This window comes from Nestor notabilis, unplaced genomic scaffold, assembly GCF_000696875.1.
Source record: "Nestor notabilis isolate BGI_N333 unplaced genomic scaffold, ASM69687v1 scaffold28851, whole genome shotgun sequence".
NCBI lineage: Eukaryota > Metazoa > Chordata > Aves > Psittaciformes > Psittacidae > Nestor > Nestor notabilis.
Window position 1 is genome coordinate 9,551 of NW_009914734.1, and position 53,055 is coordinate 62,605.

At 43.9% G+C, this 53,055-nt stretch overlaps 3 protein-coding genes across 3 annotated transcripts; 1 reads left to right on the top strand and 2 right to left on the bottom strand.

Moving 5' to 3' along the window:
* The first annotated feature begins 6,304 nt into the window (after nucleotides 1-6,304).
* CHRNA6 (cholinergic receptor, nicotinic, alpha 6 (neuronal)) lies at nucleotides 6,305-15,119 on the top strand. Its single transcript, XM_010023794.1, has 6 exons — nucleotides 6,305-6,326; nucleotides 8,469-8,608; nucleotides 9,660-9,704; nucleotides 10,829-10,938; nucleotides 11,056-12,043; nucleotides 14,982-15,119. Exons 1-6 carry the CDS (start codon nucleotides 6,305-6,307, stop codon nucleotides 15,102-15,104), a joined length of 1,428 nt encoding a protein of 475 aa, XP_010022096.1. The 3' UTR covers nucleotides 15,105-15,119.
* A 5,198-nt stretch (nucleotides 15,120-20,317) lies between these two features.
* On the bottom strand, nucleotides 20,318-31,798 carry CHRNB3 (cholinergic receptor, nicotinic, beta 3 (neuronal)). The gene is made up of 6 exons (XM_010023796.1): nucleotides 31,747-31,798; nucleotides 28,393-28,544; nucleotides 27,341-27,385; nucleotides 23,255-23,364; nucleotides 22,147-23,029; nucleotides 20,318-20,846 (listed from the first exon to the last, which is right to left on the bottom strand). Exons 1-6 carry the CDS (start codon nucleotides 31,787-31,789, stop codon nucleotides 20,712-20,714), a joined length of 1,368 nt encoding a protein of 455 aa, XP_010022098.1. The 5' UTR covers nucleotides 31,790-31,798; the 3' UTR covers nucleotides 20,318-20,711.
* Nucleotides 31,799-48,965: 17,167 nt separating this feature from the next.
* Nucleotides 48,966-52,919, bottom strand: THAP1 (THAP domain containing, apoptosis associated protein 1; the record flags this gene model as incomplete). The annotated part of the gene is made up of 2 exons (XM_010023797.1): nucleotides 48,966-49,424; nucleotides 52,724-52,919. Coding segments are annotated over 2 exons (655 nt in total), but the record flags the coding sequence as incomplete, so codon positions are not given.
* Nucleotides 52,920-53,055: the final 136 nt, after the last annotated feature.

A 53,055-nucleotide genomic window follows, 5' to 3' on the forward strand; every position in this document is an offset into this window, starting at 1 on the left:
TTCATCTGATACATTTGCATGTTCTCTCAAATGTCGCTTCTTTTGGTATATGTTGGGGTACCAGCAGGGATCTAGAGTTCCAGAGTATCCAGTGCATTTTGAAGGCTTTCCTCCAACTTCAGCAAGGCACAAAGGTTTGCTTGAATGTCCAACCTGCCAGAAGCTTTTGCCTCACTCAGCTGTTTCTCACTTTCTGTCCTCTGATGGAAAATTACAGAGGAATGTCAAGCTGCCTGGTCTAAATGTGGGGCATTTCTGAGATTCCCATTTGGAATCTGATGTTAAATGAGACATGAATGGACACAGTGTTTATTGCCATGTAGTCACGAGTTCATTATCTCTGCTGCACTTGGACATGCCATGGGCAAGAAGCTTCTAGGAGATACACCAGTGTTGAGAAGACCTATCCTGCATCTCTCTTTTCTGATCGTCCAAGTGGTTGGTGTTCTTCCTACATCAGATTTTAGGACAAAAACTGGGAGATGTACTCTATTTTACTTATTTCCTGTCCAAGGTTTTTATTTTCTGTGTGTGTTGCTAATGGTTATAGCAGGAATAGAAAAAAATGTTCTTTATTTCAGCCCATCTTCCTGTTCAAATAATATTTATGTCATGACATTTTTTATTTTTTTTTCTGTATTTTCAGTGTCTACTCACTGGTCTCTCCAAAGGCCAACTTATAATGAATTTTAAAGAAAAGGAAGTTTCTGTAAATTTGGTGTGAACCAAAAACTACACAAAGGGAAGAATCCAAATGAGATTTTCACTTTGCCCCACCTGAAGGAGCAACAGTCTGTGAATCTCATTTGGGAATAGCCACATGGCCAGTCAGCACATATACACCAGTCCACTAATCAACATACACACAGCTCCTACCTGGCTTCTGTGGATGCTGCTTTGTGCTCCTTAGGGATCAAAAGAGAGCAGGAGGGATGCTTAAAGCTGTTGAGGCATGGGAAGTTTAGAGACAAAAGATGCGTGCTATTTGACCCCATATGTGCAATGGAAGGTGCTTTGGAGATGCATCTTATAAAAGATGGATCTTTGTGTTGTACTCTGGTTACTGCAGCTGCTTAGCAGGCAGCATCATGGGAATAGGTATCCCCACTAATATACTTGGCTGTTCAGTGTGTAGCGACTGCCTGACTTGTCAGACTTTATAGCTGGGGCAACAGGGGATGTCTGACAGAGGTATTGTGATCAATCTCTTTAAAACAAAAAGAAGAAAGGACTGTATCACAGAGGAAGCTACTGAACTGAAGAAATTTCATGCTCAGTATGTGGAAATTCTCTAATCAATGTAAGCTACAAGACCTCTTCCTACCCATCATTTAAAATCTGACTAAAACACACCAAAAAAGCTTTAACATAGTTAATTGAACCAAAGCATAAGCATATCACTGTGCACATTTGCACACAGTAGCAATGAAGTTCCATCTTTACTCATGCTTCGTATCTCCTGCATACTAGAAGCCACTGGTCAGAGCCTACTGGATCAGAGAGCAAACACTGTTGACACATGAGGCTCCAAAGCATGAAGTCGGCCAAAGCCCAGGCTTTACACATAGGTGAGATGCAGGCTCTGCTGCAGGGAGTGCAGGAGGTGAACCAGCTGTGTGATTGGACTGACTGGGGTGTGAGACATGACAAGCTGGACTGTGCTAACACTTAAGCAAAGGGTAATGACCTGGAAGTGCACCCATGATAGTTGAATGTCTGCCGATGAGACAGTGAAAACTGGATTCCTAATATACTACTGGCGTATGCTTTATTAACTTGGTTTATTATAGTGATATCCAGGAGTCAAACAAAACAGGGCATCCCAACTGCAGTGCTAACAGAGGTTAATAGAAACTTTCTGTCCAGATGAGCCTGTAATTGGCACAGACAAGGCATGTGAAAGGTCAGAGCAAAGAGCGATATAATGTTTTGTTCTTCAGAGCCCCGGGAAGAGCTGTGTTTCTCCACTTCCCTATGGCTCTCACTCCACAGAATAATAATAAAAAAAAAGAACAGTTTCTATGTAGCTGTATGAAATTATACTGGGTCTCTAAAGAATTTAGGGTTTGACAAGCTGGTGTTGCCAATTGGGTTTCCATGTCAAGCATTTATGTAGAAGACGTGCCAGATTTCACACAGGTGGAAGTGCATGGCTCTGTACATGAATGCACATATAGAAGATGGCCTCTTCCTCCCTGCCTAAGGTATGCAGTGCCTTGAATGGTTAAAATGTCTGCTTTATTTCTGCTGTCAGCTGGAGTTATACCTGAAAGGGATGGCAGCTTAGCTTGTAAGACCTGGAAGGTGACAGTCTCCAACTACCACGAATCAGAACAGAGCATTTTAGGGTAAAATGTTAGTGTTCACAAGCAGCTGAGTTGTCCATGCAGCACAGGCATTTGAAAAGCACTAGTCCCAACAACCTCTGCAGGCTAAACTAGTCTTTTATCACTTAGATCCTTCAATGCAGCTTTATATCCCTGCCATTAGAGCTTATCTTTCATTTGCCTGCTCAATTCAAGCATCTCCCCTCTGTCTGTGAGCTTTACCAAGTTCCCTGTTTACCTTAACTTGGCTAATGCAGAAGCTATCCAAGGCTGACTATAGAACTGCCAGTAAAATGATGGGATTTGTGTGATACTTTCACTGTCCCATTACAGTTTTCTTTCTCTGGCATAACACAGCTAATGTGTGAGCTATATAAGGTTGACTAGAGATCTGCCATTAAAATGTGGGATTTGACTGATACTTCCGTTATCCCTTTACAGATTCCTTCCTCCATCTTAATTTTTGTTACCAGTAGGTATCCCATGCCCAGGGAAGTGCTGTGTGTGAATATCCAGATAAGAATCAGCTGTAGCTGCACTGATTACTTCCTTAATAGCTGTCTGCTTGCAGAAGGAGGAGGTAGCAGAGAAGACATAACATTCATTGCTGCTGAGATCCATGCCATCTTCACAGCTACTTCAGCAAGGATGCAATAAGCAAATGTATGGCTAGCCCTGAGCAAGAAAACAGTGAGAAGCAGCTCATCCCCTCACCATGCTGTAGACCAGCAATGGAAAGGAGAGCAGGTGCCCCTAGGTGCAAACTCACTTGCCTAGTGCTACTTAGCAAGCCGTTGGCAGGACTGGGAAATGAGCCCCCACACTGCGTTCAGAGGCTCTTCAGCAAGTGATCAGGGCATAAGTGGCTCACCATGGAAAAGGTGTTTGTCATGGTCCCACTGTCAAAGCCTGCAAACAATTCAGAAATGGCTCTCCAGCAGTGAAGTGCTTGGCTCTAGAGGGGAAAATCAGTTATTCACACCTAGGCCTGGATCCAAAAGTCAGGATCTGTCATTAGGATTGCCAATAGTACTGGGGCATGTGCCTTCAACCAGAGTTACACAGCACACAGGCAGCCCTCCAGATGGGTCCTGATGTTTTTTTTCCACAGTCAACACCATGAAACTTTTGCAATGTCAAGCTCTAGTGGTGAAGTGCATCCACGTGCTATAAACTTTTATAGTGGACAGATTCTGTGCATCCCTAGAGGCTGCTTGTCCTCTTTTGCCTGACACGTCACTTGAAGAAAGGAGGCCAGAGACTTTTCTCTAAGTCAGTGTGTTCTTGGAGAGCAAAAGCACATGCAAAGGGACTAAATCAGCCTCTTCTTCCAACATGGAGGTCAAAGGAAGCCTGTCAATATGTGCTTGCTGTTTGAGCCTGGCATGTTGATGCCTTCATTGACCAGTTTGTGTTACATTCAAGTAGGTACCTAGCAGCAAAGATTCACAAATGTTTTACTCCTTTCCCCACTGGCTTCCTTATTGCTGAGGCAGCAATTCATCTGATCTCTCTGGACTCTGTCTGGATGCCTCATCAGCTGCTTGTCATGGCCCAGTCTGAACTCTGCCTTCCCCTTCTGCCTGTCCCAGAGGCACCTCCCACTCCAGCAGGGTCCTACCAGCAGGGCAGTTACGGCACAGTCCATTCTTCCATCTGCTCACTGCACGACTGGTGTTGTCTCCTAACTCAGCCTGCTTCCCCAGACTCTTCCTCTGACACCAAAGCAGACCTTTACCTCAAGCTGGCCTGCCACTGCTCTTTCTCTCTGAATGGGGAACAGACCCATTACCCTCACCTCTAAAGACCTTCCAGTTTAACCCAGATATGCATTTCCAGGTATGTTAACTTTTCACACCCAATTCCCTGGCCTGGCACTATTTTTGGAAGAACAAGAATTTTGGTAATGTCAAAATATTTTAATTTGGGGTCAGTCTGCTTTCAAATTGCATCTGATTATGTTACCATATGTCATCTTTCTAAAAGCATTGGACTTTTAACAGGAGTGCATATGCCATGACTACAGCCACCACAGGTGTCCTGTGATTCTATTAGCCACAGTACACCATGGGCAGCATAAATTCAAGGAGGAAGAACGAGGTTCATATTGGATAATGTGAAAAAACTGTAAGGTTGTGGACCTGGACTGTTAACATCATTCTAACAAACACTGGAACTTGGAAAAAGCAGACACAAAGCGAAATATTTTTGTGGGTTTTAATTTTTTCCTTGGAAAATGTTAGCAAAATGGAAATTTACAAGAAAAATCACTATGCTGAAACCCACATTCTCATCTTAAAAACACTTGTAAGGCGAATTCATACCTAACTTCAGCTTGGAGATGCCTCATAGCTACGCCTTGTGGTATCCACTTACAACCATGTTTAGTTGGAGGCTTTCAGGAGTGCAAGATGACTTGCACTCTTGTGGTTTGATCTTTATGTTTTCTCATCTCTCTGCTCCAGGCTCCCTGACTCCACTGAAATCTGGAGTTGGGCTTCTGTTAGTAATCCTCCAAGACTGCCTTTTCATCCCTCAAAATTTGCCATGGGTGACTTTGTCCACTTCAGATGCCTTCTTTATGCAGGCAACTCATTCCTGCATCTTTCTTGCAAACAGACCTCTTTCCTTCTCCCCATATTTTAACAACTTGTGTAGAGACAAATAGCTTTCTTATCCTGAGCTGCAGCATTGCCTCTGTTCTGCACCATGAAGGGCATCCTTTTTCCTGTTTATAGCTTTTCTCTTCTCTCCACATTTACACAACAACATAACTGCCTAGAAATCAGCAGCACTTCTGTTCTGGTCAAATTATTCATCCAGCCACCCAGACTTGTTTATGCTGAATTAAGCACACATAAAGGATATTCCCTGTCAGAGCTGCCTTCTGGAAGGCTGGACGACACCAAGTAACCTGTGGTGCCTTCCACTCCTCTGCAATCAAAAGGGGTCCTCAGTTTTTCAGACCCTTTGCCTCTTCAGACTTTCCTGTTGAAAGGACATGTATACTGAACAGTTGAGAAGTGAACACATTGATCTCTTCAGGATCATGATCTCTGGTGTTTTTAACTTCTGTGATTAAGAGTAACACTCTATTCCAGTGAACTTGGCATATTGTTTACTTCTGTAGCAATGCCTGGTGGTTTTCCTTTATTCTAGTGCTCCATTTCCACATGTGCAGGATATTGGCACAGGAGTCACTGCACACACAAAGTGATAGAAAAATGGATGTTGTGAGATGACTTGTCTGTCAGGAAAGAACTTAGCATGCTTAGTTGCTCCTGTCAGATGGCAATAAAAAATCCGCTTGCCTTAAATTTATTCACTCAGAATACAGTCGAGCAAGTCTATCACATGATGATGTGCTTATTTCAAAGTTTAGATGGTTTGTGGTGGAGGTGTTAAAACCATATAGCATCCATTTCTCCTGCTGCAGAATTAGTCCTCAGCCAAGACACTGAAGTTGGTTTGCCTCTGCATATTCTGGCAGACTCACTCAGGTGAGCACGAAGCAATAGCCAAAGCAGCTGCTTTAGGATGAGTGTTCTTTAACCAGGGAGTGGAGGGCTGAGTGAATTCCTCCCCCTCTCCATGCTGACTACCCTGTGTTTTGACTTCCTTCTTTCTCTTGCACTCTTATAATGCCCCCAGAGGCAAGGGTGCGGGTGACTGGAAATGTTAAAAGTCACCTGATAGGATGCTGCCTGACTTCCTTCTCTCTGCATAGCATAAGCTCTCCTCGCCTGGTGATAGTGGAAGCAATTCTGCAAGGCTTTGCTCTGCTCAGCAGACTGCAGTTTCCTGCAAATGCAAAACTGAAATCCATCTTCATGTCGCCTACTTACTGTCCAGGGGGCTTGTATGTCTTCTTGTCTTCTGTTTCTTTCCCAAAATCTCTCTTTTCAAAAGGAAGGTCTATTCTGCTGCTAGCAATGCATTCTGAGAGGTGTTACCCTGCTTTCTGTGTGTTGGCATTCATGTTCACATCCTTGATTAAAGGTAGGATCTCTTTGATACTGGTGTCTAAAATATTTTCTAGTCACTGTCTCTGCTTCTGTTTACCTGGAATGAATTCAATGTAAAGCTTTTACCAGGTATTTCTAAATTAAAGTCTGTAACAACATTTTAAGAGAGCTAAAGCAATACTGGTTTTCACACATAAACCACTTAATTTTGGTTTGATAACTAATTGAGAAAGTATTTCTAGCAAAGAATGAAAATTAAATAGGAATTCTAGTAGTTTCATTTGATGCTTGAATTTGCAGTTGCTTAAATAATGCAGGCTAAAGATGTGCATGTTTAGCACTCACACCTTCAGAATTGACAACCTGATAGATTTTTCCACTGTTGTTTGTGATCTATGGTTAAATAAGCTGAAGTGATTTCCAGGCACAAGTCTCAGTGGGGTTCCGCAGGATTTTTGCTTTTAAGACAATGCATCTTTTTTTTTTGAGTCTCAATTCTGCTGGTGACCAAGACAGCTATGAATTACAGTGCTTGTGTTAGCAAGGCATAAGGCATTGTCTTAAAGCAGCACCAATGGGACAAGAATCTGTAACTGAAGTATAAAAATCAAAAAGTCCTAAATACTTGTCTGTTTCTGTTACTTTGTTTTAAGGCACATGTCTGTTAAAAAGCCATGAGGAAAATTTCAAATGAAACATGATTTTAAGCTTACTGGCTTTAGTCATAAGACTTTAATAAGAAATTGATGTTCCCATGGTAGGGCACTTCTAGTCACAGTGCGATAGATGATGATAAGGAAATCTGATGATGATGAGGAGGAAATTTCCTTGTTGAATAGCACAATATGTGATACAGAAACATCCAGACATTACAGATATTCATGTATCTTGTCTGGATGATGCTAAAAGATGAAATGAAATATCAAGTCATGGAAATTTTACTTGATTTTTCTTTCTATACATGTAAGTCACCAATAACCAACATCTAAATTTTTGTGATAATCCGCAGAATCTGAGCATGTTTTGTATCACCTGAGAGGCAGAAACGTCTCTTTAAAATAAAAAAAGAAAAAAAGAAAAAAGAAAACCCCCCCAAAAAACATAGGGAAGAACAGCTGAAGCGTGAAAACATCGCAGTATGCTGAGACTAAGCACCTCCCTGTAGGACATCTGTGCAGCTACAGGCCCTTGTGTTCACTGAAGGAAATGTAAATGTCCCATGCTGTGCAAGAGTCCTTGCTGCCTGACACAAAGCCCTTCATATTTGCAGTCATAAAGGCTTATCATGATTGCTTTACTGATACGTTCTAGCACAATCTGGGACACAAAACTTATGACCAATTATCTGAAAGATAAATTTTTCCTCAGTTGTATCAGTAATATTGTTGGCATCATCATATAGCTTTGATAACATATCTGTGCTCAATATGAAGAGCAAGCAGTGAGACAGCTTAGTGCCAGTCTTATACCTTATTCCCGCTATGCCATCCGGTCTGTCCTGCATTAGCTGGAGGTTACAGGTATGATCTGCTTGTTCCCAAAGAACAGGTCTATATTACAAAGATGCATACTATTCTATAAGAAATTTTAATATTTCCTCTTTTTTTTCTCATAGAACTTAATAAATGAACTTTCTTCAGAGCAAAAGTTGTGCTATTTGAGAAGCTGAAATAAAAAACATGAGGATAAAATGTAGTCATATTTTTTAAGATTAGGAGGCATCATTATAATAACCTAATCAGAGTCCCTGACATAGATTTTGACCCAGTAGTTGCAACCTCAAGTTTTTTACCCAATTTCTGAGTAAGTAGATATGCTTTTCATAAACTCTCAGTTTTACCCTAAAAAACTTCTGAAGATGAAATCCAACATATTTGTACTTTTTCTCCTTCATACCGCTTCATTCTACCTTGGTCTGATATCAGGGTGGGCCAAAGAGAGAACCACAGGTTAGATCTAGCTTAGGAGGCACTTTGAGAAGGGAAGGAGTAACAGGTAGTATCCTGTGGGATAATGCTTTGAACTGTCAGCCCTCTTCTGTCACTGCTCCTGTGTCTTGTTACATGGTCACAAGCACCAGATCCAGAAATACAGCATGGACTAGTAAGTTACCGATCGACTCCTTTCCCTCTTCCTTACCTCTGACATAGCTGTTCTTTATTTCTACCTTATACAGATACCACAGCGTGTGAATCAGAGGAACGGTTGTTTCACAAACTCTTCTCCCAGTACAACCAGTTCATCAGGCCAGTGGAAAATGTGTCTGATCCTGTCACTGTGTATTTTGAAGTGGCCATTACCCAGCTTACAAATGTGGTAAGACTCCTTACAGAATACTGGTATGTTTTGAGGGTGACTGCAAACACACAAAATAGCTACAGCAGCAGATGTAATTGTGATGGTTGCACCTACAGCTCTCGTAGCTGACCTTGTCCTGTGCACACTTGTGTACATGCTGAGACCTTTGCTGTTCTTTCTGTCATCTGAGTTATTCCAGTTGCTCAAACGAGCAGTTCAAACTACACTAATTCATTTGCTTACTCTGGAGCATCAAATCCCCCCACTCTGGCAGCAGCCGCTGGCACCCAGAGCAGCAGTGCCAAAGTTCAAGTCCACTCTCCACAGGGCTAGCCCATGCCACAGTCACCTGGTTGTGTCTACACCGTGTAGCATGTGGCCTAGTTCTTCTATGGGCCCTGTGTCATTTCGCAGTGGTCCTGAGACATAGAATCTTCTTCATTTGCATGTTTTTTCAGTCTGTTTCAAAACAGAATGATTCAGGCTGGAAAAGACCTTAAAGATCATCCAGCTCCAACCCCTGCCATGGGCAGGGTCACCTTCCACTAGACCAGGTTGCTCCAAGCCCTGTCCAACCTGGCCTAGAGCACTGCCAGGGATAGGACCTCCACATCCTCCCTGGGGAACCCGCTGTGCAGCCTGCAGAGTGCTGTTTTAAAGTGCACTGCTGACCGTTGTGTGTTCTGGGGTGCACTGTGTACAAAAGTGAGTGTGTCTGAGATGACAGACCTGCTGGGTGCGGCAGAGGGACTTTGGAATATGCAAAACCTGACCTTAACCCTTGCTAAAGTCTGCTCTGTGAAGCAAATTATCCACAGAACAGATGCTGAGTTTTGATTAAAAGGTACCTAGTTGAGTCCAGGCAAACTGTGAGAAGCAACGTTCAACAGCAGCCGGGGAGCTAAGGATAAATGAGTGCACTGTAAATCCAGGAAAAAGTCAGTCAGAAAAGATCTGGTATAAGTTGATGTGAAGCTCTAGTGTCCTTTTTTATCAAATAAGTTGGCCATCTCAGGATGCTGTAACTGATTTATGGCGTGAAAACATATATTCCTGTGTTTCTTTCTAGGATGAAGTCAATCAGATTATGGAAACAAATGTGTGGCTAAGACATGTAAGTGACTGTATTGCATTTCTCATGCATTTTGCATGGATGCGATGACCTGTGTTACCTTACTTTGAAAGCTACATGTATAGAATAAGTTCTTGGTTTTGTAACAAGGATTTTAAAGCTATGACTAAGGAGAAGCTCTATTAACCAAAGCCACATTTGAAAAAATAATTTATTTATTCTTAATTCCAAGAAGCTACGTCTCCCATCCTTCCTGTGTTGTATATTTTCCTCCAATTTCATGATCATTGATTTATCTGTTAAATCTAGCTGGATGTACCTATTAAAGAGTGATTAAATATGCAGCTCTGCAGTACTAGGTCATCTCCATATTGAAGATTCCAACAAAAACGTTTATTGGGAAAAGAAACATGACTCCATTTTTCCTGATAGATTTAGCATTTACACATAGACAGAGATCCTTAGGGGACCTAAAATGACAAGAAAACCAAGCCAACTTCCACAAAAAACCAGTTTCCTTTAGGTACTGATTATGGTCCACACAAAGCTTTCTGTAAAAGATAATGTACTTTCCATCACGATCTTCAGGGTAGGCTGCAAGAGCATGGAGCATGACCCCATGACAGGGCACTGGACAGCAAGACAGGAGAGCCGCTGGGCATCCTTCACTGCCCCTGACTTGGTAATCCACTACCCCTGTGGAACCAATAATGTCTCCTGAGAGCAACCACCTGTTGGTATGCATACATACCTCCTTCCTCATTAGGACGCTGCTCTCCTTTGGTGCTGGCCTCCTTTACGCTCCAGGGTGTACTTTCAAGACAGCAACACCAAGGCCTGTATGTATTTCCTCTCTGCATCGGGGAGGTAACCTTGCACAGGTAAGGGTCTATACTGATGTAGCAAGACAGAGAAGACATCTCAGCATGGCAGCAATGGAAATCAGTCCTATCCCCTCACAGAGAAGTGAATACCAAATCAATATGAGTAATATTCACAAAAGTCCAGTGTTTCTCCAGGTCATGGCCTTGTCTTTCAGACCATTGTCCCTCTTTACACGTACTGCACTTCTAGTCTTTGCCATAGCCTGTCATTTTATAGGAAGATCTTAGAAACAGGTATTTGCTGATAATACAAGGGGGTTAAATTCTTTTCTGTTCTTTCAGATTTGGAATGACTACAAATTGCGATGGGATCCAAGAGAATATGACGGCATCGAATTTGTTCGGGTACCAGCAGATAAAATTTGGAAACCAGATATTGTCTTGTATAATAAGTATGATGACACTTTTCCATTTTACTCTTTCTCTCATATGTATCCTCTTGCAGTGTCCATGAAAGACATTCTACTTTCATAGTAATTTTCTTTTCTTTGCCTCATTTGTCTTTCTAGTGCTGTGGGAGATTTTCAAGTTGAAGGCAAGACCAAAGCCCTCCTTCGCTATGATGGAATGATCACCTGGACCCCACCAGCTATTTTTAAAAGCTCCTGTCCTATGGATATTACCTTTTTCCCATTTGATCATCAGAACTGTTCACTGAAATTTGGCTCATGGACCTATGACAAAGCCAAAATCGATCTCCTGATCATTGGATCCAAAGTAGACATGAATGACTTTTGGGAAAATAGTGAATGGGAAATAGTTGATGCTTCTGGCTACAAACATGACATCAAATATAACTGCTGTGAAGAGATCTACACAGACATAACATACTCCTTTTATATTCGAAGGTTGCCCATGTTTTACACTATAAATCTGATCATTCCCTGCCTTTTCATCTCATTCCTGACTGTGCTGGTTTTTTACCTGCCATCCGACTGCGGTGAGAAGGTGACTCTCTGCATCTCTGTGCTCCTTTCCCTGACTGTATTTTTACTGGTGATCACAGAAACAATCCCATCCACCTCATTAGTAATTCCTCTTGTAGGTGAATATTTACTCTTCACTATGATATTTGTGACTCTGTCAATCGTCATCACAGTGTTTGTCCTGAACATACATTACAGGACTCCAACAACACACACAATGCCCAAATGGGTAAAAACAGTCTTTCTTAACCTGCTCCCCAAAGTCCTATTGATGCAGAGGCCACTAGAACAGCAGAAGAAAAACTTGTTCAGAAAAAACAAGAAAGGATCATCCACTACGCCAGGCAAGTCAAAGCACAGCAAGCGCAAAGATACCAAATCACACAAGGAGCAGCGATGCAGTCACTGTGATAACACAACTGAACTTACTACCACCAAAAGAAGACGACTGAGCCATCCGTCACTGAAATGGATGGCAGAGCACATGGAGTACTCCCCAGAAGTGAAGGACGTCATTAGCAGCGTTCAGTTCATCGCGGAGAACATGAGATCTCAAAATGAAACCAAAGAGGTAAGGGAGGTAACCACCCAGCTGGGCACGGGGCCTCACTTCCAGCAGTGAAAACATGATCTAACATGGCATCCCAGAAGAACTAGAGTTGTTGGGTATAGAGAAAAAAATGTTTTGACCTGTGAATGGGTCAGTTTCCTACAGAAAGGAAGAAAATAAATCATCCATTGGGGAGAGAACAAGAAAAGTGATGTCATTTGTTCCTCTTCTGTCCCCAGTGGATAATTTAGACGAGACAGTTTCAGATTAGATATGAGGCTCACCCTTCAAAGGAAAAGAAGAGGAACATCAGCCTGTTGTGGCCATGAGGAATGAACTCTGATCAGCAGTGATTCAGGCAGAACTGATCCTACCACAGGGCAGGGGATAGACTAGACAGGATGTTTCAAGGTCTCTTCCACCCCTGCTTCTGTAGATCCTCAGAAGCAACCTCTTCCACTGCTTACCAACTGCTCAGTCCTGGTAAGCAGAGACATCTCCATACTAAGCGTGCTTTTTGCCAAGAGGGTGCTTTTCTATGTTTATAATGGAACAAGCAAATTTTGGGAACTGCATTTTAAAAAACAGGGCTTGTCTAGCAGTGCCGTGGTTCATCTGGAGAAGAAGTATTCTCAAACAGTGATAAATCTCATAAAGATATTCCTTTCAGAATGCTGTTGTCTGTACTTTGTTTCAGTCTGGTGTGTTCTGATATTTTTAGTGATTTAACTGATTGTGGCTTCTGCAATATAGTATTTTCTGCTCTGACAAACATACACTGAAATTAAAGTTGAGTTTTGGGGGAAGACAGCTGAATAAAACAGACAACAGATGAACAAAGACAGACTAAAAAAGAGAGGGGTTTAAAAATGAAACATGACGTTTGAACTAATAGATTTGCTTGTGTGAGGTTATAGATCTTTCATCCTAACTGGGATTACTGTCATAAAAGATGATATACATTGGAATTTAGAGAATTCAGGGGCCACATCCTCAGGTGTAAACACAAGCAACTAAAAGAGGCTCCAAAAAAGAGTATCTGACATCCCTTACACCCAGGCCTTACAAGGAATAGGAATTATCTGACACTTCAATATGTTTTTAAAAAGTGTTTAGAATCTCATGAAACATTTATCTTTGATCTGTCACAAAATGTTTGCTTTTCGTTTTGAAGATTTCTAAATGCCCTATGATGGCAAAATTCATTTCAGAAGTAAATACTGATGTATTTGTGCTGAAAAACACAAATACTTTGTGAGGGAAATGCTGAAAAGTATTCTATCAGAATACTTTGTTGAAATCAGCACGAATTCATGCAACTTCTGTGCAACAAAAAAAGCTGGGTTTTTTTCTCCTTTTTGTGTCCTGCAGAGGAAGTTTAATTTGTAAAAAAAAAGTCCATAAGTTTCTGAATAAAGTGCTAACGTTAAGGCCTGGTGACTGAATTCACAGGATGAGTGGGCGGTACATGCCAGCCCAAAGCAAAAGACAATAATCTGTCAGCACAGAGGAGGATGAGGATTGAGCTAAACCTTGCTGGTACCTATGCCCTTAATGCTTTGCTTGACCTCAACATTTTAGCCCTGCTCTCACTGTCACACCAGCTGCATAAAACATGTACCGTATTCAGCTCCAAAAGAGAGGCTTTGCATGAGGCATCCAAATAACATGCCACTTTGATTATACAGCTCATGATATGTCTTCCATTGGCACTTCTTCTGATTTGCATTTTGCAAATCTCTCCTGCCACATGAAATCATATTCTAAAGTCTCGTGTGTGCATCAGCAGCTCTATCTTACCTTCCAAAACATATTAGGGATGGGAAAAATATTTGAGAAAAATCTTCTCTTTGGGGAAAAGACGGAGTTTGTTCTCAGGAGAGCACCAAGGAAGTGATTCTGCAGGCTTCTTCTGCTTTGGGCAGACATACAAAGCCATATGGGTGTTATCACGCACTAGTCCTGTACAGATAAAAATGCTTTAAAAATTGTGGCAATGTTTACAGCAGTTGATGTTCCTGATGCATTTTCTTTCACAAGAAGTACAGCAGCAGGCTCTTGGAGAAGAGCATCAAGAAACTGGGAAAACAAGAGCAAGATCCCTCAGCAGAGAGCTCTTAACCAGTCAATAGTTTTCTATGAGTGAATGTTCTGATGCAGCAGTCCTTGTATACAAGTACAGTTTAAAGGACAGCAGCTTCATTGAATGTACTTCTAAGGTGTACCTCAGACATACAAAATCCACTCTGGCCTGCTTAGCACATTACACATTGCTCAATCAGGACCCCTGCCTTGCTATAGTCTATGTCATCAGCTGTCCAGTTTGCTGAAGTCAGTGGGGCTTGGTTGCAGTGACAGTGTGCCAAATGAGGCCAGAATAGCAAACTCTTGTGTGTGCTGTCAGGATAAATACTATGACAGGATCTACTGATGTGCAGCTATGGTGCCTGCTGCTAAACCACCCCACTCTGCATCCACCACATGATCAGGCCCTATTTGTTAATGTCAGCATCACTCCCATAGTTTGTCAACAGACTTGAATATTTAGAAAAACACACTAGGATAGTGCTGGATGTTCTCAGCCAGGAGTGGTAAATACCATTAGAAAATCAGCTCCCACTAAAGACACATAAAACTGCAGCAACTATAAGCACAACAATCAACATTCTTGAATACATATATGTTCTTCCTCACGTTCAAAAGCAAAAGGGACATTTCTATTGCATAATATCATATAATCATTGAATGGTTAGGGTTGGAAAGGACCTTAAGATCATCTAGTTCCAATCCCCCCGCCATGGGCAGGGACACCTCACACTAGACCATGTCGCCCAAGACTCTGCCCAGCCTGGCCTTGAACACTGCCAGGATTGGAGCATTTACCACTTCTTTAGGCAAAACTTGCAATTGCATGTTACGTTACATGTAGTTTATACTTTTTATTCTTTTTCTTTTGCAGGTGGAAGATGATTGGAAATACGTAGCAATGGTGATAGACAGAGTATTTCTCTGGGTGTTTATAATCATCTGTGTGTTTGGGACTGCAGGGCTCTTCATCCAGCCGCTAATAGCAGATATGTAACTTGGCCCACTGCTTTTAATCCACTTCTGTTCTTGGTTCATTTTCAGTTTGGAACTGTTTGCTGTATATCTCTCCTATTACATAACCCCTCTCCTCATCACCTCCTCAGCATCCAGCCACAGCAGAAAGAAGGAGAGGGAAGGGTCCACTGGGAAAGCAAACAACTCAAGACAGAATGAGAAGAGGACTGAAAATGGGAGATGAGCATGGGGTCTTTCCACGGTGGAACGCCTGGGATTTTTAGAGTGCTTGCCTGTCTTTCCCTCAGTGAGATCATCAATAACAATCACACTGAGGGTCAGAGGAGCCGAATGAAGTTATCGAGCTTTTCCCTTGGTTTCAGAACAGGGTCCACTAGATCAGCTCTGGCACTTCTGAGTGCATTGCCCAAAGAGGACTCTACCTAGCTTCATTTTTCTCTCCTGATCATAACTCGTCCTCAATTTCGAGTTAATTTACATTTTCCCTCTATTTCTCTTCTTGTACAACAACTAGTCTTTTGGTATGGCACTTAGATGAGCTACTACAGTCCTACTGACTGGGCCAGTGCTCTTTATCCTATTCTCATTTCAGGGCAGCCAGTAAAAGTACAAAAAAAACAATCCCTTCACACTGTCACATTTTCAATACAACCTAAAATAAGGGCTCCCCATCTTCCGCAATGTATGTCCACAAATGAGGGTCCCAGATCAACAAAGCATGTGTTTATACTTATGTTTGAAGTCAGGCAGGTCTTACGCACTTAATCATAGTTGAAGACAAACTGACTTAGTATTAGAATGTGGTTACTGTGTAAGGCAACCACATTTGAAATCTACATGCTTCTGTGACATTTGAAATCCTGCTACTCTGCATGCAACCAACGTGCCCCTTTACTTCACAATACCGAGTACCAAGAGTTTGGAGAGCTTCAGTAGGATTTCCAAGCTGCATTTCTCTCACCATGTTAACAGTGGTCCCAGTCCACAGGCTCTGTTCTGACAACCCTTGCGACTCAAGCTCAGGTATAAAACCAGCAGGGAAGGGTTTGTCTCTGAGTAACTACTCATCACAAACAGAATTGGCTTGATAGCACTGGATTGATTTGAGTTTTAGGAACCCAAGACCAACTTGGATTACACACATCCCAGCAGGAGAAGGCTGGCTATCCTGAATCCTATGCAAAGCATAGAATCATAGAATCCTATGCATGTTGGTCTGAACAGCTGTTCAGCAATTTTCCATTTGCTGGCTTCTCATGGGTCAGTGCTGTGTGTGCAAACCTGTAACTGTAGGGGCATCTCCTTTGGGTCTGAGATTGCTGCTGTGTAACCAGGTTCCCCATCCCACTGCACTTAATCCTGAAATACTGTAGATGCACACTTTATGTGTTTCTATTCTATGTGGACAGTTTACCCTCAGATCTGTCTAGGTTCCCTCTGTCTGTTTAGGTCCTTGTTGAGTTTGTACTGAAGGATCCTTCTCTAAAAGGCACCATTTCAATTAAAGCGAATGGCTTTGAGAGTAAAAAGCCCTTCTTTGTTATAGAAGGCTCTAAATTTAACTGTCTGGTGTCTGTACAGTGTTTTCAGTGTCTGCCATGTATCAGTCTCTGCTTTGAACGTCACCAGTCCTTGGAAAGTATGACTCTGTTCCTGAAGTCCCTGGCTGGCCTTTTACTCTTTTTCTATGCTCCATAATAATGAGAATAAACTGAATAAGTGTACATGTTAGAGATAAAGATGGAATGAAAATAATGTAACTGTCTTAATCCAGTAGTTGAAATATGTAAAGTCATGATTTTCTAGAAGAAAACCGTATTTTCTGTAATCCCCCTTAATGGTGCATAATTATGCAGCAACTGACAGACAGATATATGAACAAGCATGGTTTGTTTTGTCAGCCTGTCGATTAAATATTAATCCTGGGATAGAATTTCTTGAAGAATTTGTATTTTTAAAAAACTCCCTGTTTTATGATGTGTTTAGAGATGCTACTAAATGATATTCGCTCTTTAATCAGAAAGGAGGGGAGGCGAAAAAAAGGAATTTGAAGAGGAGAGCTGCATTCTGAGCCCGAAAGCTTCATGTTTACAGGAAAAACATCTGGCTGCCAGCATTCCTTGTTGCAGTCTATGATCATATGAACAATGACAGTTCTGCGGCTGAAGGTGTACTGCATTGGTGTATTAGGCATGACAGCTACTACTCCACAGCCAGTAAGATGACTTTAGCAAAATCCTTGGCTTTTTGTCAAAGCATTCACAATTGCACAGGCTCCAGTTAGGAGGCCTCAATGCCCCAGCACCAGTTCCCTGGCTTTGTCATTTACAGTACTACACATCACTCTGGCTTGCCTTTGGACCTCAGAGGGTTTGGACAGTGTAGCTCATCAGCCTGGTATCCTAAGAAAGTAAGATTTACAAAGTCATGTTCTGTCTCTTTCTGAGTGTACTGTTTCCTCTTCCTTCACACCAGCCGGTGATTTTTTTGATCCTTCTTTTGCCATTTTCAGCTGTGTTTGGCACACTCAAGACTGGGAGCCTTGCATACTCCTGTCAGCTCTGTGAAAGTGGCTGATTGAAGAGAGAGAGTGGGGGTGAGTGACACAATAAGCATCTCACCTTGGAGAAACCTGTAGTAGAGGCCTATTTCTGAGCTGACATAGAACCCACATAAAAGCAACATTTTTGCTTGTCTCAACTCTCGCTGGGGAACCTTCTAACTGAAATACCAAAAGAAGTTTCAACAAGAGCTGGTGCCAACCCAGAAACTGAGTTGGGTCACATGCCACTCACAGCCACAGAAAATGTACTCGTGCTAATTGCAGGACACAGAATCTACTTTCACACCACTGGCTCCAAAGCCACATAACAACACGCCTTATTACATCTCCTAGTAACAAGTATAGCACTGGCAGCAAGAAATCTCCTTTCCTTGAGAGTGATGGCATCTATGAATTAATTTTAAAATCACAGAAGTAGTTCAACAACTCGACCAGCAAATTGCGTTCTCTTCCCAAGGAAGACCAGTTTCCCACTTTCCCCCCACTAAAAGGCCCAGAGGAGTTTGTGATGTTTGTCCCTCTGTGAATGCTGATACACATGGTCCTGCAAAGCAGTGCTACAGTCAATGCAAACCAGTGCCCAGAAATCAGGGCAGCACATGTTGAGGCAGTAGTAAGGCAGAGGGTTGCTCAGGGTTTTTAAGACCTGCAATTTGCAGTGTTGTCATCCACAGGCAGATAGAGCACATGGAGCAGAGGGAGGGAGCAAAGGACTATCTGCCCCAGTGTCCTCCCTGGTTGTGTTTTTTAGTGGCAGGCCAGGTTGTGGGACATGCTGAATGCTTCCCCAAGACCTCTTTGCCACATTTACAGGCCAGTGCAATAAGGTTCAGGTAAGCTCAGAAACAGTCAGCACAAGGAAATAATGAGCAGCAAGACTGCAATGTTGCAGTCACAGATGCAGTCCTAGGAAGGCCAGAGACCAAAAGCCATACGTGAGCAGAGTTCATACATCTCCCACTCCAAGTGCCTGAGTGCTGCTGACCTTTATGAGCAGAAGCCAGAAAAAGCATCTTGGCATCAGACACAGCCATGTGTTGCCTGCAGGTGGGCAACAAAAGTGTTGCAAGGTGACTACAGGAGTGTCTGCCGGCTAAACACCCAAAGCACTTGCCCAGCAGAGGATTTTGTCATCTGCCATGGCTAGCAGGCAGACCCCTTGCAGGCATACTCAGAGGGACAGCCTATCATTAATAATTCCAAGAGTCTATAAATGCTGGAAGGAAGAGCTTCCTGTCTGTTTGCCTATGGATGTTTCACAGTACTGGCTGGGGGAACAAACTGTCTTATTGCAAGAAGAGGTGAGCAGCTGGTGGTAAGGTCAGTGTGTAAGAGATTTATGCCAGTGACTTATATTAAGGCATCTATTGCCTGTATATGAGAAACTAAATGGGCCTGTTCTAGGTTCCTGCAATATAAAAACCAGATTTAAGTGCTCCCTCCTCAAACTGACACACAGAACTAAAATGACTTTTCAAGAACGCTGACAACTGTCTCTGTTCAAATCAATTTGAGACAAGCCTTTTAAAATTGGCTGTAGTCTAGACTTCTTGGCAACAAAAAGGCAACAGAGCCCAGCATATGAGCACACTCACCCCAAGAATCATTTAATAAATACATCTTTATTAATAGCAATTGCACAAGTGAACAGAACTTTCTGTAGTGACACAACAAGATGGGATTGTATTAACTCACAGGGGTCTGGTGCGCACACATAATCCAGGCATCAGAATACCAGCATGTACTTCTAACACCTTCTAACCTCCATCCCTAGGGAGAAAGTTTCAAGGCTAGCTAAAACTTTAACACCAGATTCACATTTAGATTGTTGAAAACTGGATCTCCATGTCCCTTGTTAACCTTGAAAACTTTTGCAAGGTCTGAATGGGATTTTCTAAAGCACTCCACATTGGCCTGAACACTACCCCAGCAGATATGGTGAGAGAAACCTTTGTGATTCCTGTCAGGTCTCACACTTTTAAGAACTGTTTCTAATCATGCAGAAGAATCCCATTTATATGAATCAAAGGAAATTCTGGATTGCTTGGAGACATAAACACGCCAAACCCCAAAGATGTATCTTCCCGGTAGCTGGCCCACCCCACAGCTCTCAGGAGAAACTCAGCTTCTGCACCAACCACAAGTTTCATTTGATGGAAACATTGTCTGCAGTTTCCTGTCTGCAACTGAACTGTTCAGGAAGTTCACTATTGCCTTGTAGAGTAGTGTAGCCACCTTTCTCCATGCAACATGCCTCAGGTATCTTCCACTTGTCCTGTGAACAAGCAGGTACAGGAATCATAGTTCCTAAAAATGCAGATCATGGGGAAAATCCTTACTTGTTCAGCCTTTTGGTATATTATAGACCAGCAGGCAAAATTGCAGATCTGAAAAGAGGGAAACACATCGTAGCTTCTTGATGGCCAAGAGGAGAGATGAAGTGTGCATGCCAGAAAGGCTGGTAGCATCTGGGCAGAGTGATAAGTTCTGCCACTGTAGAGCTGATCCTGCAGCAAGGCGAGGCCACAAAGTCAAGGTTTCAAACATCCCACCTAAAAGGTGTTTGTACTTTTTCTGATCCATATGCTATGCCATTGCCAGTTCTGACACATGCACAAAGCAAGCTGTAGAGATGTTGTGCTTTTGTAGATAAACTGACTACTGATTTGTGTTCCTACTATAACTTCTTTTATGAAGTAGCATTTTAACTGGCAGATCTGCCTTATAAGTATAATCGTGCCACAAATACTATTTTAAATTTTAACTAATAATCTTGGCTTTTATTGTAATATAACTCATCTACTAGTAAAATACTTACAACCCATCTGTGCAACCCCAGTTCACCTTAGGACTCAACTCTGCACTAATCCCTTCTCTGGTCTCAGCCAAATCTGTAACTGGTAGGGTTGTAGGAAGATAGAAAACACCAGCTGATGCCTGCTGTTACCATCACCTTCCCTCGTTCTTGCTGTTGCTTCCCATGCTGTACAGTAGAGACCAAGCTCAGAAGGCCCCACCACCCCTTGGCATTGTACTTGTTGTATGCTGCTGTGTGAGCATTTCCTACAAAGTGCTGTTCAGCCACATCTGTAACGCAGGGGTAAAGATGAGAACCGAACCTGTCACTGACACTACCAGAAATAACCACAGGAAAATACGATCCAGGACTTGAGCTACGTATTTCCAATCTTGGACAACCTGGGAAGGAGAGAGGGAGAACGAACAGAAACAGTAATGAGCCCAGTACTTTGTTGAAACTGCTATATATATTTCAGCTCCAAAAATCCGTTTTTAAAATGAGAAGTTGGTAGTGCGCTGCACCCTCAAACTGGTACGGATTGCCTTTTCGGCACCCATAGCTGTGAGTCACTCAAACCTCCAAAATAATCCCATCGTTTTACAGACATAGTAATCAGACGTCTTTTGGCCTGTCCGAAAGCTTTTAGCTAAGTGTGTATGTGAAAGTTTACAGACTCAAGCCTGAAGATGGCTTTAAAATTAACTCAGTTTCTTCTCACAGAACTGCATTTCCCTTGAAGTGCCAGGACTTGGCTCTAGTACAGTACTTCAATGCAGACAGTGCCTCTGGTACAAGAGGTCCCATTGGCTTGTGTTTTCCTAAGTCCTCTGTTGGCTCAGATTGTGTGCATTCAGGAAGGGGATTTTGCATTATGAGTGCTGGCACAACCCTGCACACACAAAACAGCTATTTATAAGAGCAATTAGAGGGACTTCTTCATTAAAAATTATTTCAGATTCAAGCAGAAAGCTTTAGTCATGAACACTATATGCTGGCATACTGCGTGTTTGATTTACTGTTCATCTTTCTGCTGAAGTCCTTTCAGCACAGTTCGAACAAAGCCCTGGCTTTTACTAGGAGGGTGCTAACAGAAGTTTTTCTCTCTCCATATGCTGTTGAGTGCATTGCATTACTGTCCTACCCTCGCATGAGAAGCATTGTTTAGGCACACAGTAATTTGCCATTTTAGTAGTCAGGTGGATTTTTGAGAGGAGGATGAAAGATGGTAGTTAGGGACTAATCTGAACTGATATTGGGGGAAATCTAGAACACTCCCACTCAAAACAGGGCAGCTATGCTCTGTATAGTCACTGGGAGGCACGGACTGAGACCTAGCAACTGCTGTAGATCCTGCCTGTAAGTGTTGTGAAAGGTACGCTTTCAGAGCATGTGATGATTCCGAGACTCATGTTTATCCCCAGCTCGAGCAGGAAAATGTTACTCAAATTATCCCAAAACAAGAATTCATTGAGGAGAGGCTGCTCTGGCCTCTTGTGCCTGTGAAGAGCACAAGTTCTCCTTCAAGCAGTGCGTTTTCCTGGAAAACATATGACTTATCAAGCAGGAGAAGATTCCAGGACATGTCTCAGATGAGAGCAGGATGAAGAGGCAAAGGGAAAAGCATGCAGAAAAGGCAGGAGCTTGGAAGCCACTGCTGTCAAGGAAACTGTGATCCCTCCTTTCCCTCTCTTCACCTACCTGTCTGATGAAATGTTCCTTTTTAACATGTCTGGAAATGTATCGGATGGAGTCAGCTGCCTTTTCCAGAAAGGCAATGACAATTTTCTCTCCATCTTTGGCTTGCTTGTGTTTTTGCTTCCCCAGGAGCTTTGATTTCAAAGTGGTTTCCTTTTCTTCAGTCTCTGAGAAGGAGTAATGATCTACATGGTCCTTCATGCAAAGCAGCCGGGGCAGCTTCTGGAGGAAGAGTCTTTTAACCCAGGGAGCCATGGGATGGTAAGTTGCTGAGGACCGGTGGTGGACATTGATAACAAACACAGTCACGATGATAGAGAGGGTCACAAAAATCATGATGAACAGCAGGTACTCACCGATCAGAGGGATGACTTTGGAAGAAGAAGGGATTATTTCCTCAATCACTAAAAGGAAAACGGTGAGGGAGACCAGAACTGATGTAGACAATGAAAGTTTTTCTCCTTCATCTGAAGGCAGGTAAAACACCAGGACAGTTAGAAAAGACAATCCCAGGCAAGGGATTATTAAGAAAAGAGTGTAAAACAGCGGAAGGCGTCTCAGCACAAAGGAGTAAGTGACAAATGGATAAGAGTACAGCCCATCCTTCCTGTTGCCTTTCATACCTTTGGCATTTAAAATCTCCCACTCCCCATTATCAAAGAAGTCTTTCCTGTCTACATTTTCATCCACTAAAATCAAGTCCACCATACTGCCATCATATGTCCACGACCCAAACTTCATGGAGCAGTTCTGCCTATCAAAAGGGAAGAAGGTCACATCCATTGTGCAGGAGCTCTTGTAACTGGCTGGTGGCGTCCAGATCACCAATCCATTGTACTTCACTATGGCTTTGGTCATCAGGGATCCTTCAAAATGTCCATCAGCACTAGGAGTTGGACAGGAAGAAACAGCACCAAGTTTAAGACTGCATTTTTCCCAGACTTACCTTCTCACAGCTCTTGCTTTCAACCCATCACCTGCAGCACAAGGGAAGCCAACATTCATACTGCCTGAGGAAACAGCCTTCTGACAGCCCTCACAAGCTTCACAGTGGCTGACATGCCTTGCCCAAGCTCTGGCCTAAGCCCAGAGAAAGGAGCATGCTACTCACTTTTCAAACAAAACGATGTCGGGAAGCCAAAGGGACTCAGAGGGGACGCGAATGGTGGTGATCCCTCCATATTCCTCTGGATTCCAGGAGAGCTTGTGGTCGACCCATTCCTGTAACAGGCCAGCAGAGTCCCATACATGACACTCATTCACTCATACACAACAGCCTTATTTCTCCTCCCACTCCCTGCCACAGAAGAACTGTGTTGCACAGCACAATGGGCACAGCATAGCTGGGAGATGTTAATCCCCACAAGCACTGTGCCTCCAGCCACAGGTGGACCCCAGCACCCCATCCCATTGCAGACAACCTCAAGGCAGGTGTTCCTGGAGAGCACTTGACTCTCACTTCACTCATCATCTTGCCCAGCCCACCTGAGGGCAGCCCAGGAGGAAGAAGACACTTCCCCTGGGTATGACACCTCTCCTTCCCTTTGAGAAACAACCCACAGTGGTTTTGTCTGGTACCGACCCCATGAAAGAGCCACCTGACATGGCTAGCACTACCCAGGTGACAGAGAGGTAGCCTTTAACTACTTTCCAGCGGAGACCTGGCTTTATTCAGTGAATGGATTATAACACCTAATATCTCTATGTTGTCCCGTCAAACCAATTAATTGTTCTTTCATCAAAAAGACCTGCACACTGTTGCAGTGTGAGTAATACTATGCTGTTGTAAAGCATTTGGTTAACAATCCTGAAGAGGTAACACTAAAAAAAGCAATGCAGGAGGAGTTCTGTCCGTTTTCATCATGTTGAACTCCAGAATAATTTTTTTCTTCTTTTTCTTCTTCAGATGGGGAGATACTAGCAAAGTGGCTCTAGCAACCTGGAGATATCCACAGACATGCAGTGGAAAAGCAGATCTCTGATCCTAGTTCATTATTGATGGGGGTTTTCATTTGCCCACAGGAATAGCAGCAAGAGGAAGCAAGAGCTGTAGACTGTGGTCAATACAGAGAAGCAGAAGATGAACCACTTCCATTAAGCTCCAGCACTAACAGCTCCCTAGGGATGTGGGACCCTCGGTCTTCTCCAGCAGTTTCCTTCCTGACTTAAGGATGAACCAAAAAGTGGTATTCTCTGCTTCTTCTCCCACCATATTGATCCCCTCTTACATCTTTGATTCCACATGCTTTTCACAGCGATACCTACAGACAGTTGTTACTGCAGTCCTTTACAATGTGACAGCAACCCAGAGCCTCAGTAGAGACCTGAACAGAATGAGAACAAGCATCTTCCTCCTCCAGGTGCAGGGGAAGGATGGGGCTCAAGGTCACAGGCAGGTGGCTGATAGACCCTTCCTAATACTTGGCTCAAGGCACACACAAAGGTTGCAGTTGCCCAGGGTGGTGCCTTGGAAGGATTAATGGACCCACAGCCTGCACCAGAAGAGATATGGACCACTCTCTGAACTGCTTAAATGGCTGGCATCAGCTATCAGGCATAGCCCTATATCCCTGGCTCCTCCTGCTGCTGAAGGAGAGATGAGAGCTGTTCAGGTATGGAAAGAGATGAGGGGTCATTGCTGCCCTTAGCTTCATCAGCAGGGACAGAGCACACCACTTTTAGCATGAACTAAATTTTTCCAGCAGCCTGGGCTCTTGGGTGGGTACAGACTCACACGTGTCTTGGATGCAAGGGGATGGCCAGTGCTGACAGCAGCAACCAACACAGTCAGCTCATAGCCTATGCTAACGCAACCGAAGCAAGTACTCCTGTGAGCCACCAGGAAATACAATCATCCCTCTGGAATTGAATCGAAGCAGCCCCTTGGCTTGGGTTATTTGCTGCATCTAAAGATTACTCCCTCCCCCTGCCCTGCAATGATTTTTCTCCCAGCTAAAGTGCTCTTTCATGTCTGCAGGGCAAATGGTTGTGTGTGTTCTTACTAGAGCAGAAAATAGATTACGTGCAGACTTTGAAGACGAGCAGTTTAAAATGGGAATCTCCCCATGGGCTATGCTGACATGAACTGTAGCAACCGATGCAAAGGGCCATTTCCTTTCTTCTCCCTTTTTTCCAAGCTGCTCCAGACCCTCTCACTGCTGTTCATTTTCTCCAGTTCTGCCAAATTCTCATCTCTGGGCTGTCACTCAAGTGCTTAAACCACAGCAAGTGGACCAAGAAACACTGGACCCAGATTATCAACCCTTGCTAATAGACTCCATAGCTTGGCCAAACCCAGGTACTTTCTCAGCAACCACTAAAAGCTCCTTTGCACCTTGTGTTTCTGCTTGCATGCACATCATGAAGTCTCACCACCTTGAGCATATGGATATTTGAGTTTAAAAAAAAAAAAAAAAAAGAAAAAAAAAGAGAAAGGAAAGGGAAAAGGAAAGGAAAAGGAAAAGGAAAGGAAAAGGAAAAGGAAAAGGAAAAGGAAAAGGAAAAGGAAAAAGAAGGAAAGCCCTGAATTTGAGTTTTGCCCGCCTAAGAAAAGCCAGACTTTTGCAGAGAAATTATGACTGTAATTACCCCTCAACCTCACACACAGGGTGAGAACCAGAATTTCCTAACCTCCCCAGCTCCTGCAAAAGGACAGGGTCTGTGTCATCGGAGAGTTCTGTTTGGTTTAGTGTTTTTCATTTTCCCTATCCAAAAGAAAAAGTTTTAATTCTGCTTAGTTTTATAGACCTTTTCCTCTCTGTTGTGCTTATGCACTAACAATCCCCCAAGCACTGACTAAACATGGGACCAGTTCACACTAAGCCTACAGGAATGCATGACTCCCAGAGCAGGAGAACTGGGTCAGGCCACATCTTTTATCCACAGCATGAGGCAGAAGGACCAGATAAAGTGGCTACCCCTTATTCTCCCCCACACCAGAGGGGCATGAGTGGATGGTTGTGTGTCTCCTGCAGCATCTTTGGAGTAACCTGCAGCAGAACCTGGCTTCCACAGCAAGAGTGGTGACACAGGCTTCAGGCTGTGACTCTGGGCAGGTCTATGCTGCAGTACAGACAGGATGCTCAGCATGGATGAGCTAACCTGAAACATCCCCAAATGTGTTCATGCAGCAACTGTGAGAGGATCAGTAGGTGTCTGCCTGCATTAACATCTCAGGCCTAATGCCCTTAGGCAGCCTGCTAATGTAAGTCAGTACTTCAGGTCTCTCTTTTCTGCAGTCACTGTAACCTGGGTGAAGATGTCAGCCAGCCAGAGGGATGAAGGCTGCCTAGGGCATAGGAGACTGCTGTCCTGGATGGAGCAAGCAGCCAAGACTTCCCTAAGAAGGAGGTCAGACACAGGAATATTCTGTCAAACAAACTGACAGCAAAACTGAGCCGTATTTCTCCTCCACCAGCCCAGCAACCCCTGGGAACCATTTCCCATGGCATCATTTCAAGTACAGCTTGGGTTTTATGTCCTCTGCCTAGGATCAGCTGACATGTTTATAGATACTCACATGCTTGAGATACTTAAAATAATTATCACAAGGTCAATAAACTGGTGCAATGTAATCTAAACCTAATGCAGTGTTTCTCAGGAGTGAAGAAGAAAGGAGACCCAATTCACAACCTTTCTTGCACCTTTCCCCCACTTGTAAAAATTACTATCACTTCCAGAAGCAATTACATTAGAGAGATCTGATTAATTTGCCATAGATTTTAATTAGGGGTTGCTAGCATGCTGGCCTTTGCTTTCCCTTTATCATGCTCAAGAAGAAACCTATCTGAGGCGTCAGTCGTCTTGAGCAAGAGAGACAGTAGTTGTGTGACCTCTGTGTCTGAGACAGGATAGTCCCTCAGGACACAGGTAGCATCCCAGGGACAGCCACTGCACTATTAGGACATGTTGCTTCTCTGAAATACAGTTGCCTTGAGCACAGAGCTAGGCTGCAGGCCGGGAGAAGAGGGTACTGTACTTCTTCAAGGCACACCTGCCTGCCTTCTGGCCCCTTCATGCCTTTTGTGAAGTGAGAGGAATACAGCGAAAACTGCAGGCAAGGTAACATGGTGCTCCTTTTGTCTGGCCACTCAGCGTCATGACAGGGGATGGATGTCACAGTGGGCAGCAGGCTGGGGTGGCCACTCAGCTCAGCAGCCCCACAGTGAAAGAGAAGGTTTGATTTGGTCTGATTTACCTGCTTCAGCCACACCTTGGTTGTCATCAGCTGATTCTTCTCATCCTAGGGTGACACAAAGTAGAAAGGATTGCAACATCAGAACAGCGACCAGAAACAGACCTCATGCTGTGCTGAGCAAACGAGATCCCTGTGGTCCTGTTTCCCCATGGACCTGGGCTCTTCAGTAACTCTTGCGGGGAAGTGAACTGACTTTGTAGGTGCTGTCCCTGCTTTTGCTGGGAGTTCCTGAGGGTGGAAACCCGAGGTCTGCATTTCAGAGCAGCCCCAGGGAATCAGATGCTGAAGAACAGGGAGGCAGCAGGGCTCAGTGGGGTCAGGACACGCATGGTTGTGGGCTCACATGATGGCTCGTCTCCCCACACTGCTCAGCCTGAATTGAGCTTGGGAAGATACATGCTGAAACATTCCTGAATATACAAATAAAGCACAAAATCAGAGTCTGCTTTCCATGGCACAAAGAGACACTGCCAGGGGACAGGGAGGGGTGAGGAGAACACTGTTGTGTGGGTACCTCTGTCCCTTGTGCACATTCTACTGTGATAGAGGGGAAAGGAAAGGGAAACTTTCCACATGGGCAAAACCACAGGATTGTTTAGTCTCTAGTGTCTTATCTGCATGGCCAGCTCGGTCAAGATATGAGTTGCCTTTGGTCTAGATACAAGATTACTTGGAGGGAACAATGTCCAACCAGTTCTACTCTTCCTTACCCCTGTTTTGTAGCTGCCTTGTCACTAAGTTGCGAATGTAGGCACCAGGGACTGTCTGGCATGGACTCTCTGGTTAATGCCTGATGAATTGAGGCCTTTTTCCCTGAGACCAGCAGGTAGAAAAGGACCTTCACGTTTGCTGCAAAACAAATGAGGCCTGTGCTCTGCATGGGTCAGGAGTCATATCACCAGCACTACATCACGCTCAGCATTTCACTTCCTGACCAGCACTGTGCACTCCCCTCAGGAGGCAAAAGCCAACAGCTTCCTCCCAGCTCTCTCAGGTGGATGCATGGCTGCCTGTAAAAGCAGGTATGTTTCCAAGCCCAACACAATGCTTACCACATCCACAAGCTGTGATATCTTTAATCCAAAAAGGACTTTGATGGTGTCATTGGCGTTTTCCACGGGGCGGACCCATTTCTGATAGCCTTGAAATAAGTGCTTGAAGAGCGCGTCCTCATTCTCAGCAACTGAACTGAAGGCAGCCACATCTAGAAGAGAGCGACAGGGAGTGGGGGCATGCTGGAAAGCAGACGTGGAGAACAGCACAAGCTGAAGTGGGGCAGAGCAATGATGTGAGACAAATTTGCCTCTGGGCGGCTCTTGTCTTTTACAGTGTAGTCGGTAGGAATTCAGACGCACGGACTCTCAGCTGAGCTGTGGTGAGAGGAGGGGAAGGAAGGCAGCCCAAGCCCAACTCAAAAATAAAATCATCGGAGCAGTGATGACTTTGTACTAGTATTATCTGGTTGATGTGGCCCTTTCCTCTTGATTCAATGTACTTGCCCGGTCTGTCTTGGTTATTTTTCTTCAGAAGACCCACAGGCAAAGAACATCAGGTGCTCTCTTTCACTCTTGGGTAGCAAGCATCCAGCCTCATAAACGCCACCCTGAGCAAGAGTTCTGGTTTTCAAATGCCTGTGGGGTACCACAGTGTAAATCTGGTCACTGTGGGGCAAACCCTGGCTGGCTGGCTTGCAGCTGGGAACAGTAGCCATACACTGTGGGCATTTTGGGGCCCAAGGATTTCACTTGCACTTCATCAGTTTCTGTGGCGTCTCTGAGGTGGAGGCTGCTCTGAACAACGGTCAGGGTGGTGAGATTTCCTTGCTGGAAGCTACAGGGCCTGTAAGCCAGACCTCAGGGAGCCTCATGCAGCACCTGGAAATTAATCTTCCTTCTGGGCTTAACCAGAGGATAGCAGCATACCACTGAGAAAGCTGACTTCTCCAGTCAGAGGAGGGTTGGGCGGGCAACAGCAACAGTGGAGCAAAGAGCAAAAGGAACTCATCTGGCAGCAGAGGAGCTGGATGATGCAGTCAGGGCCAGGTCTGCCCTCAACCAAGCACGGAGCCATCATGGTCTGCATTTGCAAGACTTGGGACTCCCCCGGTCCCTGCCACCTCAGCTGCCATGCAAGGGGAAGGGCATTCAACCTCTCCCTCCTTTCCTATATGCCAGCCCCACTCTCCATGATGCTGTGGTACTGACATGATCTCCACCACTTCCCTTCTGCACACACACAGCAGGAAGGATGAGAAGGATTTCACCTCCCTTCAAAAGCATCATGGAGAGAAAAGGAACTGGTGCTGGTCAGCCCTGTGCTGTGGGGATCACAGCTGGTGTTGCAGTGCCAGCAGTCAAAGCCAACCTCTCCAAGCACTGCCCGTGGCCCACCTTGTCCCCTCACCACCCGTGCCCTGCCAGCCCCAGCGTGAGCAGCATACCCTGTGCTGTGGTGGAGATGAAAGGGCATCTGAGCCCAGCAGTCCCTCCAGAGAGAATAAACCTGCTGCCACACCAGAGCTTCCCATGGGACAGAATAATTCCCTAATGCAATCTGGATTCTCTCAGGATAGTAGAAGGTCCAAGCAGCACTGTCATCCCCCACTTCCAGCAAATGCCCATTCCTCTTTGAGAAGCTGTGAACTCTAAAGCCTAATGATTGCCACTCATAGGGTAACACTTTACGTCAGATGTTCTAGGGCAGGATGTATTTGTGCTGTGTGGTTGGACATGCAGTTGCGGTGGGGTTACCAAGTCCAGGGGAGGTGGGTGCCGGCTGGTCAGAGGGAGCATCCACGCTCTTTTCCCCCTGCTCTGCACCACAGCCAGAGATGGGCTCATGCAGCCGTCAGAACAGTTTGCAGCAGCCTCTGCATCCACTCTGTATCTTGCTGCTTTGTCACAAGTCTTTGAGGTCTGCTATTACCAATCGGAAAACTACAAATGCCCCTTATGCTTGCTCCAGGGGCAAGGATACTATTCTCACCTCAGGGCTAACCCCAGCTCCACCACAGCAAATGGGAGACAGAGTCTGGGGTTTGTCCTAGGAAACTGGATTGCCTGCCCAAACATGCCAGACAGACGTTGCATCCACAACCAAAGAAAGAGAAAGAGCATATTACTCCCCCCTCACTACTCACAACCTCAGTGGTCTACTCCCCTGACACATAAGACTTTATGCAGAGATCCTAGCTCCCACCCCTTTTGCTTTCCCTTTAGGAGATTCACAAGAGTGTATGGCTATTAAACACAGGAAATTTAATGGGAAAGACCTTGATTATGAAAAAGCACAACCCTAAAACATGCAGGAACAAAACCAGCTTTGTCTTAATGCTGGAATACATTGCTCTGGGTTTATTTGAGTATAACTCCCTGCACACCCATATGCAACCACACACGCCACAGGCATGCTGTCCCTCATGTATGAACTCCCTCACAAGCAAATGGTGCTGTTTCACAGCCCATACTTCACATGAAGTCTAAGGACCCTAATACTCCAAGAAGGTATAGCAGAGGGGTGGTAAAGTTGGTTTTGGGGCTGGATGTATTGATTCTCAGCTGCTGGGGAAGCCACAGGAGAGAGTGAAGAGTTAAGAACTCTCATGAAGAAGAAAGCCAGAAGGAACAAGACTGATGCCCTTATAAGACAGCCTCAGTGCTCGCAGGAGGACAGTTTGAAAACAGAATTTTTTATTGAGAAGGAAGACATATTAAGAGATAAAAATAGCCTAACAGCTCCCTTTGGTCAAGCCTGTCTGATGATTAAATTAGATAAAGGCACAGACAAAACAATGACAAAAGGAGCACTGCCTTAGACAAATCAGAAGAGCACTCATCCCTGAGTTTACCGTATGAGGGACAAAGAAGGCAAAAGCTTGGATCTCCCTGGCAGGTTACCGTGTGTGCATGTAACTGAGCACTGTTTGCCATCTCCCCTCTCCCCCAGGTTCCCATTTCCCTCTCTGGTCCGTGCCAGGAGCAGTTCCCCGTAGGCACAGGAGCAGGATGGCTGGGGCAGGGATTCTGCTAAACAAACATGCAAAACACCCTCAGAAGCACAGACAGGACACTTAGCCTTTCATCAGCTCACATGGGGCATTTCAGTTTTCCTCCTGGTGATGGAGGATCCCCTTTAGCAGAGAGACTTGTGCTTAGGATTCATTTGTTAACTTCTATCCAGTGGCCACCCCCCAACCCATTTATTAAAACCTTCTTGTCAGACTGGCTGTGGCTGCAATAAAAAGGCAGCAGCTGATAGAGCCTTCTTTTGCTAGTCAGTGTTCAGAAGATGTCCAAGGGAAGTGAGCACCTACCTTGTCCCAGCAAGCAGCAGCTAACTGGCCAGCAGTAAAACAAAACCCTTGAACATCTGCAGCTCAGCTAGGAAGAAGAAGAAATCGCACTTACCTGAGCGGGTCAGACACAGCACAAAGAGCGACAGGCAAAGCATGGGCACCACCGTGGCTTTTCCTTTAAATCTTGTCTTTTCTTTTCATAAGCAAATCGGGCTCATCTTAGAAGGGGACTAGAATAATCTGGATAGAAATCAAGGCGGACAATTGAGTCTCCAAAGGCAAGACAGCACTTTTCAGAGCCTTATCTTGTCTCATTATGATGCTCTGTAAATCACACTTCATTGATTTTCAGTCAGCTGTCACGTCCCGTAAGACTAAAACAAGGCTCTGGGTCCTAAACTCTGATTTGTTTGTGGCGGTATTTGGGTGACTACAGGCACTGCGGACTAGGAGTAGAAGTGAGGCAAGGTTTTTTAAGGAGAGGAAATGTCTTTTATTATGCTGCCAGTTATAGCTGGAGAAAAAAAAAAGAGGCTGCAGATCAGACCCAAAGATAGATCATGTGCTTGAAAGGTTGTCAGTTTGCTATATCAGTTGGTCTGATAGCCTCTCTACAGACCTAGCTTAACTTACTCATTTTTCATACTGCGTTTGCTGGTTTATAGCTATAAAATAGGAGGTAAAACCAGCTAAGATATAGGTGGGAAAACAGGGCTGATTTCTAAATTTATATCTCATCGTTCATACACAGACAACAGCACAGAAATGCTTGCGCAGTACTATCTATTGGCACAGCTTAACAGAGTATGTTGCCCCAGGACCTTGTGTTTAGCAATGAGAGTGATGCGGCCTTTGGTTATTTAGCAAGTTCCTCTGTAGCTGTCACTCCTGCCAGTGACACGGCAGACAGGGCTCCTTTCAGAGACCACCAGGAATCTCTGACATCAAAAGACATGTGGGTTCCTCTTTTCCTGTCTCCCTGCCACTCCTTTACTGAGGGATCTCAGGATCTTCTCTGTTTTCTTCCCAAATGGAAGTTACTTTGTCATTTCTCTCCGAAGAGAAGCTTTTTCCCTGAACTTTTTAAGTTCAAGGAGTGGTGCAAAATTCTTTTAGTCTGTACCCAGACCTAAAACTCTTCCTGCTTTGATTTATTCTTTCTGGTTATTTAATTGCTTGCTGACTTCTAAATGGGAAGCCTGTTCTTTTCAGCAACAGCTGAGCCCATTCCTTGCGGTGGCCCAGATTTTGGTACAGACATGAGCTACGTGATTCAGGTTTGCGTTATCTAAGGTCCTCACAGAGCATTGATAACTGGCAGCTGTAACCTTATCAGATAATTCAGCTACCTATAATGAAAAAGATGTTATTTCTGTGCAGTTCAATGTCACATTGCTGCTATTAGTGACCTTCTTGTAGTGTCCTCCCACTTTATTGATGTTGCTGTGGACTTGCGGCCTGCCTCAACCAAAGCTCTAAGGCAGGCTACCAGCTGCAGCTCAGTGGGTTTGCTATTCTGCTTCCATACTACACATAGGGAATCTGCATGAGCCCTCCTTAGCTCCTTGGCTCTGCCAGTGTTCAGCTAGCAGGGCTGGAGGAGCAGCTGCCCTTCTCTGCACCCTTCCTCATCCCAGCTGCAGAAAGCAACTCAAAACCAACAGTGCTACCAACAGACTGTTCTGAACAAAGTGTCTTCTTATCACCGGCTGCTTTCAACTACCATACTGCTCAGTTTACCCATTAGATACAGACCAGACATAAGCACACAACCTCCTTCTTTTATGCTGGCTTAAAAAGAACAATGAACATTTTGGTTGGGGTGGTGCGGACAGACAGCTCCACAACCTGCCGGAATGCTGAGCATGGGCTAACACAATTACCCTGTCTGATGCAAATTTTTCTGCAACAAAGCTACCCCTGAAAAATGCTCTGTGCAGGCTACCCCATGCATTCCAGCATGTTTTGGGTCCCATACAGGGCTCACCACCCTCAGACATCATCCGTCATCTTTGCTGAACCACAGCTTCATGACTGTGAGCAAGCCCCGGCCTTTGCCCATCAACACCTCTGTAATAAGTGCCTGAGATCGCACCCAGGCATTGCTCTGTTAGACAATCCTGTATCACAGACTGGAGAGAAACTTGTTTTCATAAAGCTTTAACCTGCTGCCTTGACATACTAGCTGCCTATAGGAGTAGGTTTTTTGCTATTGCGTGGTAGTTGCTTGCAAGGAAATATGATGTGTGCTTCCTTTACCATTGCCTCCACCCACTGCCTGGATTGTGACAAGAGGTAAGGACTTACCTTGCCTGGACTGGCTTCCAGAGTTATCTGTCAACCAGAGGAGGGTATTGGGGAAATTAACTCTCTAATCAGAGCTTTCTGTTTACAAGCATTTATTCAGCCATGCTCCTCAACATTTTGGTAAGGCAGGTACACACGAATACTCCATTTTACCAGCCAGGCCATGGATCCTGGCTGGTAAAATCCACCCTGAGCATCCACCCTGAGCTAGCAAATGAATTCCAGGGTAAAACATGAATCTTCTCTGTTGAGAACCTTCCTTTGCTTTTCCATGAGTTTCATGGATTTGTAACAGATGTGAGACTGCATTTCTAGGCTGAAAAGAGCCAAGAGCTGCCTGAGCACAAGCAATGCTGGAACCCTCAGGAAAGCTCAAACTCCTGGAGAAAAAACAAACAAACAAACAAATAAAACAGCAAAATCCACCTATAAGCTCAAATCCACCAGTTTGATCCCATAAAGTTAATACTAGGAGCAACTGAAAACCTGAGTTTACAGTGGAGAGTGCCAAGCCATGTTACCCAAAGGCATCACGCAGCTGAGTGTGGAAAATGCATTTTCCAGGAAGAGGTAACAGTGCTCCTGGCAACCAGAGTGTGGGGAACCCGGACTGGGGGTAGAAGGACAGCAGCCAGAGGGATGTGGATGGGAAATGCTGTGAACCAGAACCCATTTTCAGAACCAAGAGCCTGACAGGGGGTTGCACCTGCAGGGGAGAGAAAGGAGAGGCTGCAGAGGCAAGGCTGTTGCAGCAGCTATGGGGCAGGAGGCTCCTTCCAGGTGGATGTGCCTTCTCCCTCCCCAGCCTGTCTCCCTGGTCCCTGGGGTTGGTATGCCAAGAGCCACTGGAGGCACACCTGGGGTACCAGTTTTTGGGATGGAGCCGGGCTCCCCAGAGCTCCCAGGGGAGGACTGAGTCACCTTTGTACCATGTCACACCACACAGGGAGCCAGCAGGCAAACACCAGCCCTGCAGGGGTGGGGGATATCTTCTGGAGCAGAAGTGGGGTGGGAAAGGGCAGCAGCCCTGGAGCCTCAGCTTTGCCCTGGTGCTTCCTCACCGATCCTCTCTGCTCTCAGCCCTCGCTGGCAGCAGACACCTCTCCCATCAGCATCTTCCTACAACATGCATCTTCTCCAGGCAACAGATGTTTCTAGCCCAGCTTGGCAGCAACTTTTGCAGCAGCAGCAGCAACTTCCACAGGCCGGAGGGCACAGAGTTTGCACCTGCCCATACACCCTGAAGCCTCTCTGCTCTCCTCCAGCTCCCTGTCCCCGCCAGGCACCTTCCTGCTGTCACTCCCCTTGGCTTGCTCCACCAAGCACAACCCAATTCAGTCTCTCCCTCCCTGCTGTTTGCCCTCTATCCCCTCCTCCTCCTCCTTCACGCAACCTTTTCCCACGGGGAGCTGCACCGCATACCACTGTCCTTCCTCTCTCCCGCGGTGCCCTAGCACAGCTGTCACTGTCCCCCTCCTCATTTTTGACCTTCTCTCACGCAAAGAGAAGGCCCTTTCAGCTTCTCCTTGCCTTTTTCCTTCCCAGTTCCCGCTGTGGACGTTTCCCTGCTTCGCATCCTGTGCTGTTCCAGCTCCCCTGCCTGGCAGGACCCGGGCAGTGCAGGCAGCACCGCACTGGGGCGCGGGTAGCCTCTGCCATAGTGCCCAGGGCTCTGCTGTAGTAAGGTCTGTGGATATAAAGGATCCGTCGGACTTGTTTGGGCTGCGATACTCATGACACGCTGTGTGCACTTTATCTGGGATCCTTGAGGCAGGCCAGAACGGAATGCACTTTCAAGCTGCACCCAGACAGTTGTTCCGTTGGTGACCATGATCTGCAAGTACAGGGCAAGGTTGTGCAGAACAAGGGCCACTCCAGTTCTGGGTTTCCTTGGCATCTTCCTGCCGTCATGGGCTGTTGCCTGTCCTCCTTTCCATTTCCACCACATTTATGTGAATGTAGACTTGAGACAGCTTTGAGTCCCCGTGCCTTCTGACAGTGTACAGTCCATGCAACTGCCTGCTGCCTGCTGCCCTGTAAAAGCCTTCCACTGCTCCATTGGCACTGAAGACACGCAGGGAGATGGGCCTTCTGGAGGTGCTCAGGCCCTTCACCACTGTATGCACGCTAATCTTTCCCACAGATGGTGCATTGCCCTCTGCATTAGAGCCTTTGTTTTCCTTTTTCAGTTCTAACTTTACAGTGAGGACTGGTCCAGGATGTGGTAGTGTGTCTTGGGGCTCTGTGGTCCACTCCTGCATTTTGGTGACATTAGCTAACTCTGAAATCTGGTAATTTTTACAACTGTTTAGTGTGAGTTGATAACTGTAAACGAAGAACTGGCTCAGATCTGCTGTCTTCTCAGCTTGTCTTTCCATTTTAACAAGCTCATATCTGCTTTGGTAAGCTCCCCTTGCAGCCCAAATTTTATCTGCAGCGTCAAGAACTTGCTGTTGAGATGACAAGGCTTGGAAGACTTCAGGGGTAAGCAAACTGTTAGCAAGGGTCAAGACTTCACAGGGTGTGAGAGAAAACTCTGCTTTGAAGATAATGGCTCCAGGAGTGACAGAAATGCCTGGTTCATGACTATGTCTGCATCCACCTCTCAGTCTCTCATTTTCAGTGGTACCACCTGGTGCCTGGGAGCCCTTAACCCAACACACACAGCGCTCCATGGCAAGAGGGAGAGCCGTTGTCTTCTTTTCCGTTTTCTCCTTTACTAGAAGCTTACTATATGCCAGGCAATCATAAAACCCATAGGGCATTTCCTGCCGTGTTCTGTAGCCTCGATAAGCTGCCTGAATCCTGGCAGCAGCTTTGTTCATTCTGTCCACTTCTCTTCGGACGCGATAGCCCCGCCACGCAGCTTTAATGATGGTAGCTGACAGAGTTTCTTTTTGGAGCTGCTCTGTCTGGTGTACTCCATCCCTTGGAGACACCACAGCAAAATCCAATGCTTTGTCAGAAACTGAATGAGATTCACCAGCTCTGTTCCTGACTGCATTTGAGGGCGTTTGCTCTTCGTTACCTTTTCCTGAGCTAGCAAAGGTGGCTGCTTTTTGGGTCCACATCATCCACCCACAACTCACAAGAAGGTTTCTTTTTAGCTTCAGAAAGATATCATGACACAGATAATAATTCTCTAGTGTCCAAAAGATGACAACGTAATATATTTGCTAGGAATGGTCCATATTCTTTTGTCTCTTTCTTCAATATTGGATGTTGTTCTGGTGCTTGTGGCTTTGTTCGTGATGTTTCAATAAAAATAAATGCAGTTGTTGTGCATTTTCTTCTGCTGCACTACACCTCTTGCTGCCTGCTTGGATTACAGAAAAACAGTTGTTTCTGCAATTAACTGCTTCTCCATCATGTGCATTTTCAACATGTTTATTAGGACTCACGTTTCTGTGGGAAAAGATTTTATATTATATACTCAAATTAGCAAGTACACAATAGCCTTAGCAGATTGTGTTTCATGAACACAGCCCTCATACTTGACTTTCTGTAGACCGTGAGTTGTTCTACCATTTTGGAGGGAGTTTTTCTTGAAAGTTTCTCTTTTAACAGAAAATTCAGCAGTGGCGCCAATAGTTTCAGCCACATGCAGCCCCACGCAGATGGCCTCAACTCAGAGGACTGAGAAATACAGACCCTTGACAGGGGCCACTGAGCTACAGGACAGATGCCTGCACCCTCGTCTTTAGCTTTCAGAAATAAATTAGAGGAGGACAGGAATGGATAGTAATAATTTAAAACAAAATCAAAGAAGTGTTACTCCTTCCTTGGGTGCTGAGGTGACCACTCTCTGGCTGATTCAGACTTATTCTGACCTCTTCCCTTCTCCTTGAGAGCTCTTGAGAAACTTTCCCCTGTCAACCATTCATCAGCAGCATGCCTCATCACCCCTTACGTGCCCTCCTTCTAAAAAAGAAAAACAGAGCCAGAAATGTTAAAAAGCTCCCTGTTTGGCTGACAGACAATGTGAGTGCAGTACGGTCATCTTATTTGGGCACTGCTGCACTGCTTTGCTAAGGCACTGAGATTTTGCATGCCTGAATTTCTATGGGCCTACCAAATGAGAAGATGCTCAAGTCTTGCAAAGGGAAACTGACCCAGCTCCGCTTAGAAATGCCCCATCTCCAAATGGTGGCTGGATTTGCATAAATTAGGAGCCACTGGCAATGCCAAGCATCTTCAGCCACCCAAGATCCAAGCTGTTTAGTCCTGTGAACAAGACTCTTGATGCTTGAGATGCACCCATCTTTTGCATGGTATCAAATGGTTGCAACTTTTGCCCAGGAAGAAGGAGGTCTGGGGCCCTGGGTTGGACCCAGCCTGCACTCATACTTTGGAGGCTGTGGCATGCCAAGAGCAAAGTACCCCCCATTCAGCGACATTAGAGCCAATAATTTTACAAAGTGGGAATTCTCATGCAGCAGTCAGGACACTCAGTTGAATGCGGCAGCTCCTATGAAATGCATGCACTTCACTTTGGATCATTCCTAGCTAAAAAGCAGAAACTGCTCTGACAGCAGCCAGTTGGCAGACCAGACCTGATCTCTGTCACAGGAGTCACCCTAACCAGCATTGTAAAGCCAACTTGTCTATGAGGAAACAGTGGTGGGGGAGTATGAAAGAGGTTCTTCATTCAACACCTCCCACTAACTCACTTCTGTCGTAATCACGTCAGCTCACTGCTGTTCTGAAGGCTACCTTCTGATGGCTTGAGATGGGATGTGAGCTTTCTAGCCAGAGATGCATGCTTGCCATGCTGAGTCTGTATTGTTTGGGTTAATGGCAAATAATTTATAAATAACAATATTTATTCCTTCTAGAGGTTTCTTAAGATTAGCTAGAAATGTTCGCAGGTAGGAACCAAAGAGACAGAATGCGTAACACCATCATTTTGAACATCGGTGGCATATTTTGGACTTCCATTTTCACTGGCTTATGAAGATAGTACACTTAATGTAAATCTAGAAACCAGCTTTCACATACAATAACTTCTGGAACTCCTACCCATAATAACTTATTACATGAAGACATTACAGTCCTCTTGAATGTCTACATATGCGGTTAAAATCCAGTGTGGTCTACCTCCAGGTATTTGATTGTTAAAGGTTTTCGCAGTTGTGCTCATGAATATGTACAAACAAAATCCAATTAGATTTCTGTGTGGCACAAATGAAATGATGGATATTAGGTGATTTTTTTGTTTTGTTTTTCAGTTTTCATACAAAATGTCTCAGAATATTAGTATAAAAGAAACAAGGGACTTGGACCTGCATGCATAATAGCCTATATATATAACAGGGCAGCTCTGAGTAATACCAATTAGCCTGGGACTATGGAAACACTTGCTGTTAAAACATCACTGTAAACAAAGCACAGTGTATCAGATGCCTTCACAGTTTCTGAGTGAAGTCAGAGTATGTTTTTTATGTAACTTGCAATTTTGGGGCAACATGTAATCATAACAGAAGGGATGTGAAGTGCTGCAATTATTTGGTGGCATATATAACCTAATTATATGGTGGCATATGTAACCAATAGCTGCATCTTGAAACTGTGTAAGTTCGTTGAATAAAGCTTTTAACAGCAAACTAGAGAGGCTTTGAGACCTGTAAAGCTATCTCTACTGGATGACAACTTTGAAATCTGTCATTTGTCTTGCTTCTGACAAGCCAGAGAAGCTGAATACAAAACCCAAATGTTTACAACTTAACCTCACTAGAAACATAATTTTTGTTACTTATAAAAATATGTAATAAACTAGCTTTGTCTTTCATACCATGCCAGAATATCCTATTTCCTTTAACTGTTTTAATGGCCTGTCTGTGCCTAGTCAGAAGAATTAACCTAGTTAAACCACAGAATCACAGAATGGTTTGAGTTAGAAAGGACCTTAAATCTCATCCAGTTCCAACCCCCTGCCATGGGCAGGGACTCCTCACACTAGACGAGGTTACTCCAAGCCCTGTCCAACCTGGCCTTGAACACTGCGAGGGATGGGGCAGCCACAGCTTCTCTGGGCAACCTGTGCCAGGGCCTCAGCACCCTCACAGGGAAGAATTTCTTCTTAATATCTTATTTAAGTCTACCCTCTTTCAGTTTAAAGATGAAAAGGGGGAAGAGTGCCAGAAGACAACTTGCCATGGCTCTTGCAGAGCTTGCAGAACAAATGCCACCCACACTAAACTTCACAAAGGCCTCAAAAGGCCTTTTAACTGTCTCAGACCCTAATGAAACAAACTGGGCTGCTGTTGCCCTTCCCCACATTATCACTCTTACTTGACCTCACTGGGGCAGCTCCTCACATTCATTTCCAATACAGGGTACCTGCCACAAATGACATTTCGGTCTGCCAACAGGCTTGGTTTTATAAGTGTTGCAGTGTTTTGAGGCTCTCAGCAAGCACAGACAGCATGACGCTTAACTCCACATGCATCAGAAAATCAGCAAAATTGAAAGGAGGAAAAAAAACCCCAAAGATGCAGGAATAAAAAGAGTTTAATTCCTCAATGGGTAACAGCCCATTTGGTGAGGAATGCTATCAGACGCCTTATTCACTTAGGTAAATTACCATTTATCATTGCAGCTGGACTTTACCTTACCATGATCTCACTGCAGCACAGCAGACTGCCACCCTGCTGTGGGGCCCATTGTGACATCATGAGCAAACAGCAGCTGAAGCCATTTATGGCTTTATGACTTTGTTGCCAAAGAATGCTGCTGTTTAGTCTTGTCTGAGACGATGACACTGCCCCAGTGCCCCTTCTTCTGCATAATGCTGATGGATTTTCCAACAGCACAACAATATCATTTTCAGCAACACGAAGAAGAAATCCCAACCCCATGGGACTCAGCAAGGCTTTGCCCAAAACGTTAAGCTAAGCTTTCAGCATTTCAGCACAGGCAGAAGTTTTACTGCTCATTTCAGGGGGACAGAAGTTAAGCCTCTGGTGAAGACATTGCTCAGAAAGCTATCAGCTCCCCAGAGGATCACTGAGCTCACTTTTAAACCTCTTACATATATTGTTTTATATATAGGAATCAAGAGACAAGTAAAATAAAAGTAAAATCTCAGCCTGAATGCACAGAGAGTAAAATCCATTGAAATAATAAGCAAACCTCCTCTTTCCTCAGGCCAAGCTCATCCATTAACCCAAAGCAGTCTTCAGCTGAGACATGCTTTTCATTCCAATGCTATTTACAACAACATTTTGCATTTTCATCTCTGTGGCCCATTTTATAGTATGAAACAGTAAAAAGTTACCAGTATACAAAAAAAAAGTTTACTGACCCATGTTCCAAATACCGCAGCATTCAATTGCTGACAGCCTCTGTAACTGAGAAGATCAGTATCTCACTACCATGTATAAAAGATCAGAAAAGGCAAATGTGGGAAGAAACACAGAGTATTAATAGAAAAGATCAAATTAATCTTTGATAGGAGAGAAGAGCAATGCTGGAGAGGAGCAAGGCAAACAACAAAAAGTCAGAGAAAATTAGATAACGTTAAGGATTAGAAAAGATTTCTAGTGGGGAGAAAAGTTTTAGTTCTACAGTCCTATCTCATCACAGAGGTGGTGGGTTCAGTAGACGGCATGCTCACAAGACTTTGTGGTCATCATACTGTGAAAAACAAGTAAGACCAATGCCATCTACCACATGTGTAAGTTTATGATTTCTTCTGTGACTGAAGGAGTAAAAGGTGTTGAAGGAGGATGTTTTTTGATCTGGTGTAGGAATCCAGTCTTTCAGGCAGCATTGGGAACAACACAAGAAAGCATCAGTTGCAGATAGTAGTTTAATTTAGTTACATCTTATTACTGAAGTTATATACATGTCAATTACTTGATATACCAGGTATATATTAAGCTGGTATATCACAAAGCAAAAAATGTAAGTCATAACATTAGTAGACAGGAAAAGAGGTAAATGGCAATATTGATGGAATAGAGGTTATCAACAGAGTGATACTGTTAGATTAGTTAAAACATCATCATAACCTTGCTTGAACATTTGAGGATAAAAGATATTACATATATATATATATATATGTATATACGTATTTAGTTATATGAAAAGTTACCATCAGGTAATGTTAGCTGATGGCAATATCAAAGAAAGATAACTCCAATGATCCTATGACTGTGGTTTGTGTGTGTGTATTTTAAATAGGTTACTTCCAAGTAACTACAGAATTCCTCAAGCTGAAATAACCACATGCACATTCACCTGGGGGCATAGACATGTTTCCTGTTATCCATAACCAGGAGATTTCCATGCTGTAGTACTTGGCAGTGCAGAAATTGCCAGTTCCTCACTATGCTGGACACATAAATAAACTCTGATCAATTTCAGTCCCTTGTCAGTCAAAGAAAACAAAACTAACAAAAAGATTTTCCTGGACTCAGAAGGAGACAAATGAAGATAAGAACTGAATATACTTACTGATTGGAAGCTACTCCTAAATGAATTATTTTTCAGTCCTTGGGCATAACACCACAAGATATTCGTTCATCTGTCAGTGACTCCTGGAGTCCCTCAGATAAACTGCCACCACAAAATCACTTGATAAGACACCGTATCAGCTCAGAACACCTATAAGGCCAGCCTGCAAGTGTAGATCAAGCTTCAAATATTAGAAATTGAACCATTTATCAGTAAGACCAGCCTCTGCAGCCCAAGTTCACATGGCACGTGCTCTAGCAGAAGACTCCACCTTGGTGTCTCACAGCCAGCTTGGGAACAGCTCTCTCTCCGTTTAAATTTTCTCTGCATGCGGGTGCCGTTCCTGTGGACCTGACAGCACCAGCATCAGTGACCTGATGAATGAAGAGTCTGGTCCTGTCAATACAAGAAAAGAAGAAGACAAGAAAAACAAACAAAACACAAACAATAACAACAAAAAAAGAGCGAGAACTCTGGACTGAGCTGTGAAAGTGGTTACTCTGAAGCTTCCTTCCCTGCAGAGTCAGATGCTGTGGCTGTTATTCTAAAATTGAAATTGCAGGTGGAAATCTTGGTATCTCTTAAGGCCAAAACAAGATCTCTCCCTCTTAACATAAGAAAAAAAAAATCCTTCCTTTCTGACCCAAGCTGTAGAGTGCCTGAAGCCAAAAGTTCAGTTCTTTCTGCAAGAGACTTTGGACACCCCTGAAAAGAGATGGTATCGAGATGTGTGACTAACCCCTGCAACGGAGGTAGACCCAGAGGAGATGGGTAAGAATGATGACCTCAGGGAAGAATGTCATCAACACTGATGACAACAAATTAACAACAAATTGTCATAAAGAAAGCTGAGATTATCTCAACACAAGGGGTAATGGACACTAACCTTTGGTTTAGGTATATAGCTGATATATCACTTAGTCAACAGATTGCATGAACAGCCTTCCCTGACAAAAAACAGCTGAGCACTAGCCAGACCAGCATGGGAGGGGAAGACGTATGTGACTCAACCTGCACAAAGAATAAAAACTGAACAACTCACCAAATCAGCTTGGAAGAGAGCAAGTGGCTTAAGATGAACTTTGCCCACATATTATTTCCTGGCAACTGGGGACACACAGTGTAATGACAGCAAGCATTTAGAGACCAGTAATGGGAATTTGCGCAGTATGTTTGTACTGTGATTCTGCTGTATGTTGCAATTACTATACTGTGCTTGTGCTGCCATTTCAGTATACTGCTGTATTATTCTGCTAAATCAATGTCCTGGGTCATCTGTGAGAACGTGGCTGGGAAGTACTGGAAAGCTCCCAACTGGAGGCTGGTAAATGAGACCAAGATGAAAGAAGAAACCATTACTGAAGGCAAGACCTCCTCCTTTTTCTGGGTTACCAGCCCCAGACACTGAACTGAAGACCTTCCAACAGGAAATTACATGTCTTTCACAGACTCAAATACTGAAGTGTTCATTCATCTACAGATGACTAATATAGTTACAGACCATACACCTTTAATAGTGACATCCAGTGAAACCTGAAAGGAAATGAGAAGCCTGCCTAATTTGCTCAAGTCCTCCCTGAGTCTAAAAAACAAACAAAAAACCCCAAACTAACCCCCTGCCCCAGAAAAACCAAACAAACAAACCCCAAAACAACTAGCCTCATTGTATTCTCCCATGTTTCTCCCTAACTAAAAGACCTTTTAATAGTCCACTAGAACCAATTAAGACACAGAAGACAATCACTTTTTCAGAGGTTCCAGGAATGTGTGAGCCCAGGCCTGGCAATCCATTTTCCCTGTACAATGGGAGGAGGCAGCTACAGGAAGATCACTAAATCATTTTGCATGACAGACAATAAAAGGCTTGATACTGAGTGCTAAATGAATTAATAGTAGCAGGACTTTGGAGAGATTTAATTACTGAAATGATTTAATTATGACAATGTAACGTATACTCAAGAGAGGTTCTTGAAAAATTCCTTCTGAGTAACATATTTAAATGTTTTCTTTAACTTCAGAATACTTAAGTTCCTCACGAAAGCTTTCCTTTGGGAACTCTTTGAATAGTGGATTAAACAAAAATATTGCAATACATTTTATTTTTGCACACTTTTAAACTCCTTCAGTCTGTATAACACTGTAAGGCCCAATTTGTGCAGTAAAATGCTGCAGTTCCATCCAAATAACTCTGTAAAAAAATAAAATTTCTATTGAAAGCACTGAATAGGAATCTATAATAGCGATTACTGTCGTCATGCTTTTGAATCATATTTTCAAATTATATTTTTTAATCCTGTTTTGCTCTTTCTCCTTTATTAATAAATCATTATCATGGCTAAAATATGGCAAATAATCTGCTATGCTTTAACAGCAGCAGTTACTGAACTGAACTTGCAGCAGTCATGATAGACAGTAAGCATCAACGTGCTTTGGCAGATTGTTTTGGTTGTTAAAATTAGATAATAGCTCAATACGCCCCTTTCCACCCTGCCACCTGATGAAGGTGTAACCTGACAGGAAACAGATACACCTATAGGCTAAAACCTAAAACAGATCTCGGGAAAGAAACAAAACAAAAGGGCAACTAGGAGTAATTGCCTGGCTCCACAGAAAAGCATCAAGGAAGTGTTCTGAAATGGACCTAAGAAACTCTTCTGGTTTCAGTTTTACCCAAACAACCACTTTGTTTTCCTTCTTCCTACATTCAAACTGGGATTTGCTTTGCACTTTCCTCAGCTACTAGAGAACTTTTTCAAAATTCACACAGGACACCCATACCCTAAACACCACGTAGAGCTGAAGGAAAACAAAATCTCAAGAAAACAGATTTCTTGGAAAACTCAGTTTCATAAATTTGCTGCCATAATTGTTAATAAGACCACACTAGTAACAGCACAGACAAGAGGCCAACTGGAAGCACAGGAGAAAAAAGGGCAGTGACAAAGGACTCCCTCGGTGTGATAAGCAGTAATCCAAATATTTAGCTGTTGATTTTTCCCCATAAAACCTACTACTGGGTTTGAACTGTCCCAGTTAGACAGTGAGATGCAACACTTTGCAGAGGTGTAAGGAGCAAAGTAAACGCTACACAGAGGTCAGATAACCTACCACAGCAAAAAGGGAATTGGGGCAACAGGGGAGGTAAGCTAAAATTTCTCTTTTTAGAAGAGGCTCTAATTTCTGCCTGCTGCAGCATCAGCCTGTTTCAAAACAAATCTCTCTGTCCACATTTTAAGGATGGAGCATTTTTCCAAATTCTGGTATTTTCTAAATTCCTTGAATTGTTTGCTTTATAAAACTGGCTTCAGTGAAGTAGAAGCTACACACATTTAAACAAATGTCAGCTACTTGATGTGCAACAGGACAATCACGTCGTTCTACATTCCCACTTCCACTTTTTAACTCCAGATCATTTTTTTCTGAGATGTTTAGGAAATCGCTGCTAAGTGCAGGTACTGGTTGTGGCCAACACAAACAGTAAGTGATGCAGTCCTTTTTACAGCTGATGGTGTGAATGTAACAGATGCCACTTTAGAAAAAGAGGAAACATTAACAAATGCTTGGGGAACATGCTGTGCTTATTAATTTTACATGAAAAGCTGGAATTCCTTTCTTAATCTGGCCAGTAGCAGCCAGCCTTCATCTACTCTTTCTATACTGCTATTGGAGAGATTGCAGTGCAGCTCTGGGTAAGGCGCAGTGCAGGAAAAGTCAGCTGCTAAAAGGCAATGGGTTGTTCCCATGCCAGCCTTTTTTCCCTCACTTCATTGCTCTGTGATACTGACAGTCCTCACATCCCTAGCCGAGTGCACACCTAGCCCTAACATACTGCATCAGAAGTTAGGGAGGGCTGGTTTAAAAACTAAGAGTTGCTGCAGAAGAAACTCAAGACCACTGCCAGAACAGACTGCATCTCTTCATAGAAAAATCCTTTGATAATAGGAAAGGAACTAGGCATCAGTTCCCCCTTCCACCTGCTATTACTGACACCCTCAAGACAAGCAATAATCATACCTCTCACTGGGAGGAACATTTACTTGAGTCACCATCATGAAAAGCTTAAACCCACAAGAACTTCATGCACCAGCCATTTATCAGTGTGCCTTAAATTTACCTTGCTTCTGTTAGGCTGCTCTTCCGGAGGGTTGTGAAGCTACAGTACTCAAAGGACGAGCCCAACAAGCACAGCGGCATACAATATGGGGAGACAGGGATCATTGGCCAGGGTGGAAGGAAACAGTGCTGAGTGTTAAGAGAATGAAGTTACCCCTTTATTTTCAGTAGCAGCTGACACAATGCAACAGCTCACTGTGACCAGAGGAGAGGACTTAATTCTCTCCATCCTCAGCTCCTGCCCCTGCCTTTTTCTTGTATCAGGTCTTACACCACTGATCTTTCTCTGCCTCTCCACTACAAACCAAACCTGATGCTTTAGTGAGCTGAGTTGCCCACGGAAGGATGCACCCAGCACCAGAACTGGCACAAATAAGAAGGGTGGTGGTAGCAGTGCACAACAAAATGGCAGGAGGAAGAGTGGAATGGCAGGAGCCCCCCAGCCACAGGGGTGTGATATTGCAGCAACCCGCCCTGATTCAGGAAGTCACACTTTAAATTCCCAGAGAGTAAGAAGAGAGGGTATTATTGCATAGAAAACAGAAACAATCTGCTATCTGGCCACACATGCCAAAAGCATAGCAACAGTTGTGTAAACGTCTTTTCCTTGTCAGTTTTTGAATTTGAACATTTTCAAGTTTATTTTAAGTATAAAGCGTAACAGCAACAAGACTTGGGAACGCTGTGAGAAAAACCCAGCATCTAAACCAGGGAGCTACTTTAGAAAAAAACCCACAAAATGTCAAGCTAGTTTTGGCAAAGTCCTGGGAACAGAGGAGAAAAGAGTAGTTAAAAATCTAACACACCATTTGCTTTTTATTTTTAATCATGTATCATAAATGTACACAAAAGGATGCATCAGCAATTCTGTTCATCTTAAGTCTATGAAATGGGAAAGTAGACATGTGGCATGAGTGAGGTCAGAAGTATAAAGACTGGTTCAAAACATGTCAAAATGTTGTGCTAACAGGATATTAACGGAAGCTTTTAAAGCCATCATGAATAGGCCTTGATTAGTATCAGAGCTAGAATCCACACTATAGACAAGTTCAACACGGACTGACAGAAGTCTAATTAGTCTTGTGTCTAATATACCCAGGAATTTCAGCTGTGAAGGCTACAACAGGGTTAGGATGATACCATTTTCTGTGATTTTGAATGAGTTCATTGACTAAATAAATTATCAGACCGTAAGTGCAAACTGCTGCACTACTTTGTCATGCTAGATTCATTTTTATAAAGAGTCTTAATAAGGCTAAAGGAGAGGCAGCAGCATTTGAGATATTAAAAACCAGTCTAGCACCAAGCAGCTCCCAAAGTCTAATTCCGTTACTGCCCTTTGGTGGATACGTTTTGGGGAGGAGGGGGAGGGACCACTGAGAGAGCAAGGGAAAACCCACAGCATACTGCAGTGGATGTCACAAATGCCTGACGCCTGGATAAGATAAAACCCCTTAATTTCCTGAAGCTACACACGATTGAGATGAGAGTCAAGAACAATTTCAAGGACGAGAGCAACATTCCACCGGTACAGGAAGAATGTCACACTGCAACATACTGGGGACTGTATATTATCAAGATACTTTTGAAAAGCAGCCACTCCAAAACAGCATACAGCCTTCTTGATCCAGCCAACAGTCCAGTAACACATATGTTCAGTGCAGCACTGCACTCTGGGAGTGTTTTTAAGTGCCCTTAAAACAAAAGCCTCTTCTACATCACCTATGCCGTAAATTCTCCTCATGTCTCTTACAACACACGTGGTGAAAGGTTACTCCAAAATAAGAGGTTCATTTACACACCTCACCAAAGGCATCCGGGAATTAGACTTTTTGCAGTGCTTTGAAGGCATAGCAAACTGAGGTTGGAAGTTTTCCCAGGCTGAAATGTGTATCTTAACTTCCTCTATTTTTCTGCAGCACTGGCAGGTATTCTTAGCTGCCCTAATTCTGCTCCTTCTGAAATCAGTGAAAACTACTTCCTGGGGATCACCAAAGCCAACATTAAATGCCTTGACAAAGCTTTGAACTAAGTGAATAACAACCTCAACTTCACTCTCAGCCAGATTCAGTTCCCCAATCCCTGTAAGCATAAGACAGTCGCTGTAAAAAAACAAACAAACAAACAAACCCAAACAAAACATAAAACCAAAAACAAAACAAAGCAAGAACACAAATCAAAACCCTGGGTTTAAATGTATTCACCATTGCATCCTTTCCTTCTGTAAAGCAATTCAGATTTTGCAAACTAAATGCACATTCTAATTCTGAGATGCTTGCACTTTCGAAGTGTATCAAACTGAAATGACCACGAAGAACAACTGTAATCTCATTTGTATGACTGCATATTTACTGTCTTAGAATTCTGGAGAGTCTTGTGCACAGAATTAGAGAGCATTTAGTTTTCAAACTAAATTTCTTGGCCTAGCAAAGTTAAAATTGATGTTCATGACTTCTAGGCAGGTACTTCTACAACTTCAAAATAGTCATTGGGTAGAATCACGTAGCCTTTTCCTGCCAATATGTCTTTTTCTTTCTGAAACTGAACAACCTCTCTCAGTTTTTCAATTTGTTTTTCCTGACGCCGGCATCGCTGCTGCACTGTCTTGAGCTTCTTCCGCAGTTTCTCAACTTGCTCCTCCAGCTGCTGAATTCGTTTTCGTTGATGAACTGTATCCTCTACGGTATAGTTGTGATCACAGAAAACAGCAAGGTTGCTAGGGGTCTGGAGAGGAGGCATCAATAATCCAATACTTGGATCGACTAATCTGGCATCTATCTGAGACAGATGAAAAGAAGGAGTTGATGGAGATGGTGGTAATACTGGAGCTGCTGGTGGTGGAGGTGGTGGCGGCGGCGGCGGCAGTGGGGGAGGCGGTAGTGGATCTTCTGGCTGTTCTGCAAATTCTTCAGGCTAGGAACAAGAAGAAAAAAAAAAAAGTACATTTTCATGCTTAACATTGCTCAAAACACAGCTCCCTTCCTACAGCCCCAGAATAACATAAACAACCAGGACTGAAATTAAGTAAGTTTCAAAGCTTGTATTTTCAAAATTGACAAACAGTTCTGGGCCTGTTTTGTCTGGCTTCAAAACTGAAGATATTTATAAGCAGCTTCATTTGCATGGCTCTCATACTCAAGTCCTTGAAGCCTCAAATAATCAAGAACTGAAGAACATAGCAATTACTATAACTTGGAGACTTAGGTCAAATACATATCCACGATAAGCTAAGAAGCAAAAACGCAGGCTGCTGTTCCATCAAAAGGAGTAACTCATAACTGCCGTCCTATTCCCCTTAGTCCCTCCTTCTTTCTGCTGCATCTTTCCATTATATACTTTGAAGCTATCGGCTGACTTCAAAGTGCAGCAGAAGCAGATAATCTTCTGCTGAGGTGGAATAAGGATCACCTACTTAAGGGGCAGAGCAGAGGGGTATACACAGCAAGGCCTGCTTCTCAACAACTGGAAGGGACTGTGTCACGGGTTTCAGGCTGCAGCATAAGGGTTTGGTTTCAAGAGACATGATGAGCCAAAATAAACAGCTCTTCAACAGCAAATCATCCCTTCCAGCCCTCATATTTACTCTCTCCTCAAACACAGTAAGTTGCTAAGATGACAGAAAGCTATTTGCTTTTCCACCACCACTGCAAAAATCTTCAGTTCTTTATTAAAAATCAAAACAACGCAACACAAGGTATGACCTACACCTGCGCTGGTGTATGGCAGGAGTGAGAAACAGGACTGCATGGCTGGCAGATGGGATGGAGAAGGGAGAAGCACGATTCTCCCTTTTGGCAGCAGCAGTATATCGATTGGCTTGATGCCACACGAAACTGCAGTCTTTATCATACTGCTCTTGATAGGTTCACTTGCATGGTTCAGAACAACATGGATCCCTCACCACTCGAGCAGAGGCCTGAGCAGAGAATCAGATTTGTTCTGCCCCAAAGGAATGCAGTATAATTCAGAAATGCTTCTGTGCACATGATGATTAAAAACCACCCCACTACTTAAAGAAAAGAGCTTGCATAATGCCTGTCAAAAGAAAGCCTAAGACATTCTCAGTAAAAGAGGCACTGAACCAATTTTCTAGCTATCCACCTGTTGCCAACAGTATTACTACACATGTAAGCCTAAAGACAGGGTCAATGTTCATCATCTAAACATCAAGCTCACCAGATTTGAAGGTCATGACTTGACCTTCCTTGACTTAACATGCAAACAAGATAATACTTGATATCAGGAGGTCCAGATATCCCTCTTGTACAAACTACAACACTTGGCAGACAGTAACTGAGAAGGCAGTTTTGTGACTGGTATTGAAGGGAAGTTTCATATGTACTCAAATATTACTAATAACTTAAAAACACAAAACCAGCTGACTATCACACTTATTTCTCAATTATAAGAAACTGCTGTTAAGAGTGTGCCTATCTAATCCACGCATAATATTCTAAAGAGTTTGACCCTATCAGCTATCACTTTCAAACTTTTCTACTAAAATAAAAATACAAGTCAAAGATGTAATCGGCAAAGACAAACTCACCCTTGTTGGAAGCACAAGCAAAAATCAGCTGGACAGCTGAATTCACACAGAGACTTCTGTTTGCAGCTTATCCAGCACATGCTACCTCTATAAATATGTTACTAGTGTCACAACGTGTCACGGAGAACAGATCGTTGGTATCACTGACACATCATAAGTGAATTCTAACTACTCCTTACAGACAGTAAATGGTTCTCCTAAGACATAAGTAAAGAAAAAAAGTATTTCAAATTACACAGTACAAAAGATAAAAAGCTGTATTTCAAAATCTGTGGATTCAATTCCAAAACAGCCACTGTTATTCTTCATTACGATATTATTTCTTGAAGATATGTGGCAGTTTGCTTAAAAGTGCTGTGAGACAAACAGGAATAGCACTAAATCCTTCTCCATCATTAAAAGGCACTCTTTTGTGCCTTTGTAGTCCAGGTATGACAGTGAAATGAGGACCGCAGCTCACTGCTAATCCTGCTGCACCAACTGCACTTCTGCAGATCGCCCTATAAACCCATTCAGCTTTCAGACTCTAAAAAGTTTTGTAACTATTTTACACGCAACACAGAAAACGTTAGTCTCACAATAACAGGGAAGTGTAACCAAGCAAAAACACAGCCATATTTACCTGGAAATTGTCTGTCTTTCCTTAAATACCTTCTGATTATATTCTCTTCTCTATCATCAGTCATATTTCAAACACATTCCCTTTTTTATTTCTGCATCAAATCTAATATTGCATATAAAGAGAAAAAAAATCAAACAAGCAAAAGTCCCTATTTCCCTGTGTGCACATCATCCCATTAGTCTTCCACCTCCTGAACCTACCATACCCATTCTCTCCTTTGCCACTTCCCCTACGTCAAAATGGCAAGAGATAGAATATTTTATGTCCTCTGTAGGAGCTAAGAATCAACTTTTCCCATCCTTGTTTTGCAGCTATCACATCGAGAAGGAAGAACTCATAACTGACTTGCATCTATGGTAAGTTGCTTTAGCAGCAAAACACCTCACAGAAGACTGCCGCCAGAAGTTCAGAGACAGAAGTCAGGGACCAGTCTGGCTTGTGACCACAAGGTAACTCTTAAGGCAAGGCAGGGATGGTTTCAGCACAGACAGGTAGCAGGTACAGCTACTGTTCTGCCCCTCTGTTTGTACCTCACTTTAACTCCATGAAGTCAGGGGACAGAGCCCTTTAGAGAGGACAGTTTAGTTTCAGATCTAAGGCCCATCATCTCTTCAGTGTTGGAAGTAGCCACCAGGAAGCATGGGAGACTACAGTGCAATTTGCCAGTATTACTGAAGGCTCTCTAAAACTCCAAATACACCAAAATACAGATTAACAACTTAACTACAGGGCAGTACCTTCTTGCTCTGCTGCCGTTCCACTTAATTCAGCACAAAGCTTCTGCATAGGCACACAAGAGCAGATCAGAGCTACTGCAGGTCACTGTGGTGCTCTAAGAGCTCCAGAGCCTTGGACAGCCTACATTTACATGAGAACAGCGGCTTGCTGGCCACCGCAAGCCCACCACGTGCCTCCAGCTGCACACGCTCTGCCGGCATCCTTCACAACCAGAGTCTTCTCCCCGCTGCTCTGCCACTTCGGGCCCTGAATACGCGCAACACACAGCATTCCGGTGTCTGTAAACTACGAGTGCTTTGGGTTTACCTTTTCGCTAGGTTCAGTGTAACAAAATATCGTGGGCACGGCATTTTCTTTCAGAAGCTTGTTGTTGCATTCCCTTTTAAAGCAGTCAGGAGTGAAGTGCTCTGAGCAAATGCTGCTGTACTTGGTCGGTTTGAAGTTTTTCCTTTTAACAGCAGCCTCCCATTTTTTGCAAAGATCAGGTCTCGTAAGAGGAAACCTGCAAATACGAAATACCTTCAGCTTTACGGGAAAGCTTGTTCACAGGGGGTCGGGTTACAGCTGAGCGCTGCCGTGACTGACCGCACGATCAGTTGGGTTTCCCTCTGACGGGCTCATCCTCGGAGCCGAACCCC

Coding starts and splice junctions, on each gene's coding strand:
- CHRNB3 (XM_010023796.1), bottom strand. CDS start 31,789: ATGCTTTGCCTGTCGCTCTTTGTGCTGTGTCTGACCCGCTCAG. Junction 28,545..31,746: donor GCTGTGTCTGACCCGCTCAG/GTAAGTGCGATT, acceptor GCTCTCTTCTAG/ATGTGGCTGCCTTCAGTTCA. Junction 20,847..22,146: donor AGGAACATTTCATCAGACAG/GTAGGTGAAGAG, acceptor TCTCCTTCCCAG/GTTGTCCAAGATTGGAAATA.
- CHRNA6 (XM_010023794.1), top strand. CDS start 6,305: ATGTTCACATCCTTGATTAAAG. Junction 9,705..10,828: donor CAAATGTGTGGCTAAGACAT/GTAAGTGACTGT, acceptor CTGTTCTTTCAG/ATTTGGAATGACTACAAATT. Junction 12,044..14,981: donor CTCAAAATGAAACCAAAGAG/GTAAGGGAGGTA, acceptor TTTCTTTTGCAG/GTGGAAGATGATTGGAAATA.